The following is a 60,948-nucleotide window of genomic DNA, read 5'->3' as shown; positions in this document are numbered from 1 at the left end:
TGAAAAAGGCAAATGGTATGTTGGCCTTCATAGCAAGGGGATTTGAGTATAGGAGCAGGGAAGTCTTACTGCAGTTGTACAGGGCCTTGGTGAGGTCTCACCTGGAATATTGTGTTTAGTTTTGGTCTCCTAATCTGAGGAAGGACGTTCTTGCTGTTAAGGGAGTGCAGCGAAAGTTCACCAGACTGATTCTAGGGATGGCTGGACTGACATATGAGGAGAGATTGGATCAACTGGGCCTTTATACACTGGAGTTTAGCAGGATGAGAGGGCATCTCATAGAAACATATAAGATTCTGACGGGACTGGACAGGTTAGATGCGGGAAGAATGTTCCCGATGTTGGGGAAGTCTAGAACCAGGGGACAGAGTCTTAGGATAAAGGGCATGCCATTTAGGACTGAGATGAGGAGAAACTTCTTCACTTAGAGAGTTGTTAACCTGTGGAATTCCCTGCCGCAGAGTTGTTGATGCCAGTTCATTGGATATATTCAAGAGGGAGTTAGATATGGCCCTTATGGCAAAAGGGATCAAGGGGTATGGAGAGAAAGCAGGAAAGGGGTACTGAGAGAATGATCAGCCATGATCTTATTGAATGGTGGTGCAGGCTCGAAGGGCCGAATGGCCTACTCCTGCACCTATTTTCTGTGTTTCTATCTAAACTAGGAAGAAAAACAAAAACAAACAGTAAGAGCTTCTACAGGTATATAAAAAGGAAGAGAGTAGCTAAAGTAAACATTGGTCCCTTAGAGGATGAGACTGGGGAATTAATAATGGGAAACAGGGAAATGGCAGAGATTTTGAACAAATATTTTGTATCAGACTTCACGGTGGAAGACACTAAAAACATCCCAAAAACTGATAATCAAGCAGCCATTGGGGGGCGGGGCGACTCAAAACAATCACTATCACTAGAGTAAAAGTACTAGGCAAACTAATGGCACTATAGGTGGACAAGTCCCCTGGACCTGATGGCCTGCATCCTCGGGTCTTAAAAGAAGTGGTTGCAGAGATAGTGGATGCATTGGTTGTAATCTGCCAAAATTCCCTGGATTCTGGAAAGGTCCCAGCAGACTGGAAAACTGCAAATATAACGTCGCTATTTAAGAAAGGAGGGAGACAGAAAGCAGGAAATTTTAGACCAGTTAGCCTAACATCTGTCATTGGGAAAATGCTGGAGTCCATCAATAAGGATGTCGTCGCAGGACATTCAGAAATTCATGATGCAGTCAAGCAGAGTCATCATGGTTTTATGAAAGGGAAATCATGTTTGACAAATTTGCTGGAATTCTTTGAAGATGTAATGAGCAGGGTGGATAAAGGAGAAACCAGTGGATGTCCGCTGGGACCTCTCTAGAATCTAGGGAATTTTGGTATTTGGATTTCTAGAAAGCATTCGATAAGGTGCCACATTAGAGGTTACTGCACAAGATAAGAGCTCACGGGGTTGGAGCTAATATATTAACATGGATAGAGGATTGGCTAACTAACAAAAAACAGAGAGTCGGGATAAATGGCCATTTTCAGGTTGGCAAATTGTAACTAGTGGCATGCCACAGGGATCAGTGCTGGGGCCTCAACTATTTACATCTATATTAATGACTTGGATGAAGGGACTAAGTGTAATGTAGCCAAATTTGCTGATGATACAAAGATAGGTGGGAAAGCAAATTGTGAGGAGGATGCAAAGAATCTACCAAGGGATATAGACAGGCTCAGTGAGTGGGCAAAAATTTGGCAGATGGAATATAATGTGGGAAAGTGTGCAGTTTCATGTGCAAGGACCTTCAGGTGCCTTTATACATAAGAACATAAAAAATAGGAGCAGGAGTAGGCAATACGGCCCCTCGAGTCTGCTCCGCCATTTAATACGATCATGGCTGATCCGATCATGGACTCAGCTCCACTTCCCTGCCCGCTCCCCATAACCCCTTATTCCCTTATCAGTTAAGAAACAGTCTATCTCTGTCTTAAATTTATTCAATGTCCCAGCTTCCACAGCTCTTTGAGGCAGTGAATTCCATAGATTTACAACCCTCTGAGAAAATAAATTCCTCGTCATAGTTTTAAATGGGCAGCCCCTTATTCTAAGATTATGCCCTCTAGTTCTAGTCTCCCCCATCAGTGGAAACATCCTCTCTGCATCCACCTTGTCAAGCCCCCTCATAATCTTAGACGTTTCGATAAGATCACCTCTCATTCTTCTGAATTCCAATGAGTAGAGGCCCAACCTATTCAACCTTTCCTCATAAGTCAACACCCTCATCCCCGGAATCAACCTAGTGAACCTTCTCTGAACTGCCTCCAAAGCAAATATATCCTTTTGTAAATATGGGGAAAGATTACAAAATGCTGTGGTACCGAGGGATCTGGGGGTCCTTGTACATGAAACAGAAAAAGTTAGCATGCAGGTGTAGTAAGTAATTAGGAAGACAAATGGAATGTTAGCCTTTATTGTAAGGGGATGGTGTATAAAAGTAGGGAAGTCCTGCTACAACTGTGAGGCCACACCTGGAGTACTGCGTACAGTTTTGGTCTCCTCATTTAAGGAGGGCCTATACTCATTGGAGTTTAAAAGACTGAGAGGTGATCTTATTGAAACGTATAAGATTTTGAGGGAGCTTGACTGGGTAGATGCCGAGAGGATGTTTCCCCTAGTGGGGGAATCTAGAACTAGGGGCATAGTTTCAGAATCAGGGGTCACCCATTTAAAATTGAAATGAGGAGGAATTTCTTCTCTCAGAGGGTCATGAATCTTTGGCATTCTCTGTCCCAGAGAACTGTGGAGGCTGGGTCATTGAATATATTTAAGGTGGAGATAGACAGATTTTTGAGTGATAAGGGAGTCAAGGGTTATGGGATGTGGGCAGGGAAGTGGAGTTGAGGCCAGGATCAGATCAGCCATGATCTTATTGAATGGCGGAGCAGGCTCGAGGGGCCAAATGGCCAACTCCTGCTCCTATTTCTTATGTTCTTATGTTCTATTATTAAGGACGTGGTAACAGGGCACTTAGAAAATAATAATAGGATTGGGCAGAGTCAACACGGATTTATGAAAGGGAAATCATGTTTGACAAATCTGTTCATTTTTTGAGGTTGTAACTAGTAGAATAGATAAGGGGGAACCAGTGGTGTGTTTGGATTTTCAGAAGGCATTCGATAGGGTGCCACACAAATGGTTATTAAACAAAAATAGGACTCAAGGGATTGGGGGTAATATACTAGTATCGATTAAGGATTGGTTAACGGACAGAAAATAGAGTACAAATAAACGGGTCATTTTCATGTTGGCAGGCAGTAACTAGTGGGGTGCCGCAAGGATCAGGGCTTGGGCCTCAGCTATTCATAATCTATATCAATGCTTTTGATGAGGGGACCAAATGTAATACAGGTGTGAGGTCCGGAATCCGGAAACCTCGGGACCGAGACCGTTCCGGATTCCGGGTATTTCCGGATTTTGGAATATCTTTGCCTGGGTCGAGGTAGGTAGCGTAGGGGAGGGGTGTTCGGTCGGGCTGCCTGAGGTCTGGGGGGGATGGGTCAGGCCGGAGGTTAGGGGGGGATCGGTCAGGCTGAAGTCCGGGGGAGGTCGGGCGGCCGAGGCGGGGGAGTCCAGATTTCGGAACATATTCTGGTTTCCGGATCGGCCCGGATTCCGGAACTCCGGATTTTGGATGTCGCACTGTATATCCAACTTTGCTGATGATACAAAGCTAGGTGGGAATGTAAGTTGTGAGGAGGATGCAAAGAGGCCTCAAGGGGATATAAGTGAGTGGACAAAAACATGACAAATGGAATATAATGTGGAGAAATGTGAAGTTATCTTTGGTAGGAAAAATAGAAAAGCAGAGTATTTTTTAAACAGTGAGAGATTGGGAAATGTTGGTGTTTAGAGGGACCTGGGTGTCCTTGTACACCAATCACTGAAAGTTAACCTGCAGGTACAGCAAGCAATTAAGAAAACAAATGGTATGTTGGCCTTTATTACAAGAGGATTTGATTTTAGGAGTAATAGCCATCATCATGTAATTATATCGGGCCCTGGTGAGACCACACCTGGAGTATTGTGTACAGTCTGGTCTCCTTACCTAAGGAAGGATATACTTGCCAGAGAGGGAGTGCAACAAAGGTTCACCAGACTGATTCCTGGGATGGGGGGATTGTCCTATGAGGAGAGACTGAGCAGACTAGGCCTATATTCTCTAGAGTTTAGAAGAATGAGAGGTGATCTCTTCGAAACATACAAAATTCTTACAGGGCTTGACAGGGTAAATGCAGGGAGGATATTCCCCCCGGGCTGCGGAGTCTAGAACCAGGGGTCACAGTCTCAGAATAAGGGGTCAGCCATTTAGGACTGAGATTAGGAGAAATGTCTTCACTCAGAGGGTGGTGAATCGTTGGAATTCTCTGCCCCAGAGTGCTGTGGAGGCTCAGTCATTGAGTATATTCAAGGCAGAGATCGATAGATTTTTGGATATTAAGGGAATGAAGGGACTAGGGGTTAGAATTTCCAGTGGTTCACCGCCCAGTTTCTCGCTGTTTTGGGCAAGAACCGGGTCGGAGAAAAATTCCCCAGCTGAGGTATGCCGGCGGTTTCGAAGTCCCGCTGGGGAGCGGATTGTCGGCGTGCACTGTCCACAGATCGCCCTGGCGCCATCCAAGGCTGAGCGGGGCCCCGTAAGCAAGTATTAAAAAAATGCCCTTGAGGATCAGCAGAGCTGGGCGGTAGGTGAGGTCTGCAAGATAAAGGTAAGTGATTTGTTTTTTTACTAATTATTTTCAAAATCTGTTGGGGTGATTTAATGTAAAAGTGTCTTAGGAATGTTTTTTGGATTTTTTAAGTTAGGTTTTTTGAAAAATTTGTTTTATTCTTTTTTTGGTGTTAGGCCCAACCCACAGCCTGGGGGTAAATTTTTATAGATTTTTTAAAATTTTTCACCCATTTTCTTTAGGTACTGCCCAATCTCGCCTAAATTGCACTTTTCCGCCCATTGTGGGGTGCAAGGCCCATTTTTTTCGCTGGCCGGATTTAAAAAAATTTTTTCGGGAAATTTTCGCCAGCGATAATCTTCCCAGCCTCAGCAGTTTTTTGGGCGGCAATCGGACGCTGGGGGCCTTTGGGGAAATTCGAGCCTCATATGGGGATAGTGCAGGAAAGTGAACTTGAGGTAGAAGATCAGCTATGATATTGAATGGCGGAGCAGGCTCGAGGGGCCGAATGTCCATTCCTGGGTCACACTTTGTCGAGCCCTAATTTGTCTGTTGTTAGCCGGTGGGAAAGTTTCTTGCTGATCAGTGCAAGGACCCTGTCGGGACGGGGAGGTGTGTTCGGGAAGAGGGGTGGGCAGAGAGAGGGATAGGGGCGGGCAGAGAGGGGGACGGGAAAGGGGGATCGTGGTGAGCAGAGAGGGGGAGAGAGGAGGGCGGGGGAAGGGGGAGAGAGGAGGGCGGGGGGGGAAAGGGGGAAAGAGGGGTAGGTACAGAAGCGAGTAGAGAGGGGGAGAAGGGCAGGGAGGGTGAGAGGAATGGGGGAGGTGTGAGGAGGGAGGGGGGAGGTGAGGGAGAGGAATGAGAGAAGAGAGAGGAGCGGGGAGGGGCGGGGCAGGGCAGGGAGCTGCCGGGCTGAGCTGAGCTCAGTCGGTGAGCAGTGAGCAGCGGGGAAGGTGCTACAGGAAGCGGAGAGTCAGTGTATACAAACAGTGCCGCTGTAGCCCGGACACACTGTGCCGTGAGTCGCCCTTTGCCCCTGGATACACCGTGCCCTGAGGACCAAGAGCCCGCTGGCCATGTCTGGACTTTATGCAGCCACGGACAGGAACTTTGAGAACTTGACTTTGGATTCTGGTTATGGAGGAGCTGCCCACTCGTGCCGATCGTCCAGCCTGTCGCTGTGTCAGTCGGGGGGCACCTGGCGCTCGGCCCCGGGCAAGAGGGCTGAGGACGGCTGGGAGCCGCTGGACCCCGGGCTGGCCGGGGGCTCGGACAGCCTGGAGCCGCTGGACTACGGCCCCAAACTGCCGCACCTGGAGACTGTGCCGTGGACAGAGGGCGAGGTGCAGGAGGTGTTGAGGAGGTGCCAGGCTGGGGGAGCCAGCCAGCCCGCCCCCGGGGGCCTGGTCAAAGTGCTGGGCATGTACCTGAGCCGGGCGCTGGTCCGCTTGGCCAGAGAGGCGCAGAGGCTGAGCCTGCTGAGCGCCCAGTGCAGCAGGCACGAAGTGCAAAGCGCCGCCAAGCTGGTGCTGTCCTGGTCACTGTCCGAGACTTGCATGGCAGCCGCGGTCAAGGCTCTGTCCGTCTACAACATGAGCTCCGGGGACCAGCTCCACAGCAGCAAGAGCGCCCAGTGCAAGCTGGTGTTCTCTGTCGGCCGCTTCTTCCGCTGGATGGTGGACAGCCGACTGTCCAAGCGTATCCACCAACACGCTGCCATCTACCTAGCAGCCTGCCTGGAGCACATCTTGGAGCATGTGCAGCTCAGGCTGCTGGACAGTCTGCAGTCCCGAGGGAAGGAGCCCCCTGAGGGCATGGACAAGGCCCTCGAACAAATGGTCAGCACCGACGCAGATCTCTGGGGTCTGTTCCAGCCTCATGAGCATCTCGTCTGCGGGAAAAACGCTTACGGTAAGCTGGGTGTGAAAGAAAGAAATACCTTCCATTTCCACAGCGCCTTTCAGCAACTCAAACGTCCCAAAGCGTTAAACGAAGTACTTTTTGAAGTGTAGTCACTGTTGTAATGTAGGAAATGTGGCAGCCAATTTATGCACAGCAAGCTTCCACAAACAGCAATGTGATAATGACCAGGTTATCTCTTTCTGGTGGTGTTGGTTGAGGGATAATAATTGACCAGGACACTGGAGAACTCTGCTGTACTCCCTCAGTATTACACTGCAGTGTCGACCTAGATTATGGGCTCAAATCTCTGGAGCAGGACTTGAACGACACGCTTCTGACCCAGAAGCAAGAGTGCTACCCACTGAGCCAAAGCTAACACCATAAAACTTTTGGGGATATCTTGTGGTCTGTCTCTTTTTACAAATCTTTTGGATTCAGCTTAATTTGTACGTCTTCAAAACTCAGCAGGAATCTTTAGCAATGTTAGTTTAATGAAGATGTTTATCCAGCCTTATTATCCAAGGAGGTTAGAAATAACACTGTTTTCTTTTATTCGTTCACGGGATGTGGACATCGCTAGAAAGGCCAAAATTTATTGCCCATCCCTAATAGCCCCTTGAGAAGGTGGTGGTGAGCCACCGCCTTGAACCGCTGCAGTCTGTGTGGTGAAGGTGCTCCCACAGTGCTGTTAGAGAGGGATTTCCAGGGTTTTGACCCAGCGACGATGAAGGAACGGCCGATATATTCCCAAGTCAGGATGGTGTGTAACTTGGAGGTGGTGGTGTTCCCATGCGCCTGCTGCCTTTGTTCTTCTAGGTTGTAGAGGTCGCGGGTTTGGGAGGTGCTGTTGAAGAAGCCTTGGCGAGTTGCTGCAGGGCATCTTGTAGATGGTACACACTGCAGTCACGGTGCGCCGGTGGTGGAGGGAGTGAATGGTGAAGGTGGTGGATGGAGTGCCAGTTAAACGGCTGCTTTGTCCTGGATGGTGTTGAGCTTTGTGAGTGCTGTTGGAGTTGCACTCATCATCATGATAGGCAGTTCCTCGGAATCGAGGAGGACTTGCTTCCACTCCCCAAGTGAGCTCTTTGATGGCTCAACAGTCCGATACGAGAGCCACAGACCCTGTTACAGGTGGGACAGACATTCATCGGGGAAGAGGTCAGTGGGGCTGGTTTGCCGCGCGCTCCTTCCGCTGCCTGCGCTTGGCCTCTTCATGCTCTTTGCGTTGGGACTCGAAGAGCTCGACGCCCTCCCGGATGGACTTTCTCCACCTGCGGCCAGGGTCTCCCAGGTGTCAGTGGTGATGTCGCACTTTACCAGGGAGGCTTTGAGGGTGTTCTTATAACGTTTCCGCTGTCCTCCTTTGGCTCGCTTACTATGAAGGAGCTCCGCATAAAGCATTTGCTTAGAGAGTCTCGTATCTGGCATTCGTACTATGTGGCCTGCCCAGCGAAGCTGATCGAGTGTGGTCAGTGCTTCAATGCTGGGGATGTTAGCCTGGTCGAGGACACTGATGTTGGTACGCCTATCCTCCCAGGGGATTTGCAGGATCTTGTGGAGACATCGTTGCTGATATATCTCCAGCGACTTGAGGTGCCTTCTATACATCGTCCATGCCTCAGACCCATACTCAGACCAAAGGGCGGGTATTACTACAGCCCTGTAGACCATGAGTTTGGTGATAGATTTGAGGGCCTGGTCTTCAAACACTCTTTTCCGCAGGCGGCCGAAGTCAGTGCTAGCGCACTGGAGGCGATGCTGAATCTCCGCATCAATGTCTGCCTTTGTTGATAAGAGGCTCCCGAGATATGGGAAATGGGAGATGTTGCAGGAAAAATGCAGGGAGCTGCGCCAGCCCTTATAATTGGCCTTTTTCGATCTTACTGTCAACCGTGAGGGTCTATGGAGCGTCCTCCTCCATTTCGGATGCCCCCAAAAGTTTGTCAACATCCTTCACCTGCTTCACGATGACATGCAGGCACTCATTCTGGTAATTCCATCACACTCCTAACTTGTGCCTTGTAGATGGTGGAAAGGCTTTGGGGAGTCAGCAGGTGAGACACTCGCCGCAGATTACCCAGCCTCTGACCTGCTCTTGTAGCCACAGGATTTATGTGGTTGGTCCAATTACATTTGCTGGTCTAGCCTTACCTGGAGTTCTGGGTATGATATTACGAGAAAGACATCAGGTGGTGGAGAGGGTGCACCCTCGGGCGACTGAACCTCTGGCTAGGATTAGTGACCCTCTTTCAGGAGAGGTGGTAGAAGCTGGGAATATTTGTATGGAAAGAGACAGTTCAGAGCTGATCTTGCAGTAGGATTCAGGGTCCGAGAGTATAAATGGCATTGACTGTAAATTTCCTCGGACCTGCTTCTGCTCTGCCGGCATTTAGGTGTGTAAAGTGGGGTTTGCACTGCACATCTGGATTGAATTCCAGACCCAGTGGAGGTTGGATAGCTTCCACATTTATTTCAGATTTTATTTTGGATTTCCAGCCTCCACAGTATTTTGCTTTCGGATATTTTCTAAATCACTGGACTTGTCTGTGCCTGTTTAACCTAACTCAACAGCACATTTCTGTACCTCTGGTTTTCCTACTTTAATTACTGACACTCCTTATAGGAGAGTCTTGTTAACTTGTTTGGGGGAAGGGAGTCTTACAGTTAAGGAAATACTTCAAATGAAACTAAATTCAGTTCTATGCAGTTCCTTAGTTTGTTTTGTAATATTGATCATTTCACACACAGGGTGGGGGTGAGGGAGAAGTATTTTTTGAAGAATGCTTTAACTCTCCCTTCACTTCCTTTCCCTGTCTGGTGATGCACCTCACTGGGGCGTACAGTGGGCCCACTCGCCTTCCAGCCCCAGCTCCAGCCACTGATTCCTGTGCTAAGGGAGAGCATCTGGCCTGCACTCAGCATCTGACATCAGCAATTGAGGGAAACCCAAACATTTCTGTGTTTGGTGAATTGCACTTGTTAAGTATATTTTGCAGGTTCTTGTACTCCTAATGAAACATCAACTAGATGTCAGCTGTGGCTCAATGGTTAGCAACCTCTCCTCTGAGTCAGAAGGCTGTGGATTCAAGTCCCACTCCAGAGCCTTGAGCACATTAGCTGGGTAGACACATCAGTGCAGTGCTGAGGGAGTGCTACACTGTTGGAGGTCCCGTCTTTGAGATGAGACTTTAAACCGAGGCTGCGTCTGCGTTCACAGGTGGTTGTAAAAGATCCCACGGCACTATTTCGAAGAAGAGCAGGGGAGTTCTCCCTGGTATCCTGGACAATATTTATCCCTGAATCATCATCACTGAAACAGATTATCTGGTCATTTATCTAATTGCTGGTTGTGAGAGCTTGCTGTGCACTATATAATTGCAAGTCTGTCTTTTTCTCTTAATACAATCAATTTTTGACCGAATTGATGTTGGGACCTTCACATTCTTGGCACGTCTTGAAGCTCTTCCCATCCAATGAGCTACTTTTGAAGTGTCCTCACTGTTCTAATGCTGGAAATACCCAGCAAGCGCAGTAGCCAGTTTGCACACCACAAGGTCGCACAAACAGCAATTCAACAGTTAATTTGTATCGGTGGTGCTGGTTGATGGATAAATATTGGCCAGGACATATTTCTTCGGCTAGTTTCTCACTGAAGCTTTAACGAGATTATAATTAGAGAAAAGCTATTTTATCTTGTTAAATAAATGTATATATTAATTTATAGATTCCAATGACAATTACTTATTTGGAAGAAAATGAAATAATATTTCTCATACTGAAGTTGCAATATAGCTTGTAAATTTAATTAATAATTAAAGCAGTAAATGATGGAAATACCCTGGGAAAACAGTTCTGATGAAAGGTCACCGTCCCGAAACGTTAACTCTGTTTCTCTCTCCACAGATGCTGCCTGACCCGCTGAGTATTTCCAGCATTTTCTGTTTTTATTTCAGATTTCCAGCATCTGCAGTATTTTGTGTCATAAATTTAATTATTTCATTGTCCTTTTCATTCTACTCCATAGCCAAAGCAAGGCAGTGAGATTAGTTTAAGGTTATTCCAGAAGGGAGCCAGCATAGATATGATGGGCTGGACGGCCTCCACTTGTGCTGTAAACTATGGTTCTTGCGTGCAACAGCACCTGAACACAGCCTCAGTTCCAACATCTCGCCCTGAAATACAGAACCTCCGACAGTGCAGCACTCCCTCTGTACTACACTGAAGTGTCAGCCTGAATTTTGTGTTCATTATGTTCATTCTGTGGTGAGGACTTGGAGTGAGTGCAGCTTCAATAACCGAATATTCAGTTTGTGGTACAAGGTATATTTTGAAACTGCAAGAGCAGTGTTGAATGTAGCTGAGCTAGCGAGCTTTATGCAAGCTACTTCCAGACTGAAGATATGTACATGGCAGTAACTAACTGCAAATGAGGGGGCATAGATCCGTGATTAAATGTAAGAGATTTGGAACCGAGGTCAGGAGCAACTTCTTTGCACTGAGTTCTGAGGCTGTGGAAATAACTTCTAGGGCTTGTGGTTGAGGCAGAAGCTATCCACATTCAAGGGTCAATTGGATAGGCTGAAGGTAAAGGGGATGAACAGAAATGAGACCAAGGTGGGTAAATGTGATTAGGACTATTTGTTTGGGGGAAGGGTAAACATCAACACGGACTGGATGGGCCGAATGGTCTGCTTCTGTGGTGCAACCTTTACATATTTTTGTATAAAATAAGAATTAGGAACAGGAGTAGGCCATCTAGCCCCTCGAGCCTGTTCCGCCATTCAACAAGATAAAACCATTTGCTTCTAAGTGGAGTAATTGTTACATTACAGATACCCCTGCCCCTTGTGGGTTAAGACTAACTTGGCCAACCTCTTCCCTCACTCGGCTTTCCGTAGTGTTGCCGCTTTCATTGTCCCTGCGGGAATGCCGCAAATATTATGGGAAATGCAAAACCTTTCCGCGATTGGACTATTCTAGCAGACAGCAAAGATCTGAGAAATACTGTACTAATATTGAATTGGATGTATTTTCCACAAACCGTCTCTATGATTGTCCCCCTTTTGCCCCCTTGTACTGTTTACCCTGCTCCAGGTTAGTTATAGTATCCAATTCATGTTAAAGAGGCCTGTTCAATAGGAGCAGGAGTCGACCATTCCGCCCCTCCAGCCTGTTCCGTCATTCAATCCGATCTGTACTTCAACTCCATTTACCCACCTTTGCTCATATCCCTTGATACCCTTACCCAACAAAAATCTGTCAATCTCAGTTTTGAAAATGTCAATTGTCCCAGCAGTCACCACATTTTGGGGAGAGAGTTCCAGATTCCCATTACACTTTGTGTGAAGAAATGCTTCCTGATTTCACTCCTGAATGGCTGAGCTCTAATTTTGAGGTTATATGCCTTTGTTCTGAATTCCACAGTTTCTCTCTCTCTACTCTATTGAATCCATTTATCATTTTAAACCTCGATCAGATCAACAACAACAACTTGCCTTTATATAGCACCTTTATCAAAGTAACAATGCCCAAAGCAATGTAACCCCAAAGGTGTGCGGCCGTCCCACACAGGCTGCTCACGAGCTGCTGCTAATTTAAAGGGAGAAAAATGAGAGTCACATTGGTGCCAAACAACGTTCCCATTAGGCTGAGCATCGCCACACAATATTTCACACCGAGCCATATAAGCAGATATTAATAGCACCCATCAACCTTCTAAGAGGAGCACAAACCGAGTCTATGCAACCTGTCCGTATAATTGAACTCATTAAATCCTGATTTAATTCTGGCATCTGCTCCTCGGCATTTATATCGTTGTGGAGGTGCGGCGTTTGAGGAGAGAGGTAACTTATTTTGAAAAGCTGTGACTGAAAGGAGGGTGGAGGCAGGGTGTGTAAGTTCTCAGTTGTGATTAATCATGTTGTTTTGATTAGTGAGATTAAAGGCCTGAAGTCTATAAAAAAAACTTGTTTGGCAAACTTTTTATCATTGTGTCTAAATAGCGTGGGAACGCACTAGCCGAGTGTGGCATTATTGTGGTAAATGCACTAGGCTCTTCCCCCTGCCTGCAATGACAAAGATTTTGCCCAACATTTCTTTTAACGACAGTGCACCTTTTTAAGAAAATATTTCTCGGGCGAAACATTCCTGACTCGCATGTGAAATGGCTGTCAGGGTTGAAGGGTATCCTTTGAACAATTGAGGCTAATGGTGGAATAATTCAGCTCCTTGCTCCGATCTGACCTGTAATGTGCCTTGTAATCCCAAAATTACTGTCCCCCATTGATCAGCTAAACTCTGACCGATCGCAGGCAAATTAAAATGTTCACACCCAAGGTTTCAACATAGCTGCAGAGATCAAAGAATTACAATGAGTTGCTAGCAGAACAAAACACTGCTAAACCACAAGAAGGCATACGGAATGCTTGCCTTTATTGGCCAAGGCATAGAATACAAGAGCAGGGAGTTTATGCTTAAATTGTATAATACTCTGGTTAGGCCACAGCTGGAATACTGCGTGCAGTTCTGGTCACTGTATTAGGAAGGACGTGATTGCGTGAGAGTGGGTGCAGAGGAGATTTACAAGGATGCTACCTAGAATGGAGAATCTTAGCTATGAGGACATATTGGATAGGTTGGGTTTGTTCTCATTGGAACAGAGGCGGTTGAGAGGGGACCTCAGTGAGGTGTACAAAATATTGAGGGGCCTGGACATAGTGGATAGTAAGGGCCTATTTCCATTGGTGGAGGGGTCTATTATGAGGGGCCATAATTTTAAGGTGGTTGGTGGAAGGTTCAGAGGGGATTTGAGGGGAGGTTTCTTCATGCAGAGGGTTGTGGGGATCTGGACCTCACTTCCTGGAAGGGTGGTGGATGCAGAAACCCTCACTACATTTGAAAGATGATTGGATGAGCACTTAAAATGCAATACCTGAAGGATTACGGACCAAGAGCTGGTAATTTGGATTAGACTGGATAACCTCTTGTTGGACGGCGCAGATATAATGGTAAGTACTGCAGGAAATGTAATACAGCCAAGGTGATCTCCTGGACTAGTTTCGGTTGCCTGGATGGGTCGGAAAGAAATTTTCCCAGGTTTTTTTTCCCCAATTGGCCTGGGTTTTTATCTGGTTTTTGCCTCTCCCAGGAGATCACATGGCTCCGGTTGGGGTGGAGTGTAGAATGTTTCAGTATAAGGGGTGTCGCAGTTGTGTGAGGTGGACTGGTTGGGCTGGGTGCTCTTTGCCTTTCCGTCATTGTTCATTGTTCATAGGCTGCTGACCGAAGGCAGTGCAGCTCTTTGTCGGCCGGCGCGGACACGATGGGCCGAAGTGGCTTCCTTTTGCGCTGTAAATTTCTAAACTTCAACTACTGGTGGGTGCTGTACATGACAGTGTGACTGACACCAGGTCCAACTGTACAGAGCACAGTGTGACTGACACTGGGCCTGACTGTACACACATAGTGTGGCTGACACCAGGCCTGACTGTACACACACTGACTGACACCAGGCCTGACTGTACACACAGTATGACTGTCACCGGGCCTGACACTGGGCCTGACTGTACATACAGTGTGACTGACAGCAGGCCCAATTGTGCACAGTGTGACTGACACCAGGCCTGACTGTACACACACACTGTGACTGACACCAGGTCTGACTGTACATATGGTGTGACTGACACCAGGCCTAACTGTACACACACAGCGTGACTGACACCAGGCCCAATTGTACATACAGTGTGACTGGCACCGGGTCTGACTGTACATAGTGTGACTGACACCGGGTATGACTGTGCACACACAGTGTGACTGACACCGGGCCTGACTGTACATACAGTGTGACTGATACCAGGCCTGACTGTACATACAGTGTGACTGACACCGGGTCTGACTGTACACACACAGTGAGACTGATACCGGGCCTGACTGTACATACAGTGTGACTGACACCAGGTCTGACTGTACACACACAATGAGACTGACACCGGGTCTGACTGTACACGCACAGTGGGACTGACACCGGGTCTGACTGTACACACAGTGTGACTGACACCGAGTCTGACTGTACACAGTGAGACTGGCACCGGGTCTGACTGTACACACGGTGTGACTGACACCGGGTCTGACTGTACATAGTGTGACTGACATTGGGTCTGACTGTACATACAGCGTGACTGACACTGGGCCCGACTGTGTACACACAGTGTGCCTGACACCTGTCTCAGACCTTGGGATAAGAGCTGGATTGGGCCTGGTTGTGATGGTGTCTGTGGAAGAGTAGCCAATGGTATGATATCGAGATGCCAGAAGTCTGTTGGCATCAGCAGAATATTTCCTCATCCGTATGATAGCGTAAGCATTTGTCTTTATGGCAGTTTACTGGCAAAGACTGTACTTTCAGTTAGAAACATCTTATCCTGGAGTATAATACTATTTAAAGCCCAGAGGTAGTGCTAGTATCTGTTCTGAGCAGCCTAGACTTGCAGCCACTTGCTTTACAAGTGATTCTTCAACTTCAAATAGTTTCGCAGTTCTTTGGCAAGAGATAAAAGCAGCTCCTTGTACGGCTGAGGAACCAGGACTGATTCCGATAGCTTCGGCCTGTATATCGCTGACCCTTGTTGCTCTTCCAGGACAACCCTGAATTCAATGTCCTCCCCGGGAGTGAGGCCTGTGAGCTCTGTCCCATCTATTGCCGGAGTTGCAGTCCAGGAGCTGCAGTCACTCAGTAATGTGGCTTCCCAGTGATTGGCAGAGGCGGTGCAGTTAATGCTCCATAGAGGCGGAATGGGAGAGTACCGGGCAGTGTTGTGGGGTCCCTGCACCTTTTATTGAATATGTGGAGGACCATGGCGAGGCCTCGGGTAGTCATTGGCTCGCGCACACAGCCAGAGGCCCCTCCACTTTCCAATAACTGATCGCCGTATGCTAGGCCTCGCCAGACCATTGGGGCCTCACACAAAGTGTTAAAGGTTTATGAGCACAGGGCAGGTCAATGTGATTGGGTAAATGTGCTTCAAATGTTTTTGATAGGGTAGTTAGAGAGAAACTATTCCCTCTGGTCAGAGAGTCCAGAACAAGGAGGCATAACCTTAGAATTAGAGCCAGGCTGTTCAGGAAGTATTTCTTCACACAAAGGAAGGTGTAAATCTGGAACCCTCTCCCCCAAAAAGCCGTGGTTGCTGGGGGTCAATTGAAAATTTCAAGACTGAGTGATAGATTTTTGTTGGGTGAGGATATCAATAGATATTAAGGCAGGTAAATGGAATTGATGCACAGGTTAGCCGTGATTTGATTGAATGGCAGAACAGGCTCGAGGGGCTGAATGGCCAACTCCTGTCCCTATGTTAGTAGCATAGTTGGTCGTGTGCAAGGGCAAACACCCACATGGGCTGGTCGGGCCAAATGGAGTGGTTTTGTGTAGCTTGTGTGTGTAGTGACGCCAACCGTTGGTTACCCTGACGACACCGCAGCAGCTATGACACACAACACAGAGGGGATGTGAAACGACGGGGGTGGGTCAGCACCAGCCTTGGACCAGGCCGTTTCCAGTGAAGGAGAGCTATGTTTATACTTGCTTGCTATGGTGATGTAATGCACCTGTACGTTCCACAGTGTGCACACCAAGCACAAACATTGAGGGTGTCTGGCTATCTACACTTTACATCAGGACAGAGTCTTCACCACAGAGAGGTGAGAATGTGAGACAGATACTGCCACCTCATATTCCCACCTCAGCTGACTGAGCAACAGAGTCACACTTTACAGTTACTTAAAGCAGTTAATTGTGGGAACTGGGGACGAGTGTTGTGTCTGCGTGACTCACCCGGTGTTTCTAGCACTTTCTTCTGTTAGAAAAGAAGTCATGAGAGACCTAGTCACTTGCTGTCCATGACACGCTGGGAAAATAGCAGGGAGTTTGGTGTGTAAATTGTCCAACAACTTGTGGCGAGGAAGAGCTGCCCTGTGAGTTGCGAATCGCCACAAATTGCTGGACAATTTGTGCTGCTCTGCTTAGCCTCCCATAAATGGCAGGTCGCCCTCAACCTGCCCGCGAGTTTCATGAAGTTGCTGCATTTACACATTCAATGACCATTAAACTTGCCGAAGAAAGTTAGGGCTGGTACTTAACGATGTAAGGACCATTTTAATAAAGAGATTTATGTTCCTGCAATGCCATTTAACCTCTCCGACCCAGAAAGGGAACAATTTAAACTGTGGTGCCTCATTCCTATTTGTAGTAAACAATTTTATATTTGAAATATTTTTTTTACTTTTCCTTTCAGTCTCTCTTTTAATCCAATCTTTCTTTCCCTCTCTGAATCTGCTTTCTGTGTATAATTTGACTCATAATTCATCCTATTTCCTTCCCTGTTGTTCCTCTGTTCCTTTCTCCACTTGCAGCAGTTTCTGGGAAATTGGAACATCTGATTGTTTTGACAGCTCGCAGTACGGCTCACCAACTTCTGTAACTTTTCTCTGTTAGAGAGAGAGAGAGAGAGAGAGAGAGACACACACACACAGACTTTCTGTCAGTGATGCCATGTTTCTCTCTGTAGCCATGAGCAGGTTATGCAGCAGCGCGATTCGGCTAATTTTCCACGGAGGAGATTTTGTCAGTGTGACAGTTTCCAGGTATCTGTGAATCAGCCCTGTGCTGGGGAGCTGAGCGACTATGTCTGTCCTAGATGTATCAGCATCTTCCCACTACACTGCATGGGTGAGTAGCACTGCAGGATGTAGATTACACCACCACTGTCATTATGTAATGTGTGCACACATTAGGTCCGTGCAGCAGAGCTGGTCTCCAGTCGTCTTGGTTAATCCTTGCCGCTGGACCAAGACCTAGCTCTGTCAAGCCCGTGTGGTGGCTGGTGTGCAACGGCCACCCCACGTTAAAAAAAATCTACGCACAGGCATCTTCCACCCTTCGGGATGTAGCTCTGGACCTGGAATATTGGGTCCTCCATTGAAACATGTGTGAACTCATCCCTTTTTGGCGTGGAAGCAAGTCATCCTCGATACGAGGGACCGTCTTAAAAAAAAAAGATATGTTGCAGCTTGCAGATAGTGTGAGTGCAACAGCATGTTTTATAACATCACAAGGAAACACACGTACAAATGTACACAAGTCTTCAAGCTGCAACGTATAAGACTGTGCTGACTGACAGTGGTCTGCGGGTATTTATAACAGGGGTGTAATCTACATCCTGTAGTGCTGATAACCCACGCATTGTAAACTCACAGATTGGACTGGCCAGTGTCTGTGGACACTGTAAACTCACAAGATAGATGAATTGGTGGCACAAATAGAAATAAATGCATATGATCGGATTGCCATTACAGAGTTTCAAGGTGACCAAGGCTGGGAACTGAATATTCAGGGGTATTTGACATTTTGGAAGGGTAGACAGAAAGGAAAAGGAGGTGGGGTAACTCTGTTAAGAAAGGATGAGATCAGTGCAGTAGTGAAAAATGATTCTGGCTCTGAAGATCAAGATGTAGAATCAGTGTGAGTGGAGATAAGAAATATCAAGGGAAAGAAGTCACTGGTGGGCGTAGTCTGTAGGCCCCCTAACATTAGCTACACCATAGGACAGAGTTTAAATCAAGAAATAAGGGAGCCTTATAAGAGAGGTACTATTAAAAATTGTGGGCAACTTTAATCTTCTTATAGATTGGACAAATCAAATTGGCAAAGGTAGCCTTGAGGAGGAGTTCATAGAGTGTATTCGGGATAGTTTATTAGAACAATATGTTGTGGAACCAACCAGGGAACAGGCTATTTTAGATCTGGTAATCCGCCTCTGATTCAGAAGTTTGTTGGGTCAAGTCCCACTTCAGAAACTTGAGCCCATAATCTAGACCGACACTTCAGTGCTGTGCTGAAGGAGTGCTGCACTGTCAGAGGTGCTGTCTTTCAGATGAGAAGTTAAACCGAGGCTCCGTCTGCTCTCTCGGGTGGAGTTGAAAGATCCCAGGACACTATTCTGAAGAGCAGGAGATCTCACTATAAAGATTTGCTATGTGTGGGATTGCACTGTGCACAACTTCTGTTGGGGTAGGAGGGGCAGAGTTTCTGGGGATTGTATAATCTTTTGGATTTTGCCCTTCCATCACTGAATGTGTTTGCTCAGTTCACCATTAATCGAAGGCTGTTTGTATGTCTTGCGTTCTCAGGTGTGCCGTGCCTTCCGACCTACCTTAGCCTGTACACTGAGCGCCATCAAAGTGTGGGCTCAATCCACCGGCAGCTGTACAATCAGTCAGACCTGAGGAACCTGGAGCAGGCCATGCTGACAACCAGTGTGGGCACCATCGCTGAGCTCAGTAAGTAACACACAACCCTTGCCCTTCTCATAGGTGTAGGTGTGTGTGTGCGTGTGCGGGTGTAGGTGTGTGTGCGCGCGCGGGTGTAGGTGTGTGTGCGTGTGCGGGTGTAGGTGTGTGTGTGTGCATGCAGGTGTAGGTATGTGTGCGCGCACGCGGGTGTAGGTGTGTGTGCGTGCGCGCGGGTGTAGGTGCGTGCGCGGGTGTAGATGTGTGTGCGCGTGCGCGCGGATGTAGGTGGGCTGGTATTTTGTATATATTGGGGCATATGTTTACATATTTGGGTATATGTGCACGGTGTAGTATATACATGCTCTGGGTTATATGTATACGCACTGGGGTGTATATATATGATTGCTGCTTGGTATGAGGGCATATAGAAACGAAGAAAGACTTAAAAAATTGGGGCTGTTTTAATTAGAACAGAGGAGGTGACAGGATGATTTTATGGAGATGTTGGACAGTGTATGGACAGAGTAGATAATAACAAACTGTTCCCAGTGATTAAGGGGTCTAGAACAAAGGGGCATAGCTATCTGATTAAGTGTGAGAGATTTAGGACAGAGAGCAGGGAAATGTTACACACAAAGGTTTGTGAGGCTGTGGAATGCTGCCTGGAGCTCGAGATTGAAGCAGAATAGGTTATAGATAGATAGTTGAAGGAAAGGGGGATAAAGGGATGTGGGTACAGGGCAGGCAGGTTAGGATACAGCTCGTGCGGGGGATAAAAACCACCATGGAGAGATTGGGCCAGACAGCCTGTTTCTGTGCGATAATTTTTAGATAATTCCTCGCATATTTACTCATGATAAAATACGAGAATACAAGGCCAATTTTTGTTCAGTTTATTTGTTGGTTACTTTCCTTTTGAACAGTGAGCCTAGTTATCGAGCCTGTCCCAGAGCTGTCTGTAAGTCCCTGGGCGACACCATTGATTCTAAGAGCATGGCCTCAACCCCGCTCCCCATAACCCTTGACTATCTTATCATTCAAAAATCTGTCTATCCCCCCCCTTAAATATATTCAATGACCCAGCCCCCACTGCTCCCTGGGGCAGAGAATTCCAAAGATTCACAACCTTCGGAAAATAAATTCCTCCTCATTTCCGTTTAAAATGGACGACCCCTTATTCTGAAACTATGCCCCCTAGTTCTAGATTCCCCCATGAGGGGAAACATCCTCTCTGCATCTACCCTGTCAAGCCCCCTCAGAATCTTGCACATTTCAATAAGATCACCTCTCATTCTTCTAAACTCCAATGAGTAGAGGCCCAACCTGCTCAACCTTTCTTCAGAGTCAACCCCTTCATCTCCGGAATCAACCTAGTGAACCTTCTCTGAACTGCCTCCGATGCAATTATATCCCTCCTTAAATATGGAGACCAAAACTGTATGCAGTACTCCAGGCGTGGCCTCACCAATACCCTGTACAGTTGTAGCAGGACTTCTCTGCTTTTATACTCTATCCCCCTTGCAATAAATGTCAACATTCCATTTGCCTTCCTGATTACTTGTTGTACCGGCATACTAACTTTTTGTGTTTCATGTACGAAGACCTCTAGGTCCCTCTGTACCACAGCATTTTGTAATATCTCCCCATTTAAACAATAATTAGCTTTTTTATTTTTCCTACCAAAGTAGATAACCTCACATTTTCCCAGTCTGATGCTTCAGACTGGCCTGCATCCTGATGCAGTTTTTATTCATTTATTCTCGGGATGTCGTTGGCAAGGGCGGCATTTATTGCCCATACCCAACTGCCCTTAAGAAGGTGGTGGTGAGCCACCTTCTTGAACCGCTGCAGTCCATGTGGTGAAGGTGCTCCCACAGTGCTGTTAGGGAGGGAGTTCCAGGATTCTGACCCAGCGACGTTGAAGGAACAGCGATATATTCCCAAATCAGGATGGTGTATGACTTGGAGGGGAACTTGAAGGTGGTGAATTTCCCATGCACTTGCTGCCTGTGTCCTTCTAGGTGGTAGAGGTCACGGGTTTGGGAGATGCTGCCGAAGAAGCCTTGGCCAGTTGCCGCAGTGCATCGTGTAGATGGTACACACTGCAGTCACAGTGCGCCGGTGGTGGAGGGAGTGAATGTTGAAGGTGGTGGATGGGGGACCAATCAAACAGGTTGCTTTGTCCCGAATGGTGTCGAACTTCTTTAGTGTTGTTGGAGCTGCACACATCCAGGCAAGTGGGGAGTGTTCCATCACACTCCTGACTTGTGCCTTGTAGATGGTGGAAAGGCTTTGGGGAGTCAGGAGGTGAGATACTCGCCGCAGAATACCCAGCCTCTAACCTGCTCTTGTAGCCACAGTATTTATGTGGCTGGTCCAGTTAAGTTTCTGGTCAATGGTGACCCCCAGGATGCTGATGGTGGGGGATTCGGTGATGTCAATGCCATTGAATGTCCGGGGGAATTGATTGTAACTGTCCTGCATCTACTCCACAGGTGACCTGGTGTCTCGTGCGATGTATTACTTCCAGAAATTTGGTGAAAAGTACCATGGGAAGGGACCTCAGCTGCACTTCAGAAAGGGTCCATACTCCTGGGAGCCAGAGGCTCTGCATGGGCTCTATTACTACATGCACTGTCCACACCTGGAGTGGGACAATCCCAACCATGAGCCCCCGACAGTGAAACTGGGCTATGAGAGGTGAGACAACTGGAAATGGGACTGTCCAAACATGACCAATCTGATTTGTTCTGCAATTTGCTGAGCTGAGTCACACAGTGGAAACACCAAATATTCCACAGGGCTTTCGGGTGTTTAAACACTTTCAGTTTCACACACGTTGGGGGATCTTGGACTACGTCAAGAAACAAGAGCTTGTAAAACCTGCTGCTTCCTCATCCCAGAGTCCTGAGAGCAGCCAAGCGGCGATCCAGCCTCTTCAACCATGATACAAACCAACTTTGGCCCAGCCTCAGTGTCTGCTGTAAGCCCCAGTCCCATTCACAGGCCGCAGGCGGAGATCCAGACCCAACCCCATTCACAGGCCGCAGGCTGAGATCCAGACCCCAGCCCCATTCACAGGCCGCAGGCTGAGATCCAGACCCCAGCCCCATTCACAGGCCGCAGGCTGAGATCCAGACCCCAGCCCCATTCACAGGCCGCAGGCTGAGATCCAGACCCCAGTCCCATTCACAGGCCGCAGGCTGAGATCCAGACCCCAGCCCCATTCACAGGCCGCAGGCTGAGATTCAGACCCCAGCCCCATTCACAGACCGCAGGCTGAGATCCAGACCCCAGCCCCATTCACAGGCCGCAGGCTGAGATCCAGACCCCAGTCCCATTCACAGACCGCAGGCTGAGATCCAGACCCCAGCCCCATTCACAGGCCGCAGGCTGAGATTCAGACCCCAGCCCCATTCACAGACCGCAGGCTGAGATCCAGACCCCAGCCCCATTCACAGACCGCAGGCTGAGATCCAGACCCCAGCCCCATTCACAGGCCGCAGGCTGAGATCCAGACCCCAGTCCCATTCACAGACCGCAGGCTGAGATCCAGACCCCAGCCCCATTCACAGGCCGCAGGCTGAGATCCAGACCCCAGTCCCATTCACAGACCGCAGGCTGAGATCCAGACCCCAGCCCCATTCACAGGCCGCAGGCTGAGATCCAGACCCCAGCCCCATTCACAGACCGCAGGCTGAGATCCAGACCCCAGCCCCATTCACAGGCCGCAGGCTGAGATTCAGACCCCAGCCCCATTCATAGACCGCAGGCTGAGATCCAGACCCCAGCCCCATTCACAGACCGCAGGCTGAGATCCAGACCCCAGCCCCATTCACAGACTGCAGGCTGGGAGTGTTGCCACCAAACCAAGGCTGACGTTGAGCAGCTTACTGTATCTGTAGGTTGTAGTATTATTTATTTGATAACTCTGAGCTGGGCCTCGCTGTAAAGAGGAAATGATGCTTGGTTTGCAGCCTAGATTAGACGATCATTTGAACCCCATCTGTTGCAGTGGCGTTTAAACATCATCCTGTGATATAATTCGAATACTTGCTGATTTCTTATCGAATGACGATGGCTGCAGCTCTGCACAGTTGCAGGAAATGTAAAGTCCCTGGTGCTGAGTCAGGTTTGATGCAGGATATGGTAACCGCTGACTTGGTGCGTGTGAGCAGAAGCGATGAACGTTATCGCAACTCGTGCAGCTTGCACCTTGTGGGTTCACACTGTGCAGTCAGCTTACAAATTTCCCACATCTCGTATGAGCAGGCGAGTGGAAAAACCCCATCTGTGGTCATTCAGTCTGAACTGTAATAGGATCAGGTGACAGGCCAAAAAAAAGCAAAGGTTTTACCATTTCTTGTTGGGACTGTGGCTTTGAGAGGTAGACTGTTGTACGGAGGGACATTGTCTAGGGCAGGGGTTATCCTGACCTTGCTCTTGTTCACTGAAATAGGAAAGATTAAACAGAATTATTTTTCTAAAATCTTCAACGTTCCTCTTCTAAATGATTTGTGTAGACCTGGAGCCAATGCACACGCATCACATGCATGCACACGTGTAAACACACAACATGCATGCCTGAATATTCGCTACTGCCGTATCATAATAAGAGGGTGGTATAATAATAACATTTATTTGTTTTGTCTTACAATACACCAGTGAAGTGCCTTTGGGATGTTTTACTACGTTAAAGGCGCTATATAAATACAAGTTGTTGATGACTGAGTGCCTGGTTAATGGCTTCAGAAGAGAGGCATCCCAGTCCAGTGTGTGTTCTCATCACTCTTGTTCTCTCTGCGTGCATCCCCCTCCCCCCCAGGCCGTATGAAGCGCTCCCGCCAGTGGTCGAGTGGATCAGGGTGTGCGTCGCACAGGCAGAACACAGGCACAGTCTGACCGTGGATATCAGTGACCTTCGCCAGGCCGCCAGGCTGCTGCTCCTGGGCATGGACTGTCAGCCCCGACAACTCAGGTCAGCACAACCCTCCGCAAACCGCTACTGTCTGCTTCTCTGCCTTGTGAGGCATCGCTCGCGATTGTTAATTTGGGATACGGAGCTAAGGCGGGTAAATGGGTTGAGCTGCAGATAAGTCATTATCTAATTGAATAGCACAGCAGGCTCGAGGGGCTGAATGGCCCACTCCTGTTTCTATGAATATTCCAAGAAGATCCTCATTACAGAGTCATTTTGAACATGAACATCTGGCATTTATATAGCGCCGTTCATGACCTCCGGACGTCTCAAAGCTCTTCACAGCCAATGAAGCACTTTTTGAAGTGTAGTCACTGTTCTAATGTAGGAAACACGGCAGCCAAATTTATGCAGAGCAAGATCCCAGTTACAGTAATGTGATGATTGACCAGTGAATCTACTTTTGGTAATGTTGATTGAAGGATAAATGTTTCCCAAGACACCGGGGAGAACACCCCTGCTCTTCTTCGAACAGTGCCTTGGAATCTTTTACATCCACCCGAGAGGGCAGACATCTCAGGTTAACATCTGATCCGAAAGACTGCGCCTCTGACAGTGCAGCACTCCCTCAGTACTGAACTGCAGTGTCTGACGGGATGATGTGCTCAAGTCTCTGGATCGGGACTTGAACCCACGACCTGATACCCGGACTTCAAGGTTTAAGTTACGAGGAGAGATTACACAAATTAGGGTTGTATTCCCTACAATTTAGAAGGTTACGGGATGATTTGATGGAAGTTTTCAGGATATTAAGGGGATCAGATAGAGTTGATAGAGAGAAAGTATTTCTGCTGGTTGGGGAGTCTAGGACTAGGGACATAGAATAAAAATTAGAGCCAGACCTTTCAGGAGTGAAATTAACACTTCAACTCACACAGGGTGGTAGACGTTTGGAACTCTCTCCCGCAAACGGCAATTGATGGTACATCAATTGTTCATTTTAAATCTGAGATTGATAGCTTTTTGTTAATAAAGCTATTAAAGGATATGGGCCAAAGGCGGGTAGATGGAGTTAGGTCGTAGATCAGTTGTGATCTCATTGAATGGTGGAACAGGCTCGAGGGGCTGAATGGCCTCCTCCTGTTCCTACGTTCCTAACCTTGTGACTAGAGGTGAGCATTCTCCCACCGAGCCACAGCTGGTGTAGGACGTACTACCGGTGGGACGTCAGAAGAGTAAGGCTACTGGATCTTGTGGAGTGTTAACCCAGTTGAAGGTTCGCAGCTGGAAATGAAAGGAGGATGTTCTGTTGAACACACATCTTTTCCATGTCAGGAGTTAATATATGGAAATGAGTCCTACTTCTTGACGTTTTCCTGGACAGGATTAACAGCACTGTGTGCACATCCCGCGGACTGGATGCCAAGCAGGCCGAGCTGAAGCTGAGGCGGGACCTGGGATTCCAGATGTTGAGCTGTGGTCGCACTGATTTGGTAACTGCAGCTGTTGCGTTGCTGGGACCAGATGGTATCAACACTCTCAACGAGCAGGTAAGGGAGCAGCGAAATAAGAACATAGATATGTTTTTAATATGGAACGAAGACAGAACAGCTAATGTTGAATTATGGTTAAACCACATTAGTAGATCAGAATTGGTTTAAACTGTGTGCTCACAATGATCACAATGCCATTCCTTCCTGAGTAATGTCCAAGTTCAAGAAGAACAAAGCAAAGGTTGCTGAGATAACATTGGAAAAAGCTGATAACTTTAGAAAATGGAACAGGATATTGATAAAGAAGATTGGGGGAGAAATTCGGCTGCTTAGCGCCTGGGGTGGGGGCGCACTAAGGGGTCAGCGACCAGATGCGGCGAATGCTGCAATGCCCGTGAAACTCAGTGCCGGTTTAGCGCCGGCGCTAACACTGACCGCCTGGGCCTCTAGCGCCTCGCAGATCGTGATGTCATAAAGTGCGCCGTGCCCCGTTACCGCCCCGGGTGTGAAATTGCCCCCTGATGTGTCGCCGGGCGTGAACAACGGCAGCAAGGGGAGGCGTTGTCAGCTCGGCTGGCCGCTGGGGGAGCACTAATTAAAGGCAATGGTTTTCAGGTAGGCCAAACTTTATTATTGGCCCCAGTCTGGTGCCCGCTGAAAGTGTTTGCTGTTTGATCCCCCAGTGTGAGAGTGTTGGGGCTGTAATGGCAGTCGTGCAGGTCGCCTGGCAACACAGAGCTTCCAACAGTGGGTTGTGCAGCATCACTGGTCCTGCCCTTTCAGCAAGGGACGCAGCCTCTGATACCGTTAGCAATGTGCTCCACATTGTTCCGTGTCTGCCGCTACCACCCCGCTCTCCATCTTTAGCGCCCCCAACACAAGTGGTCCGCACTTGATTTAACGCCCCACTTCCCTCCTGGAGCGCTAAAGCTGCATTTCCCGGCAGGGGAGAACCATTAACGTCTGGCACTACTATTTCTATATTTGAAAAGTATCGCCCCTGACTTTCTAACCCAAGGTCTCTATGGTTGTTTGATGGTCAATGACTTCAGTGAATTGTGAAATCAGAAATGTGACCATATGTGGGCAATGAAATATACTATCACAGGGAACAAAGCTCTTGTTCCATTTGTCACTTCGGGAGAACAGGAGACAACATCTGAACCCTTCCGAATGCCCCAACCGTGAGTGTGCAGGCAACTGTTCCATTACTGCTTGTATTACAATAGGTCTGAGACACTCCTTTCACTGTATGTTAATGTTGTGTCCAACTGAGTTTGTATAGACTTTGATTAATAAAGTAATATGTCAAACTAACTTCTATTGTGTTCATTAGAACCCAAATCTTAACACATTGTATGTAGGGGTTGTATTTTAATATTTAATTGGCTTAATTTAATGAAAAGTATTAACCAGACAGTTTGTGTTTCCGTGTCCTCAATCTTGTATTAGAGATAAAGGATAGGGAAATATAACAAAGAAATATGATCCCCTCACATAAAGAGCAACAGGGAAATGACAAGACCCTGTGTAAACCCAACAGGTGAGATTGAGTGGAGGCTCATTCACACACATGGAGAGAAATGGAGGAGAGCTTGGGCATCATACAGTACACCGGAGGTGTCTGTATATCTAACAATCACTATTCCAGGGCTATCTTCCCCTCAGTGTAGAGGTTGTTATCAGGATGAGTTGATGACTGTTAATTGTATTCCTTGCAAATGCCATGATCCACACATTTCCACGCAGTTTACTACAGGCAGAACATAGTCTGTGGTAAGATGTCTGTTGAGGCTGAAATACCTCCTGCATGTTATTGATGTATCAGCATGTTATTGATTCAGTTGGCACTGTGTTTACCTAAAGTACATCTCTCAGCTTTAGCACTTGTCGACTGATGCCCTCCAGTGTTCGAACACGTGATGTTCCTTCATCCACCTTTACTACTACTGCGGTGTGCAGTTGTACAGACAACCCAGGGCGTGACTTTACCTGCGCAATGTGAACTCGAGTTTGGTAAATTGCAAAATCAATATTCAGCAAAAAGGTGGGAAGGGAAGGGAGGTTGTATACACGTGTGACAGGAAGCCGACAAGGCTCGTCAGCCATGTGACAGGAAGTTAAAGGAGTCATTAATTCAATCCTCTTTTCTGATGTGTGGATTATAGAATCATAGAAATTTACAGCATGGAAGGAGGCCATTTCGGCCCATCGTGTCTGCGCCGGCCGACAAAGAGCCATCCCAGCCTAATCCCACTTTCCAGCTCTTGGTCTGTAGCCCTCTAGGTTACAGCACTTCTGTTATGTATGTAAACATTGTAACTGTGTGAGACTTGCCACCAGAGGGCACAACTGTTGGAGGCCCAAGGGTCACCTGCACACCTCGTGCAAGGGAATATAAAAGGTCTGCCATGCTGCTTAGGCACTCTGGAGTCATATTAAAGAGACTAAGGTCACATCAGTTTTAGCTCACAGTACTCAGTCTTGTGGAGTTCTTCCATACTTAACAATTGGCGACGAGTAACAGTAACAGATTACGAACTTTCACACAGTCATGGCTGCCATTGGTATTTTAGAGAGATTTGTAGAGGGTGATGATTGGGAAGCCTTCGTTGAGCGTCTTGACCAGTACTTCGTGGCCAACGAGCTAGATGGGGACAATAAAGTGATCAAGCGCAGGGCGAGTCTCCTCACCGTGTGTGGGTCCACAATATACGGCCTCATCAAGAATCTGCTAGCAGCAGAGAAACCAGCGGAGAAGACATATACAGAGTTGTGTACACTGGTTCAGAACCACCTCAAGCCGAAGGAGAGCGTCTTTAATGGCCAGGTATCGCTTCTACACGCACCACCGCTCCGAGGGCCAGGACGTGGCGAGTTATGTCGCTGACCTGAGACGCCTTGCGTGAACTTGCGAATTTGCTGGATTTTTGGGGGAAATGCTGCGGGACTTTTTTGTGCTTGACATCGGCCACGAGGTCATTCTTCGCAAGCTGCTGTCCGCCGAATCCTTAGACCTGAGCAAGGCCATCACGATAGCCCAGGCATTCATATCCACGAGCGATAATACCAGACAGATATCTTCCCAGCATCGAAGTTCACCGGCAAGTACTGTGCATAAAATAACGTCGCTAGCAGGCAGAACTGCATATGGCAGGGCCTACATGTCTGCAGCTGCAAGACCTAGGATGACTCAGAGTCCGCCGTCGGACGTGAATGCAAATCCAATAGCACCATGTTGGTGCTGCGGGAGTAATCATTGAGCCCATCAATGTCGATTCAAGCACTACGTGTGCAAAGGCTGCGAAACAATGAGGCACCTCCATCGAATATGCAAGAGTGCTGTGACTCACCACGTGGCAGAGTCGGCAGAGGATGATCGATCCAGCGCGGATCATGCAGAACAAACAAGAGCGGCAACTCAACCCGAGGAAGAAGTGTATGGGGTACACACCGTCACCGCCAAGAGCCCTCCTATCATGCTGCAAGTCAAATTGAACGGTATTCCGGTATCAATGGAGTTGGACACGGGGACGAGTCAGTCAATTATGAGCTAGAAGGCTTTTGAGAAACTGGGGGCAACAAGGCACAAAGGCCCAAACTGAGCCCGATTCAGACAAAGCTGCGCACCTACACCAAACAGCTCATACCAGTCATTGGCATTGCGGCAGTTAAGGTATCGTACGATGGAGCTGTGCATGATTTAACACTGTGGATTGTACCAGGCGATGGCCCAACCCTGTTCGGCAGAAGCTGGCTGGGAAAGATTCAATGCAACCGGGACGACATCAAAGCACTATCTTCAGTGGATGATGCCTCTTGCGTCCAAGTGCTGAGCAAGTTTCCGTCGCTATTTGAACCAGGCATCAGCAACTTCACAGGCGCCAAGGTGCAGATCCATCTAGTCCCCGATGCAAGGCCCGTTCATCACAAGGCTCGAGCGGTTCCATATATGATGAGGGAGAAAATCGAGATCGAACTGGACAGACTTCAACGAGAGGGTATCATATCGCCAGTCGAGTTCAACGAGTGAGCCAGTCCGATTGTTCCGGTGTTGAAAAGCGATGGCACGGTCAGAATCTGCGGAGCCTCCAAGGTAACGATCAACCGAGTCTTGTTACAAGACCTGTATCCGCTACCCAAGGTGGATGACCTGTTCGCAACGTTAGCGGGGGGAAGTCGTTCACCAAGTTGGACCTAACCTCTGCCTACATGACGCAGGAGCTGGCTGAATCTTCAAAAAGATTGACGTGCATCAACTCGCACAAAGGACTGTTCATATACCACAGGTCCCCTTTTGGGATTCGCTCGGCTGTTGCCATCTTCCAGAGGAACATGGAGAGTCTGCTGAAATCCGCGCACCTTAGTGTTTCAAGACGATGTCCTGATCACCGGTCGTGATGCCACCAAACCACTTGTACAACCTGGAGCAGGTTCTAAGTTGACTAGACAGAGTGGGACTCGGGCTGGAATGCTCCAAGTGGATTTTCTTGGCACCAGAGGTCGAATTTTTTGGGAGAAAGATTGCGGCAGACCGCATCAGACCACGGTCTCAAAGACAGAGGCCTTCAAGAAGCACCCAGACCACAGAATGTGCTGGAGCTGCGTTCGTTCCTGGGACTCCTCAACTATTTTGGTAACTCTCTACCCGGGTTAAGCACTTTGCTGGAACCGTTGCACATGTTGCTATGTAAGGGTGACGACTGGGTTTGGGGTAAATCTCAAGAGACAGCCTTTGAGAAGGCCAGAAACCTACTTTGTTCTCATAAGTTACTTGTACTGTATGACCTGTGTAAACGATTAGTTTAGTGCTAGCTTATGATGCATCTTCGTACAGAATCGGCTGTGTGTTACAGCAAACCAATGTATCGGGCAAACGTCAACCGGTTGCATACGTGTCTAGAAGTCTGTCTAAGGCTGAAAGAGCCTACAGTATGGTCGAGAAAGAGGCATTAGCATGTGTATGTGGGGTTAAGAAAATGCACCAATACCTATTTGGACTTCGGTTTGAGCTTGAAACCGACCACAAACCGCTCATTTCGCTGTTTTCAGAAAGCAAAGGTATAAACACCAATGCTTCATCCCACATCCAAAGATGGGCACTAACATTGTCCGCCTATGACTCTGTTATCCGCCACAGACCAGGCACGGAGAACTGTACTGATGCCCTCAGTCGGCTGCCATTGCCCACTACCGGGGTGGAAATGGCGCTGCCCGCAGACTTGCTTCTGGTCATGGATGCTTTTGAGAGTGAGGGGTCACCCGTCACTGCTCGCCAGATCAGGACCTGGACGAGCCAGGATCCTGTGCTATCACTTGTAAAAAGTTGCACCCTCAATGGGAGCTGGTCGGCCATTCCCGGGGAAATGCAAGATGAAATTAAGCTGTTTCACCGACGCAAAGATGAAATGTCCATCCAGTTGGATTGTCTCTTATGGGGTAATCGCGTGGTTTCGCCAAAAATAGGCAGGGAAACGTTTATACGCGACCTACACAATACCCACCCAGGCATAGTCATGATGAAGGCTATAGCCAGGTCGCATGTTTGGTGGCCCGGCATTGACTCGGACTTGGAGTCATGCGTGCATCAGTGCAACACGTGCTCACAATAGAGCAATGCACCAAGGGAGGCTCCATTGAGTCTGTGGTCATGGCCCTCCAAACCGTGGTCCAGGATCCACGTAGATTTTGCTGGCCCCTTTCTCGGAAAGATGTTTTTAGTGGGAGTGGCCGCTTACTCTAAATGGATTGAATGCGTAATCATCCATAAGACAAACATCTGTAAGACAAAGGTCCTCCATCAGCCTGTCTTCACCACACAGCACTGCCCCCGAGTCATCAAGATCCACAGCGTGGCCCTGGACACAGTGGACCACTTCCCATATCTCGGGAGCCTCCTATCAACAAGAGCAGGCATAGACGACGAGAGCCAACACCACCTCCAGTGCGCCGTGCCGCCTTCGGAAAAGAGTGTTTGAAGACCAGGCTCTCAAAACTGCCACCAAGCTCATGGTCTACAGGGTTGTAGTAATACCTGCCCTCCTGTATGGCTGAGACATGGACCATGTGCAGTAGGCACCTCAGGTTGCTGGAGGAATATCACCAACGATGTCTCTGCAAGATCCTACAAATCCCCTGGGAGGTCTGGAGCACCAACATTAGCGTCCTCGTCCAGGCCAACATCCCCAGCATTGAAGCACTAACCACACTCAATCAGCTCCGCTGAGCAACACGTAGTTCGCATGACAGACAAGAGACTCCCAAAGCAAGCGCTCTACTCGGAGCTCCTTCACAGCAAACGAGCCAAAGGTGGGCAGTGGAAACGATACAAGGACACCCTCAAAGCCTCCCTGATAAAATACGACATCCCCACTGACACCTGGGAGTCCCTGGCCAAAGACTGCCCTAAGTGAAGGAAGTGCATCCGAGAGGGCGCTGAGCACCTCGAGTCTCAACGCTGAGAACATGCAGAAATCAAGCGCAGACAGCGGAAAGAGCGTGCAGCAAACCAGTCTCACCCACCCCTTCCCTCAACGACTATCTGTCCCACCTAGAGTCTGTGGCTCTCGTATTGGACTGTTCAGTCACCAAAGAACTCACTTCAGGAGTGGAAGCAAGTCTTCCTCGATTCCGTGGGACTGCCTATGATGATGATGTCATCCAGCACATCCACTGCCACCATTGAAAGCCTCCGGACTATGTTCGCCATCCATGGCTTGCGCGACATCCTTATCAGTGACAATGGACCGTGTTTCACCAGCTCGGAATTCAACGAGTTTATGACCCGCAGTGACATCAAGCATGTCAGGTCTGCCCCGTTTAAGCCCGCATCCAATGGTCAAGCGGAACAGGCGGTCTAAACTATCAAGCAGAGCTTGAAACGCGTGATGGAAGGCTCCTTGCAGACCTTTGCTGATCTCGGGTTCTGCTCAGCTACCGGACGTGACCCCACTTGCTCACTGGGGTTCCCCCTGCAGAATTGTTAATGAAGAGAGCACTCAAAACCAGGCTCTCCCTAGTCCACCCGGATCTCAATGATCATGTGGAAACCCGGCGTCACCGGCAAAACATGTACCACGATCGTACGGCTGTATCGTGTGACATTGATGTTAATGACCCTGTGTTTGTCCTTAATTACGGTCATGGTCCTAAATGGTTCGCTGGCACTGTCTTGGCCAAGGAAGGGAACAGAGTGTTTATTGTCAAACTATTGAATTGACAAACGTGCAGAAAGCATTTGGATCAGACCAAACTGAGGTTCATCGACAACCAGGAACAACCTGAAGAGGACGTCACCATCATCAACCCACCAACACACACCCAACCAGCAATCGACCTCGCTGTCAATCAAGTCGATGAAGCCACCATTCCCAACAGTCCTGTCAGACCAGCCGCGCCGCAGTGCAGCAATGGTCCGACCAACTCACCCATGCAAGAGTTTGAACTCAGACGATCAACCAGAGAGTGTAGGGCCCCGGATCATCTCAACTTGTAAATAAGTTGTATCAAAGACTTTGTGGGGTCGGAGGGTGATGTTATGTATGTAAACATTGTAACTGTGTAAGACTTGCCACCAGAGGGCGCAACTGTTGGAGGCCCAAGGATCACCTGTACACCTCATGCAAGGGAGTATAAAAGGTTGCCTGCCATGCTGCTTAGGCACTCTGGAGTGGTATTAAAGAGACTAAGGTCACATCAGTTTTAGCTCACAGTACTCAGTCTTGTGGAGTTCTTCCATACTTAACAACTTCAGGTGCACATCCAGTACTTTTTAAATGTGGTGAGGGTTTCTGCCTCTACCACCCTTTCAGGCAGTGAGTTCCAGACTCCCACCACCCTTTGGGTAAAAAGGTTTCCCCTCAAATCCCTATACCTCCTACCAATTACTTTAAATCTATGCCCCCTGGTTGTTGACCCCTCTGCTAAGGAAAACAGGTCCTTCCTATCCACTCTATCCAGGCCCCTCATAATTTTATACACCTCAATAAGGACTCCCCTCAGCCTCCTCTGTTCCAAAGAAAACAAACCCAGCCTATCCAATCTTTCCTCATGGCTAAAATTCTCCAGTCCAGGCAACATCCTCGTAAATCCCCTCTGTACCCTTTCCAGTGCAATCACATATTTCCTGTAATGTGGTGACCAGAACTGCACACAGTACTCCAGCTGTGGCCTAACCGGTGTTTTATACAATTCAAGCATAACGTCCTTGCTCTTGTATTCAGTGCCTCGACTAATAAAGGTAAGTATTCCGTATGCCTTCTTAACCACCCTATCTACCTGGCCTGCTACGTTCAATGATCTGTGGACCTGTACTCCAAGGTCCCTTTGTTCCTCTACACTTCTCAGTGTCCTACCATTTAATGTGTATTCCCTTGCCTTGTTAGCCCTCCCCAAATGCATTACCTCACACTTCTCCGGATTGATTTCCATTGTGTGAGAATGACCGCTGACCTTTGCCCCTGACGCCATTGATTGCCACTGTTCTGCCCACCTGACCAGTTCATATCTTCCTGCAGTCTACAGCTTTCTTCTTCATTATCAACCACACAGCCGATTTTAGTAGCATCTGCAATCCCGTACATTCTAATTTAAATCACTGAAATACATTATATGATAATGAACTTAGTTATGAATAGGAGCAAGCATTGACCATTGGGCTACACTAACCATCCCACCACAGTGATATGAGGTGTGACACCCCTCCATAACAACACCGAGGGCAATGCCACTCAGTCTCCACACCTCACTGAATGTGAGATAATGATCACTAACCTTTGCCCCTGATGTGGGGTCCATGGTCTCTGCTCACAGGGACCGCTTTGCTGCTGAGTATTGACCTGTGGTAATCAGACGCTGCTTCTTCCCCCTAGGGGCTGACTCCGCTGATGTACGCAGCTAGCAATGGGGACGAGGCCATGGCCCAGGTCCTGCTGACCTCTGGAGCAGACGTTGACATTCAGGTAAGACATTGATTATTAACACACGGCCTGCACCTGAAAGGTCTTGCAAATATATCGCCGCATTGCACGAGAGTAACCCACGGGGTGTACCTGCAACACACGGACCCTGAGACAGTGCTCCAACAACTCGGACTCGACTGTGTTCACCTGACCCCATGATGTTTAATGAAATGTGCCAGACCTGGTTTAAGATGGCATCTCTCTTTGCAAACATGGTGTGAACGACACAGCTCTGGGATGGACTAGATGTTGATGCTAAGTTTGAGAAGCCGCTGAGCTCTTGTGTTTGGTTTGCAGGTGCCCAGTAATTCGCAGCAGTGCCCGTCCGTTCACACAGAGACTCGTCACTGGACCGCCCTCAGCTTCGCTGTCGCTTTCGGCCATCTGTCAGTCGCACAGGTACGGGAGTGGGTCAGCATCGTACCTTTCATTGAGTGAGTGTTGTGTTCTCCCCTCCCCCTGTGGATTTGTGAGGGGAGGTAGCAGATGTCGGGACGTTGCTCTGAGAGGCTTTGATCCAAGTGCACCTCCGGAGCAGGGCTTTCAGACACCGGACAAGGGTGTTAGGCCGAGCAAGCCTGTCTCTCTGCGGATCTACCCCATATCCCGCTGTTCTCTCCATGGTGCCAGCCGTGGCTCAGTGGGCAGCACACTCCCTTCTGAGTCAGAAGGTCGTTCAAGCCCACACCAGGGACTTGAGCACATAATCTAGTGCAGCGCTGAGGGAGTGCTGCACTGTCGGGTCAGACACTTAATCGAGACCCTGTCTGCTCTCTCAGGTGGATGTAAAAGATCCCACGGCACTATTTTGAAGAAAAGCAAGGGAGTTCTCCCCAGATATTATATGCTTCAACCAACATCATTAAAATCAACTATCTGATCATTATCACATTGTGGGACCTTGCTGATTGGCTGCCACATTTATAGAATCACAGAAGGTGGCCATTCGGCCCATCGAGTCTGCACCAGCAATTTCCTACATTACAACAGTGACAACACTTTTTAAAAACAAAACACTTAATTGGCTGTAACGCACTTTGGGGCATCCTGTGGTCATGAAGGGCAGTGTTGAGGAGATGCTGACTGTGCCTGTCAGTGTGTGGGGTAGGAGAAGGCCAACCAACAACCCCAAGAGGCTGTGGGCTGGGTGGAGCTGTGGCTGCTCCTGGGGTGGGGACAGTGGGGTACAGGAGATTGTGAAGCGCTGTTGCGTTCTGATGTATACCTCAGATACACGTAACATCCAGCTGTTCCTGGAGTCTCCGCAGAGCCAGAGGCCTTTGTTAACCAGTGCTGTACCCCGGTCTTTGCCGGAGTGGAACTGAGCGAGTGCAGATGGGCTGCAGGCCGCTGCACTTAAACCACATAAACCTTTGTGTATTTTATCCCCTTAGTCTGACATTTTTATTCACAACATGTTTGTGTTCCTCAATATGACATATTTAAGTTGAGGAACATAGGGACAGGAGGAGGCCATTCAGCCCCTCGAGCCCGTTCCACCATTCAATGAGATCACAGCTGATCTGTACCTCGCCTCCATTTACCTCCCTTGGCTCCATACATTTCAATACCCATACCCAACTAAAATCCATCAATCGCAGTACCAGATTTCACTTTATCCCCAGCATCCACAGCCTGCCACACATCCACACAGCGGGGTGTCAGATTTCCACTAGCTTTTGTGTGAAAATGTGCTTCCTGCTTTCACTCCTAAATCGTCGAGGGTGGAAATAAGAACATTAGAAATAGGAGCAGGAATCGGCCACCTGACCCCTCGAGCCTGCTTCGCCATTCAATACGATCATGGCTGATCCGATCATGGACTCAGCTCCACTTCCCTGCCCGCTCCCCATAACCCCTTATCGCTCAAAAATCTGTCTATCTCTGCTTTGAATATATTCAATGACCCAGCCTCCACAGCTCTCTGGGGCAGAGAATTCATCAGATTTACAACCCTCTGAGAGAAGAAATAGAGAGATACATGGGATAGGGTGGGGAGAGGGGGCGAGGTGGGGATAGGGAGCCTAAAGACTGTCGGGGTGTGTTTCTGTCCACAGATTCCGTGTAATTTTATGTATGTCATTAAATGCAAGGTCATGTTTTTGTCCTGTGTGTGACCTCTCTGTACAGATGCTGTTGGATGGCGGGGCCAATGTCGAAGGTGGCGCTAGTGAAGGAAGCTGGTCAGAATCTCCCCTGCAACTCGCAGCAGCGGCAGGTACACTACTGCTGGGAGAAGGGCGGGGGATGGGCTGGGTTAGAGGGAGCGGGGGATGGGCTGGGTTAGAGGGAGCGGGGGCTGGACTGGGGTTAAAGGGAGCGGGGGCTGGACTGGGGTTAAAGGGAGCGGGGGCTGGACTGGGTTAGAGGGAGCGGGGGCTGGGCTGGGTTCGAGGGAGCGGGGGATGGGCTGGGTTATAGGGAGATGGGGACGGGGCTGAAGGGCAATACCTTTTCAAACTGCTTCCGTGGTTATCAGATTAGAACCATATATATTCGTTTTGTGCTGCAGTCTGTATAAACAGTGAAGCCTGTGGCCTACGAATACATCAGAAGTCGGGCACATGGATTTGGTTTCCCTCAAAATTGTTAATTCATTTATAAATGCATGTGATGTAAATTGGAATTAAACATATCGTTGACATTTATTCTGTCAAAAAGGTCACATCACAAATATATCACACCCATATGTATAAGATGCCCTTCCCTATGTATAATACCTGTTCCCTATAACCATGAATAGTATGGCCATTTGCTCAGCTTGCCCCTTCTCCAGATCCCCTCGTTGTTCCGTGCCCCTCTCACTCTCACCGCATTTCTCTCTCCCGCAGGTCACCTTGATCTGGTCAGTGTGCTGATGGATAAAGGAGCCGATCTCCTGGCTGGGAGCATTGGTAAAAATGCAGTCACTGAATCTCTGCAAGGAATTACTAGTCCCTTCAGTCAGGCTGCTGCCCATGGACACAGGTGAGAGATCGGGACAACATAGTGTCTTATACTGAGGGTAACAGAGAGAGAGTTATAACTGAGGGCCCTATACTGAGGGTGGGACAGGGAGAGTGTTATAACTGAGGGCCCTATACTGACGGTGGGACAGGGAGAGTGTTATAACTGAGGGCCCTATACTGAGGGTGGGACAGGGAGAGTGTTATAACTGAGGGCCCTATACTGAGGGTGGGGACAGAGAGAGAGTTATAACTGAGGGCCCTATACTGAGGGTGGGGACAGAGAGAGAGTTATAACTGAGGGCCCTATACTGAGGGTGGGACAGGGAGAGAGTTATAACAGGGCCCTATACTGAGGGTGGGACAGGGAGAGAGTTATAACAGGGCCCTATACTGAGGGTGGAGGTTATTGGTGAAGAGCTCACCTTGCGGACTGAGCGTTTACAGTGATGGATGCACCATTCCCTTTCACTGACTGCAGTGTGTTGTTTTCAGTTCTATTGTTCACTGTCTTTGTTAACGCACTCTCTCTGATCATTGCTCAGGAATGTGCTGCAGAAGCTTCTGTCGCAGCCAGACACCGTGAACAGTGACATTGTGTCCCTGGAGGACATGCTCGCTGAGGGGGCAGAGGTCAGCAACCCCCAGGTTCCGAAACCCGGGCTCAACCGCAGCAGCAGAGCGCGAAGGAAAGCGCTGCAGGACGCTCTCTATCAGAGCGCCGAACACAACTACCTCGACATCACCATGGAACTGCGCAACCTGGGTGAGTGCAGCACCCCGCCATTGTTCCCGCACGGCCCTGCGGCCCCCCAGATCACCCCCCGTGGCCCCCTGGAGGGCCCCCACGCCCTATGCACGGCACCCCGCCATTGTTCCCGCCCAGTCCCGCGGCAACCCCGGAGCGACGCACCCCGCCATTGTTCCTGCACAGCCCTGCGGCCCCCCAGATCACCACCCATGGCCCCCTGGAGGACCCCCACCCCCGGTGCACGGCCAGGGTGGTGCCCCTGTGTTTGGACGGAAAGCTGGGCCTGGGACGAGGGTTCCCTGCCCTGCGGTTAACTCTCCGTCTCCCTGTGTGACGGGGCCTGTGGCTTGGAATCGAGTACCTAGACCTGTGGTTAACTGCCCCTCCCTGTGCACAGTGGTCTGGGCCTGGCCTCGGACTGCCTGTCCTGCCGTTAGCTCTCCCCCTTTCCGAGGTCAAGGACCCAGCATTGTAGGGGAGGTGGCTGCAGTTCCACAGCTGACCTCTGTGTGGCAGCACTCGGTGCATTGAGTCACCCATCATTGCTGTTCCCACCTCACCCAGTGAGAGGGAATTTCCTCGGTGGTGTTACAATGCTATAAGATTGCCGGAAGTGCTGCAGAAATCCTGCGTGTGTAAAGGTACAGCGGCGAATCATAAGCAGATACGAAGGAAATTCCCGACTAATATCTCCTCGTCCTCACCTCATCTATCTCCCCAGAGTGCAGCAATTCCCTCACAATGATCTTGCTAATCTCCTCCCAGTAGTATGCGATATCTGCCCTTGATCCTGGCCATTTATTGTTTTTTTTGAGCCCTTTCAACCGATCATTGTGTTTATATTGAAATCATTAATTTTGCGTGGGTGATCTCTGAGAGTGTGTCTGGGAGGAAGCAATCATTCGGAATGTTTACTATTGAACCTAATTCGAGCCTGCTGCTCCCAGATCTGCTCACGTCCACCTGTAACGTCACTCGTTTATAACATGCCGGAGACATCTGCTGGCAGTCACAGGTACTGCGCCAGTCCGCACGGCCTGCGGGAGGGAAAACTCCTGTCCGCTATTTGTAGCGGAAGTTGTAGATTTTCAGAACATTACAATAACTTGCATTTCTGTAGCACCTTTCACAACCTCAGGATGTCCCAAAGCGCTTTATAACCAATGAAGTACTTTTGACCTATAGTCACTGTTGTAATGTAAGAAACACAGCAGCCAATTTGCGCACAGCTGGCAACCACAAACAGCAATGTGATAATGTGACAATGACCAGATAATCTGTTTTTGTTATGTTGGTTGAGAGATAAATATTGGCCAGGTCACCGGGGATAACTCCCCTGTTCTTCTTAGAAATAGCGCCATGGAAGAGAGCAGACGGGGCCTCGGTTTAATGTCTCATCCGAAACATGACACCTCCGACAGTGCAGCACTCCCTCAGCCCTCCGCTGGAGTGTTGGCCTCGATTTATGTGCTCAAGTCCCTGGAGTGGGACTTGAACCCACAACCTGCTGACTCAGAGGCGAGTGTGCTGCTCACTGAGCCACAGCTGATACCATAGTGAGGGGAATAAGTCTCGTGTCTGCCTGGTCTTCCATCTATCCCGAGCTGATGTCGGGCCCGATGTGATGGTCTGGGCTCTGGGGAATGTAAAGTGTACATGGGTCGGATATTCCGGTGCCTCACGGAATATTTCCTTGCCCTTTCAATGCCAGGCCGACTGTTGCTCATGGTAGTCTATTCTGTTCTTGTCTCCCCAGCTGTCCCGTGGACTCTGCACTCCTGGCTCCAGTCACTGCACACCTCGCTCACCCAGCGCCGCTGGCCCGTCACTCTCAACCTGCTGAAGGAGTTCGATGCTGTGAATGACGTGTACAGTCAAGAGATGATTTCCCAGGGACTGTCCCTGATGTTCGACATATTCCGCCAGAGCAAGGTGCAACACCTCATCACAAACCAGCATTACTTTACAACAAAACCGTTCTCTCTCAGATTGTGGTATTACAGGCCCCAATCCTACAGATTGTGGTATTATAGGCCCCACTCCAACAAATTGTGGTATGACAGGCCCCTTGGGTATTATAGGCCCCAATCCAACAGATTGTGGTATTATAGGCCCCAATCCAACAGATTGTGGTATTATAGGCCTCAATCCAACAGATTGTGGTATGACAGGCCTCAATCCAACAAATTGTGGTATTATAGGCCCCAATCCAACAGATTGTGGTATGACAGGCCTCAATCCAACAGATTGTGGTATGACAGGCCTCAATCCAACAGATTGTGGTATTATAGGCCCCAATCCAACAAATTGTGGTATGACAGGCCTCAATCCAACAGATTGTGGTATTATAGGCCTCAATCCAACAGATTGTGGTATTATAGGCCCCAATCCAACAGATTGTGGTATGACAGGCCTCAATCCAACAGATTGTGGTATTATAGGCCCCAATCCAACAGATTGTGGTATTATAGGCCCCAATCCAACAGATTGTGGTATTATAGGCCCCAATCCAACAGATTGTGCTATATAGGCCCCAATCCAACAGATTGTGGTATTATAGGCCTCAATCCAACAGATTGTGGTATGACAGGCCTCAATCCAACAGATTGTGGTATTATAGGCCCCAATCCAACAAATTGTGGTATGACAGGCCTCAATCCAACAGATTGTGGTATTATAGGCCCCAATCCAACAAATTGTGGTATTATAGGCCCCAATCCTACAGATTGTGGTATTATAGGCCCCAATCCTACAGATTGTGGTATGACAGGCCTCAATCCTACAGATTGTGGTATGACAGGCCTCAGTCCAACAGATTGTGGTATGACAGGCCTCAATCCAACAGATTGTGGTATTATAGGCCTCAATCCAACAGATTGTGGTATTATAGGCCTCAATCCAACAAATTGTGGTATTATAGGCCCAAATCCTACAGATTGTGGTATGACAGGCCTCAATCCAACACATTGTGGTATTATAGGCCCCAATCCAACAGAATGTGGTATTATAGGCCACAATCCAACAAATTGTGGTATTATAGGCCCCAATCCTACAGATTGTGGTATGACAGGCCTCAATCCAACAAATTGTGGTATTATAGGCCCCAATCCAACAGATTGTGGTATTATAGGCCTCAATCCAACAAATTGTGGTATTATAGGCCCCAATCCTACAGATTGTGGTATGACAGGCCTCAATCCAACAAATTGTGGTATTATAGGCCCCAATCCAACAGATTGTGGTATTATAGGCCCCGATCCAACAAATTGTGGTATTATAGGCCCCAATTCTACAGATTGTGGTATGACAGGCCTCAATCCAACAAATTGTGGTATTATAGGCCCCAATCCAACAGATTGTGGTATTATAGGCCCCAATCCAACAGATTGTGGTATTATAGGCCCCAATCCAACAGATTGTGGTATTATAGGCCTCAATCCAACAAATTGTGGTCTTATAGGCCCCAATCCAACAGATTGTGGTATTATAGGCCCCAATCCAACAGATTGTGGTATTATAGGCCCCAATCCAACAGATTGTGGTATGACAGGCCTCAATCCAACAGATTGTGGTATTATAGGCCTCAATCCAACAGATTGTGGTATTATAGGCCTCAATCCAACAGATTGTGGTATTATAGGCCTCAATCCAACATGCCATTTGCCTTCCTTATTGCTTGCTGTACCTGCACGCTCGCTTTCTGTGTTTCCTCTACAAGGACACCCAAATCTCTCTGAACACCAACATTTAAAAGTTTCTCACCATTTAAAAAATATTCTGTTTTTCTATTCTTTCCACCAAATTGAATAACCTCACATTTCCCCACATTATACTCTATCTGCCACCTCACTGCCCTCTCACTAAGTCTGTCTGTATCCCTTTGCAGACGCTTTTTCTTCTCCTCACAGCTTACTGTCTCACATAGCTTTGTATCGTCGGCAAACTTGGATACATTACACCCGGTCCCTTCATCTAGGTCATTAATATAGACTGTAAATAGCTGAAATTACAGGTCCAACAGATTCTGGTTTTACAGGCCCAGTTGCGACAAACTCTGAAATTACAGGCCCTAATCTAACAATATAAGTTACATGACCTCTTGTTACACAATGATGTTACTGGTCTCACTGCCACAGTGGGAAGTTCTAGCAAACTTTTAATATTACAAATCTCATTGAAACAAACTCTTACTGCAGACCCAGTGCTTTGTCCATCTAAGTCCCTGACCAGGGTGGCTCAAACCTGTGATAGTAACAAGATGTGCGGGGGTTACTGCCTCTGACTTTGGACAGCACGTGGTCTATGATGGAGCATGTGGTCTATGTGGAATAGCCCGAGATTACTGGGAGCTGAGTGGCTCTGCCTGGTGGGCTTGAATCATTCAATTGACTTGACATAGTGTCCCTTTGTGTTACATTTTCAGAACAATGCTATTATTCAACAGCTGGCAGCTATCTTTAGTCACTGCTATGGTCCCTACCCTATCCCTGTGATCCAGGAGACCGGGGGGAAGACCAAAGCATTGCATCAAGGCGGTGAGTACTGCATGGAACTAGATGGTAGCTTCATCTTCAGCAACAGCAACACTGCAATCCTGCCCCAGGCTTTTGCACCAGGGAGCTGTGCTTGGTCCCCACGGAGGCTAACCTTGCCCGCGCACAAACCTTGACGCGCAGTGACTGTGTCGAGGCAGGTGCCAAACAGAGCTGTTGCTCGAGTGGACTGAGAGAAACTAATGGACACTATAACCACACCATGGCATAGCAAGAAACTTAGTGTCCACTGCAGTGGTTGGGAATGGGGTGTGTCTCGGTACTTGAAGATGAATGAGCCCTGTTTCGTAACGAGAGACCCTTTGTTATCTTGCAGCGAGTTTCACAACACAAATTCTCCTCACTGTTCTGGAATAGATAGGGGATGGCACCAAGGGTCAAAGGGCAAGCTAAGGGCTGTGTATTGGGTTGGGGCCAGAAGGCAGAAGTGTCTGAGTTTGATGTTTTGCTGCTGAGGAAAGGATCAATGCCACAGGCTAATGTTGGGTGCATGAAGTGTCCTCCTTATGGATGGCCCTTTGTAGGTTGTGTCACTTGGAGCATCTCGGAGACTTTGCCTGAATATTCCACTCTAGGTAAAAGCTCTTTGGATTAGACTGCCCTTCCCCGGAGTTATCACTGGATGGGGAGGGTTCTGTAGGTCAGGCTCCCTCCCCGGGGGTGTCAGGGTGTGGGGGGAGCGGGGGGTTCTGTAGGTCAGGCCCCCTCCCCGGGGGTATCAGGGTGTGGGGGCACGGGGGGTTCTGTAGCTCAGACCCACTCCCCGGGGGTATCACAGGGTGGGACGGGGGCTTCTGTTGCTCGGGCCCACTCCCCGGGGGTATCAGGGTGTGGGGGGCGGGGGGTTCTGTAGCTCTGGCCCACTCCCCGGGGGTATCAGGGTGTGGGGGGCGGAGGGGGTTCTGTAGCTCAGACCCACTCCCCGGGGGTATCACAGGGTGTGGAGGGGCGGGGGTTCTGTAGCTCAGACCCACTCCCCGGGGGTGTCAGGGTGTGGGGGGAGCGGGGGGTTCTGTAGGTCAGGCCCCCTCCCCGGGGGTATCAGGGTGTGGGGGCACGGGGGGTTCTGTAGCTCAGACCCACTCCCCGGGGGTATCACAGGGTGGGACGGGGGCTTCTGTTGCTCGGGCCCACTCCCCGGGGGTATCAGGGTGTGGGGGGCGGGGGGTTCTGTAGCTCTGGCCCACTCCCCGGGGGTATCAGGGTGTGGGGGGCGGAGGGGGTTCTGTAGCTCAGACCCACTCCCCGGGGGTATCACAGGGTGTGGAGGGGCGGGGGTTCTGTAGCTCAGACCCACTCCCCGGGGGTATCAGGGTGTGGGGGGCGGAGGGGGTTCTGTAGCTCAGACCCACTCTCCGGGGGTATCACAGGGTGTGGAGGGGCGGGGGTTCTGTAGCTCAGACCCACTCCCCGGGGGTATCAGGGTGTGGGGGGGGAGCTTCTGTAGCTCGGGCCCACTCCCCGGGTATGGGCTGAGGTCAGAAGGTGGGTCACAGTCGTAGATTGACACTCTCTCTCTTCCTTCCTCAGATCCCGTTCCCCTGAATAACCAAAAACAGTCGGACATCACATTCCTGGTGGAGGGGAAACCATTTTACGGCCATCGGACACTGCTGGCCGCTGCCTCACCCAGGTACAACCTGTGATTCACCAAACTGTGAGGCAGGCAGTTCTACTAATTCCCAAATAATACAATGTGCTGATGCAGGGAGACCCTATTGGCTCAGTCCAATCACATTTTGTTCATTGGAGCTGCGATTGTTAGGAAGTGATTCATGAAGGCAAGAGTAAGAGATTGTTTGGGCCATATAGCAACTCCAGGGTGAAAGTACCCAGTAAATTATAGTGTCAGGTGCTGCTGTCTGTACATTCTCAGTAACCTGTACCTCCGACTGTGCAGTGTCTGGGAGGCCCCTCCTATTTCTCACCTACATGCTGCCCCTTGGCGATATCATCTGAAAACACAGCGTCAGTTTCCACATGTACACTGATGACACCCAGCTCTACCTCACCACCACTTCTCTCGACCCCTCCTCAGTCTCTAAATTGTCAGACTGCTTGTCCCACATCCAGTTCTGGATGAGCAGACATTTTCTCCAACCAAATATTGTGAAGACCGAAGCCATTGTCTTTGGTCCCCGCCACAAACGTCGTTCCCCAGCCACTGACTCCATCCCTCTCCCCAGCATCTGTCTGAGGCTGAACCAGACTGTTTGCAACCTAGGCGTCATATGTGACCCTGAAATGAGCTTCTGGCCACATATCCGCGGCATAACTAAAATCACCTTTCCAACATCGCCCGTCACCGCCCTTGCCTCAGCTCATCCGCTGCTGAAGCCCTCATCCATGCCTTTGTTACCTCTAGACTTGACTATTCCAACACACTCTTGGCTGCCCTCCCACATTCTACCCTACGTAAACTAGAGGTGATCCAAAACTCGGCTGCCCCGTGTCCTAACTCACACTGAGTCCCGTTCACCCATCACCCTCTGTGCTCACTGACCTACATTGGCTCCCGATTAAGCAATGCTTCGATTTCTAAATTCTCATCCTTGTTTACAAATCCCTCCTTGGCCCTCACCCCTCCCTATCTCTGTAATCTCCTACAACCCCACAACCCCCCCGAGATGTCTGCGCACCTCTAATTCTGCCCTATTGACCATCCCTGATTATAATCACTCAACCATCGGTGGCCGTGCCTTCTGTTGCCTGGGCCCCAAGCTCTGGAACTCCCTCCCTAAACCTCTCCCTCTCGACCTCTCTTTCCTCCTTTATGACGCTGCTTAAAACCGACCTCTTTGACCAAGCTTTTGGTCACCTGCCGCAATTTCTACTTATGTGGCTCACTGTCAAATTTATTTGTTTTGTATTAAAACCACTCCAGTGAAGTGCCTTGGGACGTTTTACTACGTTAAAGGCGCTATATAATTACAAGGTGCTGCTGTCTGTACATTCTCCGTACTGTCAGTAATCTGTACCTCCGATTGTGCAGTGTCTGGGAGCTGCTGTCTGTACATTCTCCGTATAGTCAGTAACCTGTACTTATCACAGATTGGTGCAGAATCCTCTATTTTTATGTAAACTTCAAAGGGTGCTTTGCTACATTTCTTTGACCAATCGAAGTGGCACGTGTGTGAGAAGGACTCGTCCACCCCTGCTATCAGACAATAAATGTGTCGTTGAACCACTGAACAGAGTTTTCCCGGAGCGGGACAAACTTGGTGTGTGTGGTTTAGGGCTCCTACTCCCTGTCCAGCCTCATTGCTCGAGAGTTACCCGAAATGGGTGCAGCAACATATTTATTGCAGTAAAGAATGCCTTGTATATCCGGGGTCATTATTCGATGGATGTTTTTCTCACTCTTAAGGTTCAAAGCACTTATTACTGCCTCCCCTTCTGCCGATGCCAAGACCCGCAGCCCCATCGAGATCAAGGATATCGGCTACAGCACATTCAAGGTAACTACCAGCAGAGTAACAAATTCCTGTTATAACCCGGTAACGGGTTAACCCCATGTAATCCTGGTGTATGTGGTCCTGGTGACCATCCCCGTGTACACCTGGGGCTGGATTCTCTGGCCTTCTGCGCTCCGTTTTCCGCCCCAGTGCGGCGGTAATGAGGTGTTCTGGGCGGGCAGTCAGCTTCCAGCGCCCCGCAGCAATCCTCGGGTCCGGTTTAGCGGCAACGCGGAGCGGCAACGCGGAGCAGCACCGCCCGGAAAAGCTGCGCCCGGTGTGAAACGCCCCTGGTTGCGACACTGGCGCGAGTTTGAGCTCCTGCCTGACCCGCCCGCCCCACAGCGCGCCCCGCAGTGACTGCCTGGGAAATCGGGCAGTGCAACGATACCGACAGTGGAGCGGTGAGTAATGGACTCCTAAGGGAAGTCATGTTTGACAAATTTGCTGGAGTTCTTTGAGGATGTAATGAATAGGGTGGATAAAGGGGAACCAGTGGATGTGGTGTATTTACACTTCCAGAAGGCATTTGGCGAGGTGTCACATAAAAGGTTACTGCACAAGATAAAAGTTCACGGGGTTGGGATAATATATTAGCATGGATAGAAGATTGGCTAACTAACAGAAAACAGAGAGTCAGGATAAATGGTTCATTCTCTGGTTGGCAACCAGTAACTAGTGGGGTGCCGCAGGGATCAGTGTTGGGACCCCAACTATTTACAATCTATATTAACGACTTGGAAGAAGGGACTGAGTGTTACGTAGCCAAGTTTGCTGACGATACAAAGATGGGAGGAAAAGCAATGTATGAGGAGGACACAAAAAATCTGCAAGAGGACATAGACAGGCTAAGTGAGTGGGCAAAAATTTGGCAGATGGAGTATAATGTTGGAAAGTGTGAGGTCATGCACTTTGGCAGAATAGATCAAAGAGCAAGTTATTATTTAAATGGAGAAAGATTGCAAAGTGCTGCAGTACAGCGGGACCTGGGGTTACTTGTGCATGAAACACAAAAGGTTAGTATGCAGGTACAGCAAGTGATCAGGAAGGCCAATGATATCTTGGCCTTTAATGTAAAGGGGATGGCGTATAAAAGCAGGGAAGTCTTGCTACAGTTATACAGGGTGTTGTTTGGCCACACCTGGAATACTGCGTGCAGTTTTGGTTTCCATATTTACGAAAGGATATACTTGCTTTGGAGGCAGTTCAGAGAAGGCTCACTCAGTTGATTCCGGGGATGAGGGGGTTGACTTATGAGCAAAGGCTGAGTAGGTTGGGCCTCTACTCATTGGAATTCAGAAGAATGAGAGGTGATCTTATCAAAACGTATAAGATTATGAGGGGGCTTGACAAGGTGGATGCAGAGAGGATGTTTCCACTGATGGGGGAGACTAGAACTAGAGGGCATGATCTTAGAATAAGGGGCCGCCCATTTAAAACAGAGATGAGGAGAAATTTCTTCTCTCTGAGGGTTGTAAATCTGTGGAATTTGCTGCCTCAGAGAGCTGTGGAAGCTGGGACATTAAATAAATTTAAGACAGAAATAGACAGTTTCTTAAACGATAAGGGAATAAGGGGTTATGGGGAGCGGGCAGGGAAGTGGAGCTGAGTCCATGATCAGATCAACCACGATTGTATTAAATGGCGGAGCAGGCTCGAGGGGCCATACGGCATACTGCTGTTCCTATTTCTTATGTAAGTGCGATTGTTCTTTTAATTTTTTCAACGATTTGTGTTGTGGCGTGGGTAATGTTTTGGGAATGTTTTTGTGTTTTCTTTTAGGTCCTCCCAGCCCCTCCCAGACATCTCACGGAGCGCTCCCGGCTCGACTCTTTAACTCGGGAGTTTTCCATACTTGCACCACGAGAGGTGTACAAAGCCTCCCTCCCCGACACAGGGCCCAGCTGCGCAAACTTACCGACTGAGGCGCAAACTGTCCCCGGTCGCTAACTGTCCCGCCCCGCCGACATTATCGCTCCCAAAATACAAAAGCCTAAAATCACTGAACCGTGTACACCTGGTGTATGTGATCCTGGTCACTGACCCCATGTACACCCGGTGTATGTGATCCTGGTTACTGACCCCGTGTACACCTGGTGTATGTGATCCTGGTCACTGACCCCGTGTACACCTGGTGTATGTGATCCTGGTCACTGACCCCGTGTACACCTGGTGTATGTGATCCTGGTCACTGACCCCGTGTACACCTGGTGTATGTGGTCCTGGTGACTAATCCCGTGTACACCTGGTGTATGTGATCCTGGTCACTGACCCCGTGTACACCTGGTGTATGTGGTCCTGGTGACTAATCCCGTGTACACCTGGTGTATGTGATCCTGGTCACTGACCCCGTGTACACCTGGTGTATGTGGTCCTGGTCACTGACCCCGTGTACACCTGGTGTATGTGATCCTGGTCACTGACCCCTTGTACACCTGGTGTATGTGATCCTGGTCACTGACCCCGTGTACACCTGGTGTATGTGGTCCTGGTCACTGACCCCATATATACCCGGTGTATGTGAGCCTGGTCACTAACTTTGAGTGTCTTGGCCAATATTTATCCCTCAACCGACATCACCCAAAGTGAATTAACTGGTCGTTCATCTCATTGCTGTTTTTTGTGGCGTTTCACTGTGCAGTTTGCCTGCTGTATTTCCCACAAAATAGCGGTGGCTACACTTCAAGAGTACTTCATTGGCTATAAAGCCCTTTGGGATGTCCTAAGGACATGCAAGACGCTATAGAAATGCAAGTTCTTCATTTGTGGAAATGTTATTTTCAGTCAGCTGATTAGTATTGGTCTTGTGCACGGTCTCACGCTCTGACCCTGTGATTTCTCGGCAGTGCTTGGTTCAGTATATTTACAACGGAGGGACAGAGGGACTGAACATCAGTAAAAGCCAAGCCCTGGAGGTAAGATGTCCTCTTCACCTAACTGCTCTCTCTTCGCCAGCGCTCCTTCCAAGTCCCGATGGGTGTGCTGTTGGAACATGGAGGTCGAATTCTCCTGCCCAGCATTCCCATATTAATGGTGCATTGATAGGGCAGTGTGCACAATTAGCCACACCGGGCCAGGGAAGGACAATCTATCTCTGCTCCCTGTCCTGATCATTCGCTGGCAGTGTTAGTTATCTGAGATTTCCCAGGAGAGACTTGGAAAAGCTTACATTAACACTTAAATGGGTAGGGAGTGTCCATGATCGGGGAGAGTGTCCATGGGCCGTGGGAGGGGATTAATTGGGCCGTGGGAGGGGCTTACAGGGCCGTGGGAGGGGCTTACAGGGCCGTGGGGGTTGTGGGAGGTGGTTACAGGGCTGTAGGAGGGGGTTTCAGGGCTGTGGGAAGGGGTTACAGGGCCGTGGGAGGGGCTTACAGGGCTGTGGGGGTTGTGGGAGGGGGTTACAGGGCTGTAGGAGGGGGTTACAGGGCTGTGGGAAGGGGTTACAGGGCTGTGGGAAGGGGTTACAGGGCTGTGGGGGTTGTGGGAGGGGGTTACAGGGCTGTGGGAGGGGCTTACAGGGCTGAGTGGAGTCTATGATCGGGGAGAATGGATGGTGCAGTTTTGATGGACATGGGGAGATTTGACTCACTCTCGACCCCTCACTTTACTCAGTGCTCATGGCCCTGTCTCTGTTCCAGGTTCTCTCAGCTTCCAGCATCTTCAAACTAAAGCCTCTGACACGCCACTGTGAGGTCATCTGTTCACAGAACCTGACGCTGGCTGGCAGCCCACACACGTACCGACAGGCCAAGGTGAGGAGAGGCTAGCAATGTCCTTGGTGTAATCCTGCTCCCATTTCCATGCAGCATAACGTGCAGTGTCCTGCGTTAATGCTGAGCATTGCAACAGCACAGAAACAATTAACGGGGTCAGTGAAAATCGTCCGGGTTCTACAACCTGTCGACAAGCCGTTCTGTGGATCATAATCCAGGCTGACACTACAGTGCAGTACTGAGGGAGTGCCGCACTGTCGGAGGGGCAGTACTGAGAGAGCGCCGCACTGTCGGAGAGGCAGTACTGAGGGAGTGACGCACTGTCGGAGAGCTGCACTGTCGGAGAGGCAGTACTGAGGGAGTGCCGCACTGTCGGAGGGGCAGTACTGAGAGAGCGCCGCACTGTCGGAGAGGCAGTACTGAGGGAGCGCCGCACTGTCGGAGGGGCAGTACTGAGGGAGTGACGCACTGTCGGAGAGCTGCACTGTTGGTGGGGCAGTACTGAGGGAGCGCCACACTGTCAGGGGGCAGTGCTGAGGGAGCACCGCACTGTCGGAGAGGCAGTACTGAGGGAGTGCTGCACTGTTGGAGGAGCAGTACTGAGGGAGTGCTGCACTGTCGGAGGGGCAGTACTGAGGGAGCGCCGCACTGTCAGAGGGGAAGTACTGAGGGAGGGCCGCGCTGTCGGAGGGGCAGTGCTGAGGGAGTGCTGCACTGTCAGAGGGGCAGTACTGAGGGAGGGCCGCGCTGTCGGAGGGGCAGTGCTGAGGGAGCGCCACACTGTCAGAGGGACAGTGCTGAGGGAGGGCCACACTGTCAGAGCGGCAGTACTGAGGGAATGCTGCACTGTCGGAGGGGCAGTACTGAGGGAGGGGGGCAGTGTCGGAGGGGCAGTACTGAGGGAGTGCTGCACTGTCAGAGGGGCAGTACTGAGGGAGTGCTGCACTGTCAGAGGGGCAGTACTGAGGGAGTGCTGCACTGTCAGAGGGGCAGTACTGAGGGAGGGCCGCGCTGTCGGAGGGGCAGTGCTGAGGGAGTGCTGCACTGTCGGAGGTGCCATCTTTTGGATGAGATGTTTAACTGAGGCCCTGTCTGCTCTCTCGGGTGGACGTAAAAGATCCCACGGCACTATTGAAAGAAGAGCAGGGGGCGTTAATCCCCAGTGTCCTGGCCAATATTTATCCCTCGACCAACATCAGTCGAGACAGATTGTCTGGTTATTATCACATTACTGTGTGTGGGATCCTTCTCTGCACACATAGGCTGCCGCGTTTCCTACTGGAGTCAGACTTGCACTCACAAACTTCTGACTCCGAGGCCAGAGCTAGCAACTGAGCCACAGCTGACACCTAATAATTTCCTCCTATTCCTATCAATTACCCTTCCCACTCTTCTACTGCAGGACTGACGCACAGCGAGATATGGTCCCATATGTAGGTCTCAAACCTCTGCCAAGTCATTATTCTTCCTGTGGGAGCCCAGTGACTGGCTGTCTGAGGTTGCACTGCCCAATGTCATACCCTCAAGGTGTTGACACTGTCCAGCAGGGGGTGCTGAATAGTGAGTGGAAGCCTGAGGTGGGAGGAGGGATGTAGTCTGGTCAATTGCTATCCCAGCTCCCTCCGAGATGGATTCGTCCCTCGGGAATAAATCTGGAGTTGGATATTGATATTGAAAACTGATCCCAATAAGACAGATTAACTCAGATCAGGTTATGGATAGATTTATTGCGCATGGCTACAAGTAAATGGTTGCTACCTGTGGACCAATGTCCTGGTTTTCTGCCTTTTGTGAATTACTGCACTGAAGGGCTTTGATAGAATAAATAAGGAGGGTCGGTAACCAGGGGACACAGATTTAAGAACCAGAGGGGAGATAAGGATATGTTTCACTTACGCAGCGAGTTGTGATCGGGAACGCGCTGCCTGAAAGGGCGGTGGGAGCAGATTCAATTATAACTTTCAAACGGGAAGTGGACAAATACTTAAAGGAACAAATTGCTGGGCTGTAGGGAAGGAGCGGGGGACTGGGGCGAATTGAATCGCTCTGTCACAGAGCAGGCACAGGCATGATGGGCCGAATGGCCTCCCTCTAAGCTGTACAGTTCTCTGATTCTGTCCTCTGAAGATCTGGTCCTATTCTGTGCAGGTTCTCGAGGCCTCGGAGCTGGTCTCCTACTGCAGTGGATACTTCCTGAAGAACATGCTGCCTTTACTGGAGCAGGACTCCTTCCAGCAGCTGCTGCAGAGCCCGACACACAAACATCACGATGTTCTGACAGAGCTACAACAAGCTCTGGCCTCCAGGATGCAGGCTGTATCCCAGCCCATCTCCAAGGAAACCATGGTGTGAGTTTAAACCAGGACCCGAATGCAAACTCAGCCTTTGGATGATGGACAGTGCCTTTTTTCCTAAAATATTGGAGACTTCGATTAGCTTACATTCTCTGTGGATCTGAGTGCTGTGGTGGTGATCTGTGTATTGGAGAGGCTCTCTCGGTCCGTCTCTCTCTCTCTCTCGGTCCGTCTCTCTCTCTCTCTCGGTCCGTCTCTCGATCTAACAGATCAGGACTACTTTGGTCACTAATGTGGTGTCCAGCCCACAAAGGGACTAAAGGGGATCAGAGCCTTCTACCCTGGGCAAGGATATCATTACACCACCTCTCCTCTCCTCTTGACACTGTCTCATGTTTGATGGTCATTGTGCCATTATCAGAAAATATGGGTGCATTGCTTCTGACCTCTCTTCCACCCCTCCCCTTCTCGTTGCCCAAGGACCCCACTCCCATCCCATTTCTCCACTCAGTCTCCACCCATGCTCATTTTAATCTAAATCTGGTCCAATCCTCTGGCTGCATGTTTGCTGTGGGGAGCTGTGCTCTCTGGGCAGTGCGCCCACGGTGAGTGAGCAGCCAGCAGATGAGGTTCCTGGAGCTAGCATTGTCCCTCTGGTGCATCATGGCTGGGATCCTGCCATTCTCCACCCATGGTGAACGGCTTCCCGTCACTGATGTTAAACACCATGTGATTCAGACAGCAGAGGTCAGAACAACATTTTGCAAGTTGGAAGAGTTGAGATCATTTCATGCAACATCTTAAAATTAAACGTACCTACAGTGGGCTGACTTGAGGGTCTCCTTCAGTGGGCGGTCTGTCTCCTGGGACACTTGGCCTGGGTCAGTAATCTCTCTGATGGTCTCAGTGAAGTAGTGTAGGACCGTGAACACATGCCACTAAAGCATTGAAAGCCCAGCTGTGCGAGAGAGCGGGAATCACCACCAGCTTTCTTTAATGGGCTGACTCACAATTATTACCCAGAGGGTCGATTGATATAACTCCACCGAGCCTCTTGGCTGTTTACAACCGAAAGAGAAAGCAGAGTGACTATTTATTACTAATGTGCAATACTGTGTATAAATTATTGTTCAAATGATTCTTTATGCTTAACTTAATGTTCAACGTATTTTCTTTGTGTAAAAGAACATTTTTTATTAACCTGGAGAAGACTATTTATAAGGAGTGACAGAAATCAGTGTTTTCATCAGGTATGAAAATCAAATGAAGGATTTCACGACTGTGACTGATAATTTACAATGTTGAATGCATTGATGCCTTTAACACTGTGTGTGCCTTTTATAATTAAACAGGACTCCGTTCCATTCTGTCCTCTTGTGTGGTTTTGTGTTTTTCAAGGGCTTGTAGGATGGGGTGGGGGTGTCTGAATTGTTTGTATCTTCAGTCACTTGGAGCAAGTGGCCTCCTCCTGACGTCCCCACTGTCCTGGATAACAATGTCCAGCCAAGTTAGTTCACGCCACCTGATATTAAGAGGCAGCTGACCACACTGGACACAGCAGTCTCCCGGCTGTATTGCTGAAGAACTATCACTCCCTTAGCTAAGCTGTTCCAATACAGCTATGTCACTGGCATCAACCTATCAAAGTCAAAGACTTTGCAGTTATGTGCTAGCCACACAAGGGAACATCTGACCCAGCTAATTACTGGACTATCAGCCTCCTCCCAATCATCATGAAACTGTGCCATCTACTCACCAATAATCCAGTCACCACTGCTCAGTTCCGCTTGTGCAAGGATAACAACCAGGCTTGAGCCGAGAAGTGGCAGGTTACATTTGTGCCAAGTAATGACCATCTCCAACATGGAATGGTCCATCCATTCCCCCCCCCCCCACAACATGGAATGGTCCATGCAAACCCCCCTCCACCACCACCACCAACATGGAATGGTCCATCTATTATGCCCCCCGCCCCCGCACCAAAATGGAATGGTCCATCCACGCACCCCACCCACCCCACCAACATGGAATGGTCAATGCCCCCCCACACCAACATGGAATGGTCCATCCAGTCCCCCTCCCCCCCCACCACCAACATGGAATGGTCCATTTCCCCCCCCCCCCCCCACTAACATGGAATGGTCCAGGCAATCACCCCCCCCCCCCATCACCACCATCATGGAATGGTCCATCCATCCACCCTCTTTCCCCCCTCCAGCCAACAACATGGAATGATCCATTCCCCTCCCCCTCCCCCCCCAACTAACATGGAATGGTCCATCCACCCCCCCCCAACATGGAATGGTCCATCCCCCCCACCAACATGGAATGGTCCATGCACCCTCCCGCCCCCACCACCACCACCACCACCACCACCATGGAATGTTGCATCCATCCCTCCTCCCCTCCCCCCAAATCACCACCATGGAATGTTCCATCCATCCACCCCCCCCAATCACCAACATGGAATGGTCCATCCATTCTCCCCCGCCCACCACCATGGAATGTTGCATCCATCCCTCCTCCCCTCCCCCCAAATCACCACCAACTGTCACTGAGTCGCCTACCATCATCATTCACAAACAGGAAGTTGAACTGGGCCAGCCATATCAACACCTTGGCTACAAGAGCAGGGCAAAGGCTGGTTACTCTGCGATGGGCAACGCACCTCCTCAGCCCTCAAAACCACTAAACATCTACAAGACTCCTGTGGAATGTGCTGGAATACTCTCCACTTGGCAGGGTGGGTGCAGGCACAGCAATGCTTAAAAGAAGCTTGACCCCATCCAGGTCAGAACAATCCACTTGATCAGCTCCCCCACCTGTGAACTCGATATCCCCTGTGGCTGCAGTGTACCCTATGTAAAGGATACACTGCAGCAACTAACCAAGATTACTTCAGTCGTTTTTTCCCGGCAACTTGCACCACGTGGAAAGACAAGGGCAGCAGGAGCATGGGAGCACAATCACTTCCAAGTCACACCAAATATATCACCGTTCCTTCATCGTCGCTGGGTCACAATCCTGGAACTCCCTCCCTAACAGCACTGTGGGAGCACCTTCACCACACGGACTGCAGCGGTTCAAGCAGGCGGCTCACCACCACCTTCTCGGAGCAACTAGGCATGGCAATAAATCCTTTAGATGGTAGAAGTTGATCACGTGCAGAGAACAAATTAAAAAAACACAGGATATACTTTAGGGGTTACATTAACCAGGAGCTTGTAGAGATGAAAGGGGATGATGATGATCTTAGTCATTGACAGAAAGGTAGTCATGAATCATCCAGCCACAAACTCTTCCCCATCATACCTCCTGCTGTGGATTGGTAAATATTCACAGTGCCATAGCAACAGTGTAAATGACCAATTCAATGCCACCTGCAGCCAGAAATTGTACAAGGCCAGCCCAAATCCATACCTAGTATATTCTTGGAACAATGGAAAAGTGTTTTATTAGCAGATTGCTCATGCTTAACTGTCTCTGGGAAGGATTTGTCGGCATGTTGTAGGCTCCTTGCATGGCCATAACCATCCTTATCCCAGCTCGGGGTTTGGTCCTATGAGCTTCCATAACTCATGATGAGATGGGGTCACCCACACTCACCAGACGTGAATATCTTGCAAGATGTCACCCCAGAATTCAGGTCTCCACTCATCACGGGTTTTGAAGCCAACATGAGGCGGGAATGGTACCACTGAGCTAAAGGCTGGCACTGTAGTGGGAGCTGAAGGGACAGCATGTGTGAACCTCCAGTGCTGGGGCCCCTCTTACTTGCATTGGCTCTGTAGATGACACTTCCATAAGAAAAACCCTGCCCCACTAACCAACTGTACAGCAAAGGAACTGCTCCCAAAATGACTTACTGCATATTTTCTGTTTCTACACCAAAATCTTTGTGATGTTCAAAGACTTCCATTTCAGGGTGGCCAGCCATGAGAATGACTTAATTCATGTTTGCCTATAGGAAGGATTATATGGCAAAACTTGGCAAAAACATTTTATCATCAATAACTACAAAGAATTTACAAAAAGCAACTGGTTATAGTTATTTGAAAGCATTTATATTATGCTCACTATTGTAATATATATTGAGTTCACATATCTATCACATGTCCAACGGGCACAGGAATGTGCGATTAACCCGAGCTCATTGATTGAAATGCAGGCAGCATGCCAGCTTTGTGATGCCTGCTTATCAGAATGATTTCTGTGTGCATTCAATGCTAACCACACTGCTCATTGGCTGCACCCATCAGTAGGGGGCCCAAAATTTTAATTCCCTAGCACCTAGTCGTGCAGGAAGTGAATCTGTCTGTGGAAACTCAGGAATGGCAGAGAGCGGCCCCCAAGGTTTCCAGACGCTGCACTGGAGGTCCTGGTGGAGGAGTTGGAAAGGACGAGAGATGTCCTGTATCCACAGGGGGGTCAGGAGACAATGGGGGCAGCTAGTCGTGGAGGTCAATGCCAGGAGCCTAGCCCTGAGGACCAGAATGTACTGCCGCTGGAACTTCAATGAGCTCAAACGAGTCGTCGAGGTCAGTGAATGCATCTTCAAAAACCATATCCTTACAACTGAACCACTATTCTCAGACACTGCTCAATTCATCACACCCCATCATTCACCTACAAACATTCATAGCTTCACCTCACCCTCACACACTGAGCACTGCTGCAAGCCTCACACCCACATCTCACAGCTTGCACACATTGCCAACTATTCAACCATGGAAGCCACATCACCCAAACATGTTACACCACACTGACACACTTCACCCAAACACACTGCCCCACACTCACTGACACACTGCACCCAAACACACTGCCCCACACTCACTGACACACAGCCCCACACTCACTGACACACTGCACCCAAACACACTGCACCCAAACACACTGCCCCACACTCACTGACACACAGCCCCACACTCACTGACACACTGCACCCAAACACACTGCACCCAAACACACTGCCCCACACTCACTGACACACAGCCCCACACTCAATGACACACTGCACCCAAACACACTGCCCCACACTCACTGACACACTGCACCCAAACACACTGCCCCACACTCACTGACACACTGCCCCAAACACACTGCCCCACACTCACTGACACACTGCACCCAAACACACTGCCCCACACTCACTGACACACAGCCCCACACTCAGTGACACACTGCCCCACACTCACTGACACACAGCCCCACACTCACACACTGCCCCACACTCACTGACACACTGCCCCAAACACACTGCCCCAAACACACTGCCCCACACTCACTGACACACTGCCCCAAACACACTGCCCCAAACACACTGCCCCACACTCACTGACACACAGCCCCACACTCACACACTGCCCCACACTCACTGACACACTGCACCCAAACACACTGCCCCACACTCACTGACACACTGCCCCAAACACACTGCACCCAAACACACTGCCCCTCACTCACTGACACACTGCACCCAAACACACTGCCCCACACTCACTGACACACTGCCCCACACTCACACACTGCCCCACACTCACTGACACACTGCCCCAAACACACTGCCCCACACTCACTGACACACTGCCCCAAACACACTGCCCCATACTCACTGACACACTGCCCCAAACACACTGCCCCACACTCACTGACACACAGCCCCACACTCACACACTGCCCCACACTCACTGACACACTGCACCCAAACACACTGCCCCACACTCACTGACACACTGCCCCAAACACACTGCACCCAAACACACTGCCCCACACTCACTGACACACTGCACCCAAACACACTGCCCCACACTCACTGACACACTGCACCCAAACACACTGCCCCACACTCACTGACACACTGCCCCAAACACACTGCCCCACACTCACTGACACACTGCACCCAAACACACTGCCCCACACTCACTGACACACTGCACCCAAACACACTGCCCCACACTCACTGACACACTGCCCCACACTCACTGACACACTTCCCTCTCTTGCAGGACAAGGTGGCACACAACTGGACACAGCAGGAGCTGACCAGAGGGTGACAGGTGCACCGGCATGTCCTCACCCCCCTGGAGGAGAGGGTGCTGGTCATTATTGGAACGGCCATTGCTGAGGTTGTGGCCAGCGGTCGGGCTGAAACCATCGAAGATGACGGTATCCTCATACCTAATCTTCCTTCTCACATCTCACTTCCCCCTCATCCCACAATCTCTTCTGATGTACAAACTGCAGATGGTGTAAGCATTGTAAGGACTGGATTTATTGGACATTGTCTGGACATTGTGTTGAATATTTTTCTCACCGCAGAAAGAAAGCTGGATGCTGTTTGTGGGAGGGGCCCAGGTGCAGCTCCATGTTGGACTTAGAATGATGGGCAGGGAGTCTGGAATGAGAATGGTCAACATAAGGCAGGAGGTGAGCTAATGGAGTCCATTGTTAGGCAAGGTGACCTGGTCAATCAGTGATACCTGGATGAGTTACCAGAACAATAGAGTGCCATTAAGCCCAGACCGCCTGGAAGCGAAAACCCATCACTGACTCAAACACAGGAAGCCTCGAAAACAAGGAGCTTTATTGGGTAAAAGCAGAAGACACACCCACAGGAAGCCTCGAAACAAACTTTATTCAGCCTGAAAAAGCAAACGAACTTGGGATATAAAAGCATGCCAACCCAGCTCTCTCTCTTGCCTCGCTGCTTCGCTCCGAAAAGAATCCAACCCTCCGTATTGTGACAGAGAGAAGAAACCAGAAGAGACACCTTTTCACCGGAAGAAGCAACGAGTAAGCCAGTGAAATCGGTGAGCATTTCTGCACACATCTTTTAAGATCACAGTTACGGTGTGACAGGGTATCATGCATTCTCCCAACCAAATTCTTAGGGGTTTACAGGGGAGGTGTTTTATACATGGATACTTCACGTTAGGGGCCTGTTAGACAGGCCACATTGTGTATTGTACTGCATTTGTTTGTTTTACTGGGTGCAGGTTTGTGTTTAGCTTTAATAAAGCATTGCCAGTTAAGACCAAGGTATTTGTCCGTGACTCATTCATCCGTTCAGTACAGTAATCACTCCCAGGTCTAGAATTAGTGTCAAGTGGGTGTGGGTCAAAAACACCCGAGGGAAACCACTTACAGAATTGGTGACTGCGGCAGGACATGGGTGTGCTGAACAGAGAGTTATGGAAGATATTAAGGCCAAGAGATTAGCAATGAGGACTAGGATTTCCTCATGTATCTTTGGGAAAGTTATCGTAACACAACAGTGGGTACTGGACCTTTTGCGGGCTGAGAGTCCGGAGGACAAAGCTGCTGAGTGGACGGGGAGTAAGGGGCATAGAAAGGCAAAAGTAAATGCCACCTGGCTCCTATGTCTGCAGAAGCAGGTCCAACTGCTTAGGGAGCAGGTTGGTGGCTTAAGGCAGAGGTCAAAGAGTCCGAGGAGCAGTCAGCCGCAAGGACCGTGGTAGGAACGAGGCTTTTAGATGAGTTGAGCGAAGAAAAGCAGGAGAGGCACACTCAGGAGGAAACCTCCCGTAACACCGGGGAGTATCTGTAGTGTCAGGTAACAGAGACCAAGCTCAAGGAGCAGGTCGCTGGGAGGAGACCGCTCATCTAGCGGGTAGAGTAGATGGGCTGGAGGGGCAACTGAAGGATATTAAGACAATTACAGGGTAGCTAGCCGTGAGCAGGGAAATCCCGACCGCTCCGGTAATCCCATCACCTTGACTAGCACGCACCCAGCCTGAGTACCTGTGTTCGCTCACGTACGATGAGTGGAGTAGACCATGTGTGAAGATGGGGGTGGGAAAGGTAGTGGAGAAGTATTTGTTGGGCACCGGGGCTTCCAGCACGGTGATTCATGCAAATGATCCGACTACCCCACCTTTGTCTAGCAAGGTTCCACACAGTCTGGTGGGGTTCACAGAGAACGAGCAGGCGGGGTCGATCTCCATCGATTTAGGATCACTCCACGCAAAATGGAAGTGCGTCCTGCTGAAATGGGAGCAGACGGGGTCAGGAGTCCTTATGTTCGCCCACAGAATTATAGTGGATTTAAGGAATCACTGCCTTTGGGGAGCAGTGGGTTCCGATAAGGAGGAAGAAGTTGTAGCGATCCCAAGGAAGGGGAAGGTAAAGGCACAGTGTGCACAACGAAGCCGAAGGGTAGTTACGACCTAGAGCAATTGGTCAATAATACCTCGGCCGAGTACCAGGCTTACGTGTGGGACAATCTCGCATCGTTCGCCACACACAAACACGACTGCAGTAGGGTGACGGGGTTAGAAATCAGGGTACAAGGAGACCCTATGACCCGGCCGCAGAAACAGTATAATTTCCTCAGGGAGGCGGAGGCCGACTTAGAGACGGCACTGGGATCCCTGGTAGCCTAGGAGGTGTTGAGGTCCATAGCCATACACGTGAACTCTCCACGTTGGCCGGTTCGGAAACCTGACCAGTCGTGGAGGGCCACCGTGGACTATCGGGTGTTCAACAAGAACATCTCAGCTTGCGCGCCCACTGGAGCGCCTGTGGCCGACCTGATTGGGAGCATTCTAGCATCCGCAACCACATTCACGGTGCTGGTTATATCGAACAGGTTCTGGTCAATTCCCCTCAAAAGAGAGGACCAGTACAAGTTCGCCTTCACATTTAAAGGTGTCATGTATGTATGCTTAGGTTTACTAGCCACTAGGTGGCACCACTGTCGGAGGTCATTGGGCTGTACGCACGTGTGTGCGGCCCAGGTATAAAAGACCAGCCATCATGAAATGTGATCACTTCGGGCCCTCATAAAGTAGAGCCAGGTTTGTACCTGTTTGGAGTTTACAATATTCAGTCTATTGAGTTATTGCATACACAACATTTGGCGACAAGGTAACAAGAACCTTCTCATGCAAAAATGAGCACAATTGGAATTCTGGAGCGATTCGTGGAGGGAGAAGAGTGGACAGA

The 60,948-nt window shown here is 49.5% G+C and overlaps 1 protein-coding gene across 1 annotated transcript; it reads left to right on the top strand.

The window, feature by feature from the left end:
• Positions 1 to 5,642: 5,642 nt before the first annotated feature.
• On the top strand, positions 5,643 to 53,337 carry LOC139227747 (ankyrin repeat and BTB/POZ domain-containing protein 2-like). Its single transcript, XM_070858742.1, has 17 exons — positions 5,643 to 6,620; positions 18,795 to 18,944; positions 21,392 to 21,596; positions 23,722 to 23,874; positions 25,199 to 25,364; positions 34,178 to 34,267; positions 34,565 to 34,666; positions 36,398 to 36,485; positions 37,099 to 37,234; positions 37,758 to 37,978; positions 39,720 to 39,895; positions 42,387 to 42,498; positions 44,047 to 44,149; positions 45,884 to 45,974; positions 48,818 to 48,886; positions 49,613 to 49,726; positions 51,836 to 53,337. Exons 1-17 carry the CDS (start codon positions 5,786 to 5,788, stop codon positions 52,037 to 52,039), a joined length of 3,015 nt encoding a protein of 1,004 aa, XP_070714843.1. The 5' UTR covers positions 5,643 to 5,785; the 3' UTR covers positions 52,040 to 53,337.
• Positions 53,338 to 60,948: the final 7,611 nt, after the last annotated feature.

Source organism: Pristiophorus japonicus, chromosome 17 (genome assembly GCF_044704955.1).
Source record: "Pristiophorus japonicus isolate sPriJap1 chromosome 17, sPriJap1.hap1, whole genome shotgun sequence".
In the NCBI taxonomy this organism is placed as follows: Eukaryota; Metazoa; Chordata; class Chondrichthyes; family Pristiophoridae; genus Pristiophorus; species Pristiophorus japonicus.
Note: the sequence above shows the minus strand (reverse complement) of the source record. Positions and strands in the feature narration are given on the sequence as shown.

Excerpts from the sequence above, each read along its gene's own strand:
- LOC139227747 (XM_070858742.1), top strand. The coding sequence starts at position 5,786 with ATGTCTGGACTTTATGCAGCCACGGACAGGAACTTTGAGAACTTGACT. Across the intron at positions 23,875-25,198 it reads TGTCAGCCCCGACAACTCAG|GATTAACAGCACTGTGTGCA; the intron begins GTCAGCACAACC and ends TTTCCTGGACAG. Across the intron at positions 45,975-48,817 it reads TCGGCTACAGCACATTCAAG|TGCTTGGTTCAGTATATTTA; the intron begins GTAACTACCAGC and ends ATTTCTCGGCAG.